The 67,084-nt window shown below is 39.9% G+C and overlaps 2 protein-coding genes and 1 long non-coding RNA gene across 7 annotated transcripts; 2 read left to right on the top strand and 1 right to left on the bottom strand.

The window, feature by feature from the left end:
* The first annotated feature begins 1,708 nt into the window (after positions 1-1,708).
* C7H2orf88 (chromosome 7 C2orf88 homolog) lies at positions 1,709-15,142 on the top strand. 4 transcript variants are annotated; one of them, XR_004418419.1, is made up of 4 exons: positions 1,719-1,969; positions 2,163-2,279; positions 7,426-7,498; positions 11,397-11,434. XR_004418419.1 is itself a non-coding variant. In XM_033064243.2 (3 exons), exon 3 carries the CDS (start codon positions 11,547-11,549, stop codon positions 11,808-11,810), a length of 264 nt encoding a protein of 87 aa, XP_032920134.1. In that variant the 5' UTR covers positions 1,709-1,795; positions 7,426-7,498; positions 11,397-11,546; the 3' UTR covers positions 11,811-15,142. The 4 variants fall into 4 exon arrangements, 2 of the variants coding, with proteins under 2 accessions (XP_032920134.1, XP_032920133.1); XR_004418420.1 differs by having other exon boundaries at positions 2,163-2,264; XM_033064243.2 differs by lacking the exon at positions 2,163-2,279 and having other exon boundaries at positions 1,709-1,795; positions 11,397-15,142.
* HIBCH (3-hydroxyisobutyryl-CoA hydrolase) lies at positions 13,839-52,520 on the bottom strand. 2 transcript variants are annotated; one of them, XM_033064238.2, is made up of 14 exons: positions 52,253-52,520; positions 51,259-51,301; positions 50,278-50,418; positions 49,251-49,335; positions 48,275-48,355; positions 46,436-46,488; positions 34,952-35,030; positions 30,802-30,947; positions 30,074-30,160; positions 28,848-28,906; positions 28,020-28,101; positions 23,168-23,287; positions 21,980-22,013; positions 13,839-17,113 (listed from the first exon to the last, which is right to left on the bottom strand). In XM_033064238.2, exons 1-14 carry the CDS (start codon positions 52,309-52,311, stop codon positions 16,998-17,000), a joined length of 1,185 nt encoding a protein of 394 aa, XP_032920129.1. In that variant the 5' UTR covers positions 52,312-52,520; the 3' UTR covers positions 13,839-16,997. The 2 variants fall into 2 exon arrangements, with proteins under 2 accessions (XP_032920129.1, XP_032920130.1); XM_033064239.2 differs by lacking the exon at positions 52,253-52,520 and adding an exon at positions 52,072-52,138.
* LOC116998516 lies at positions 52,301-57,685 on the top strand. Its single transcript, XR_004418421.1, has 3 exons — positions 52,301-52,392; positions 52,556-52,634; positions 55,707-57,685. It is a non-coding gene; the product is annotated as an uncharacterized LOC116998516 (long non-coding RNA).
* Positions 57,686-67,084: the final 9,399 nt, after the last annotated feature.

Consider the following 67,084-nt stretch of genomic DNA (forward strand, 5'->3'; position numbering starts at 1 on the left):
AGGTGGCCAAGCATTGTAACAATCTGCCCAGGGCAGTGGTGGAGTCACCTTCCCTGGAGTATTTAAAAGCTGTGTAGGTGTGCCACTAAGGGACATGTTTTAGTGGTGGACTTGGCAGTGCCAGATTATCAGTTGGACTTGATGATCTTGAGGTTCTTTCAAATGTAAATGATTCTCTGATTCTATAAAACCTGCCTAAATAATAGGAGACTCAGCCAGAGCTCAGCACAGGCACTGAAAGCAAGTTCTGACTCCAGTGAGGGGCATGAACACGGTGCCCAGCCTTGGCTTTTAGCCTGTTCCTGCAAGACAAGCCAGGGCCAGCATGAGCCTTGTGTCCCCAGACCTGTCACCATCAAGGCGAGGAGACTCTGATGAGTCCTGGGGTGCTGTTTGCCAGCCCCAGGCAGGCATGAGCTCTGTGACAGCCTCCCAGAGATGATGTCCAGGTGTGCTCCTGTGTATTGTATAGTAGTTTGGGTGTCAAACTCCCCAGAAGCAGGAACACTTTACCCAGGGTGTCTGTTTGCAGCATCTCTTACGAAATAGTTTTCAATTTTACCATAGCTTTTATTTTTGAAAAATTGAAAATGTTATTTTAGTTTGCTCAGCTCCTTCATTCTGGAAGCTTTCTTTTGGAATGAGGGTGTTTCCTAAAAGGCTTTGGTATAATTAATACTTCTCTGTGGTTGTACGTGATTTGATGCTGCCTGACAGGATAAAATCAGAGAAGCATCACCCAGGCCTCTCCCCCAGTCTTTCCCACTGATTTTTTTTGCTTTAATGCTCCCCAGTCCTTGTGTGCTTAACGTGTTCTGGCACCTCAGTGCCGTCCCAGGGCTGAGTGGAACACGCAATGGTGATGGCCCTAAACTTTTATATGGCATTTCCATTCTTTGAACGTGCTTTTCCACATTTCACAGAACCACAGAATTGTTAGGATTGTTGGAAAGGACCTCTGGAGATCATCCAGCACACCCCTCCTGCCAAGGCAGGGTCACCTGGAGCAGGAATGTGCCCAGGTGGGTTTTGAGTCTCTACCTGTTCCAGAGCTCTGCCACCCTCAATGTGAAGCTCTTCCTCACATTGAGGTGGAACTTGTGTTTTAGTTTGTGGCCGCTGCTCCTCATCCTGTCACTGGGCACCACTGAAACAAGTCTGGCACCATGGTATCAGCACCCACCTTTGTGGTATTTATATGTAATGATATATTGATAATAATAATGATAGTCTTCTCTAGTCCAGACTAAACAGGCCCAGCTTCTGCAGCCTCTCCTTGTGAGAGAGTGCTCCAGATCCCTCATGATCTTTGTGACCTCTGCTGGACCCTCTCCAGCAGCTCCTCGTGTGTTCTGTACCGAGGAGCCCAGACCTGGACACAGCACTCCAGATGTGCCTCCCTAGGGCCGAGCAGAGGGGGAGGAGGAATTAAAGGAGGAGAAGCCAATAAGAAGCGGCTTTCGTGCCTGGGTGATATTTCCCCCTTTTCCCTTATTTCAGATGCCAGGGCCGGTGTCCCCGGGCGGGCCGGGGGCGCACGGGGGATGCGGGCCGGGCGCGCACGGGGGATGCGGGCCGGGCGCAGGTGCCGGCGCTGGGGACAGGTCGGGGCCGCGGCGCCGCTCCCGGGCTCGGCAGCGCTCCCGCCCCCGGCCCCGCCCGGCCCGGGGAGGGCGGGGAGCGCCCGGCGGAGCGGCGGGAGCGGCGGCGGGCGCGGGGCCCTCCCGGCGCTACCTGTGCGAGCGCCGCGGGGCCGGGCGGGGGCCGGGAGGCGCTCCCAGCATGGACTTTGACGGTGGGTTTGCGTCTTTGCCGTTCAGGAGCCTGGAGGAGGCGGCGGCGTCGGTGGGACGAGGGCCGGATCCCGCGGGCACCGCCGGAGGAAGGGGCAGCCCGGCGGGCGGGCACCGTGCGCGGCGGGGCCACGCTTCCAGCATGCGGCTCGCTCGGACACCGCCCCGCCGCGCCGGTATGTGCCCGGCTCCATCCCGAGCCGCGCCGGGGCCGGAGGGAGGAGGGATGCGCGGCCGCACCCGCGGGCAGCGCTGGCCTGAGGCCGCCTGAGGCTCGTGTGCGGCGGGCGAGCGGGGAGAGCCCCGCGTTGAGGTGGGGTTTTTCAGGACGGGCGGCGGTGCTGCTTTACTCCTCCCATCATCTCGCAGCGAGGTTGCCGGCCACGGACTCCTCCGAACTGAGCGAAGCGGAGGTGCCGCTCCCGCCGGGCACCCTGAGGAAAGGTGGTGCTGCGGACAGCAATGAGAGTGGTACGGAGTGGGAAGGTAAACGGCGTGGCTGGTTCTCTCCGAGCGGTGTTCCTGCCATAGGGAAGGCGTGAGACTACTGTATTTGCCGGCCGAGGTGATGTGGGGGTCTGTCAGCCCCTGCTTTGCCGTGAATGCCTTTCCAGGTTTCCACGCTGACCCTTAATACAGAGCAGATTGCATTCATCTGGCATGTTCTAAAATACAGATTTAATAATGTAAGACCTGTCATGGTAAAAATTGTTAAATGTCTAGAAATATTTTATGCTTTCTCATAGTAAGTAGCCGTTCAAATTAGGTTTCTAAATATAGTAATTTTTTTTTTAGAAAAGGAAAAATGCAGGGATTTATCCTGTAGCCTTAACAAAGTGGCATTTTTAACCTTCAAGTACATACAAATTAGTTTTCTTCTGAACATCGCATTCTGCTGAGAACATTCGTGCTTTAGAATCACCTTGGTTTGTCAGGTTGCCCAAGGGGTCGGGCAGAGGCTCGGGACGCTGGTGTCCCTGGGGACGAGGTGTTTCCGTGGGCAGGGTGCTGGGGACACAGCTGGCAGCGGGGCCGGGCTGTGCGGGCACGGCTCCTCGCCTGGCTGCCGGCCTCGCCAGTTCCAGGCGCGAAGGCGGCAACTGCTCAAGTGGGAGCTGGCACGTTAGGAGTGGTGGGATTCAAGGAAACAAATACCGGGGGAGAAGCCGTGAGACAGAGTGATTTTTAAGGCTGGCATAGTTCTTTGTTGCAATTCGGGGCAGCTTTTGTACAGTCTGAGCATCTGGTTGTTAACTCCTCACTTTGTCCTCTTACTTCTCAGTTTGTGCAAATCAGTAGTAACATAGTTGTGATTGTAAAATGTGAGGCTGTGTTTTCCTGTGCCTTCCTATGTGAGATGAGGAAAAATGGCTTTTCTGGTGCATGCCTAATTCCCATTTCCCTTTTTATAATTGGCTTCTGGAGATTAAAGAGCAAAATGGGGTTGTGTGCTGCTTTTATTGTGCTCTTCTGTGGTTGATCTTGGGCAGATCCTGACTGTCTCCTCCTTTCTGACTTTCATTTGTGTTAATCCAGTGGAGCCTTTGGCTTCCTGAGGGCATCACAAAGCCAGGCAGTGTCCCTCATTCATACCTTATGCTCTGCAGCTCCATATGTTTGTAGTTGAATCTTGTGACAGCCACTACAATAAAACCCGACCCTGTCAGCCTGAGACACCGATCCGCTGCTTTAGCTGCTGCTGCTCCTCAGTTCCTGCTGGCAGGATCCCCAGGCTGGGCAGCAGCCAGCAATAAATAGCTGCAGGAGGGGCTTTTCTTGCTCGTAAAGATCTGTGCATCCTTTCTCATTGTCTGCAGCTCTGTCTCTGCCTGGCACCTGTGGAGGACAGTAATGCACCTTTGCAAACCTGGCTAGATCCTGAGCCTCAGTCTGAAAGCAGCTTCACCTTTCAATGTGTTCCTGAAGAGGGCTGTTAGTAGGAAGGCTGTGACTCCACCATTGAGTTGTTGGGATGGAAGTTTTGGGGTATATGTAGGAAAATTCCTGTTTCCACTTTAGTTCATTCTAGTTCAGTGTTAGAGCACTGTAATAAACCAAGAGGCTGCTTCGTCTGGGCCCAGTGCTGTGCCTTAGAGCAGTCTGACCTCAGTGTGGGACTTGGACATCTGTGGTGCTGTGCCTCGTGTTTTCCCCTGCTATGGGGATGGTCTTCAGACCGTGGATTTGCAGCTAGTACAGGTGGGAGGGGCTGATAATTACAAGAGCTGTGGGCTTTGCTGAAAGAAGTGCTGAACCTGCATCATTTGGTGTTATGCAGGGCAAGGAAACAGCTGTACATATGCATCAAAAACTTTATATCCATTTCTGATGTTTTGTGTCTGTTCACTCACCAGTTTTGAGCATTATTTTGTGCTTGGGGTCTTGAAGAATTTTGGATGTTCCAAGAACTGTTTAGCATGGCTGTTCCTCAGGTCAGCCTTTTTAGAGCATGCACATTTCTTGGCTGGGGTTTTAGTCTGTTCTTATTTATCACCTCTAGCTTGGGCTTTGGTCCATTCTTTCTGCAGAGAGTAGGTGCTGATAGTAGCAGGGGTCTTTATCATATGTCCATTGAATATTATCCCAACCAAGCAGGCAGTTCAGTTACCACAAGCTTAACTGTATCAGCTATTTCACTACTATGTCTAATGAAAACTATATAGCAAAGTTACTTTAACATTATACATATAGCATTTATTTTAATATTTTTGAAAAGCCAATATTATAATATGTATTGATGACATATTTTATTTGAGGCCTTGGAGAATTTTGGATCTCCTCTACCACTATTAGCTTTCCCTTCTAAAGACATTCCTCTATAGTTTCTGTAGTTGGGTTCCTTAAGTCTTGGCCAAACTTCCTGCAGATGAAGTTTCTGAGAAGTGCTGCATCTTCTTCATGCCCTTTCTTCTACAGCCTCATTCCAAGGCCTTAATTGCTAAGGGAACCCGTTGGTTTACTGTTACCCACCTAGAAAACAGGCTTCCATCAATGGTAAGCATCCTTTTCCTGTTCCTGTGGGGGTAGCTGAGTTAATGTTCCCTCTTGTACATGGTCTGGCAGAGTCTGTACTGGTGCATGCATGCATTCTGAGACATTGGGGGAAAAAATATCAATACATTGTAAGCATTTCTGTCCAGATTTGGACTAACAGCAGTCCGTACAGCTGTTTGGACAAGTAGCTGAGGTAAAATATAAGCAGAACCTGTAAGATTTTTTTTAGCATCCTGATATCCAGTGGCCTTCAGGCTGTCCCCTGAGCTGTGTGTGCAGTTCTGGTGAATAAACTACTGCACTGGAGGGAGGATTTCAAGACAGGCCAACTGGGTACAGTTTTGCTTTCATGAAATTAGGCAGCTACCAAGCACACAGAGTTCTTTGCTTTTAACAAGACTTCTTTTTCCTGGATGAAGAATAACGTTGTGGCTACTGAGGGCTGTACCTACTGGCATTGCTGTTCTCTGAACTACTGGTGTTTTCACCCAGAGGTTTCTTTTGGTATTTCATCTTTGTTTGCCACTTCCCAAAGCTTCAGTAAGATTGCTAGAACAGTGCAGAAAGCACGTATTTTTGTTCCTGGATTCTGTGGTTGTGTGTCTTGGGGAGGGAGCAGACTGTTTCTTGATTTTGGGGGAGTTTTTTTCCTTTTTTTTTCCTTTTTTTTAAAGTTAGTACTAGTTTTAGACTTTCAGAGTTTGTCAGCATAAAAACTCACATCTACACAGCTGTACTCTTTAACAGCAAAAACACCCCACTTGCACAATGCATGTAAATCATAAAGTGAAGTAAGAAGAAACATTTTCTTCTTTCTTGTTTTTCCCTCTAGTTTGAAGATTTTCGTGTTCCTTAACTGCATTGCTAAAGTGCTTGGGAGATGAAATTTGACATGGAAATTGCCTCCATTAAGTAACTCAGCGTTCTGACAAAGGAGGTTGTAGGCAGGTGGGGCTCAGTCTCTTCTCTTTGGTACAAAGCAATAGATCCAGCCCTCAGGTTGTGCCAGGAGAGGTTTAGGTTGGATATTAGCAAAGATTCTTCACTGAAAGGTGGTCAGGATTGGAGCAGGCTGCCTAGGGAGGTGGTGGAGTCACCATTCCTGGAGGTATTTAAAAGATGTGATGTGGCCCTTGAGGCCAGGTTTTAGTCATGGACATGGCAGTGCTGGGATAATGGTAGGACTTGATCTGAAAGGCCTTTTCCAACAAACCAGTTTTATGATTCTGTGATCAGCTGTGATCTTACTGAAAAGCCTTTTAAAGTAAACTAGCAGTCTGCCTGATTTGGAAAAGCAAATGTGTCATTTCCCCATTCAGTTACAAACTGGCTTAGAAGCCTGGGAAAGCTTTATGGCCATGGAGGGGAAAAACCCAAGCCTTTGAAATTCCAGCATGTACCTCAAGACAGATAACCAGGAGACTTTCACTTCCACGCTAATCCTGCACAGCAGTTGTTTGCCATTGCTGCATCCAGCCTTTTCCAATCTGCAGCTCTTATCTCTGGTTGGCACTAAGCGACAGGAGAGGGAGGGGATGGCTCTGCGAGGAGTGAGATCTCTGTTTCTGCTTTTCATGTCCTGAGTTGTTTTGGGATATTTGGGGATCAGTGACTGCCTGAGGCAGCAGAATCTTTTATATTGTGCTTGTTTTAAAGTAAATGTAGCTATTTAAAACTTCATTTTCCTATGATTAGGACAAGTTGTTATGATAAATGTTATGCAGTGCATCTCTTCTGTAGTATTTTCAGGAAGCTGTATGTTAGGCAGAGGCAGAACTGGAAGGCTGTGGGTTGGACTGCTCTGGAAGCCCCTGCCTGGGGCTGCTTTGCATGGGGAGCTGTGAGTCCTGCAGCGATGGAGGGGATGCTGTGCACTGAGTGAATGATTCATCCCTCTGCCATTTATGTACCGCTGCTCTGCTCAGGGCTGCAGAGTATCCAGTGCCACGTGTGCTCCTGAATTACAGCCCACCTTGATAGGCAGAGGTGTACAGAGGATGTTCTGGATTTCCTCTTTGTTATTACACGGAGGGCGTGAATATTTGATGTGGTTGGGTGCAGTTCAGAGGTGTGGGTGCCTAAGTGCTGTTTGGTTACCTCTGCTGGCAGGTCACCTGCCCACACTCCAACTTTGAATACCTTTGCTCCAGAGTTTATTGTTTTTGTGATAATTCCCAGGACTGGGATTGTCTGACTGTTCTCCCTGTGTCCTTGGATGATTGAGGTCCAGGTCTCAGTAGAAGTTTTGAGAGGGAGAAGGGAAGATGGGAGAGAACTTTTGAGGTTAGGCAACAGATGGGGCACATTGCCCTTCCCATATCCTTGCTGAAATCCTCTTTACCTGGACTTGCTGTGGGAGGAGATTGGCATCCTGCAGATGATCAGGAGCCAGTTGCCCAAGCAGTGGCCCCACTCTGAGCCTGGCATTAGGTGCTGTGTATAAATTGTTGCAGCCTGTCATTCAATCTAATTTCTTAAGTGCTGTATCATCCTTTTACCTTTGTCAAAGTCAAGTTCTGTGGGAGAAAAGGCAGGCAGGCTTGTGCAAGGCCAGCACTACAGATTCATCACCTTGGTAATAATGTGCCCCTCTGACATCCTGGAGAGTGCTAAGCTCTGTTCCTGGTTCCCTTTGCAGAGTCCCAGACGTGAAGCTGGCTGTGCTCTCCTGGGGACGAGGGGACAACCTGTTAGAAGCAGGCGTGGCTCTGGTAAGTGGCACTCAGCTTCTCCTGCCAAGACCCAGGGGAAAACTGAAAGCCTTCTGTTGGAGGAGGAGTCATATTTGAACCAAAAAGTTTGGCTCTGTCACAGCAGGAATTACTTGCTGCCTTCAGCTAGGCAAAGCTGCACATTTTGAAGCTATTTTGAAAACTATGACTTATTTTTAATCCAGTGACTGCTGTAACATAGTGTTGCAGAAAGCAGTTTCTTTTAGCATAATACTGAACCAATTTTTTCCTGAGGTTCCCATGGATGGAAAACATGTAAATGCAGGAACTTACCTGCTTATGATGGCTACAGATATTGCATAACAGCAGAACACTTGCTCCTCTGCCTGTTTTCATCATATGATGGTATATTGCAGAGGCTTCTGAAACCCTTATTGCAATCATTTTTACTGATTATTTTAATGTTTTTAAAAATCCTGTTTGTTTTTTTTTAAGGCAGTTATGTGATTTATGCTTTTTTCCTCTATTTTATATTTTTTAATAGTGATTTGCAGGCATCTTTTCACCATTGTTTTGTTTCCTTCAGTAGTTAGACATGAACTTACCTTGGCAGGAAACACTTTGCCAGGCTGGCAGAGACTGCTTAGCCCTCATGTGCCTGGTGAGCTCAGCTACCACCCCCTCAATATTTTCTCTTCCCTAGTATTACCACAGTAAATAAAATAATAGGTGGAAAAACATCTGAACTTACCTTTGGGAACTTCCAATTCCAACATGGAATATTAGGAATGTTTTCAAGACTTTAATGGAAGTCTAATATAGTATTTGTTGTGCTGTAGTTAAATGAAGCATTTAAAACCATTTTGATGGTACATCCAGTAAAATTGTGCACAACTAGAAGCCTATATTTTTCAGATGAATAAATCAGCGTTTCATCTACTGTAAAATCTGTCTCTAAAAAGAGGAGGTCTGGTTTGTGATGGTGCTGCTTTAGCTCCTGGATGAGAGTGAGCAGAGCAGGCAGAGCTCACTGACCTCTGTCTCCAGCTAAGCCCAGCAGCTTTGTCACGTGAGGCACTGCGCTGCAGAGCTCTTGGCCTGAGCCCCAAACCATCTATGCAGTGATGTCTGGGGCACAACTGGCCAGTGACAGAGCAGTGACAGAACCAGGCTCCTACCACACAGTCTTGCCTTGTGCAGTTACAGGATGAAACATTGTGCTGTGGGAGTAAAATGAGCTGGTTTATTTTGTTGAGTTTTTCCCTCTCAGGGTATGAGTGTTGTGAGGAAAGGTGGAGATGTTAAATCCCTGTCAGAACTTAACACTCTGAAGATGAGTTAGGCAGAGAGGATTTAAACAGCACTTCACCATGTGTGTGCAGGCAAGGGCTGTCAGGAAAACAAGGAAACAGCCAGAAGGTTGAGGGCAGCTTCATTTGCAGTAATTTCTGTGCCAACAATTATTAACTCCAGTAGACCGGCAAACTGTACCACTCACTGCAGTGGCTGGAAAGTACTGAGCTCTGTAAAGAATGAAATGAACAACAGGCAAGAATTTAAACTGGGGTTGATACCTTTGCTTTGAAGCTCGGCTGATTTGGAAGGGTTGAGTTGTATTGTGTGCCTTGCTGTCTGCAAGCTTTAGAGCCACCTGTCCTCTGTGTAGGACAGTCCCAGGAACGTTTGACTTGGCCCAAATGAGGAGGCAGAGCTGGGGAGTTCTGCAGAAGATGCTGACTTTAGGGAATTTCTCCCTACCTGCTTTAGGAGAAGTTTATCCTCCCTCTATTCATGCTCTGTCCTTTCCATTAGACACTAACTCATCTGCTGATGTCCCCTAACAGAAATCTCCACCTGCATGAGGGAAACATTAAAGCAATGATAAAATCCTAACTAAAGCTAGCTTCCGTTTAACACACTTCCATTAAAAACTAGAAACAAAAAAAAAAAAGTATAGCTTCAGACTTGGATTAAAAAAATCTAAATCTGAATAGTCTATTTTAAGGAAAACATCAGGGATAAACTCTGATAAAAGTACCTTGGCTGGATCAAGAGTGCAGCTTTCAGGTATCAGCAGTGCTGGGTAGTACTTGCTGTTAGCGATTCTTTGCCATGGACTTGGATCTACATATTTGTCCAGAAGAGCAAGTGGCAGTGATTAGTATTAATGTTTTATTAATGGTAAATATTGAAATTAGACATGGACAAGATATTACTATTAAAGCTTTGAATTATTCAGCTGTCTGAATTGCTTTCAGGCCTCTCCTTGGCCTCTAGTCTGTAGGCACGTTAATTTTGATCAGCGTATGTGATGGATGGACATGGGTATGATCCTCCATGGAGATAAATATAGTTTTTTGTGCAGTGAAGGGAATCCTGCTGTTTACTCATCTAATGACAAGTTATCCATCCAGCCTTTACTCATTTAATGATGAGTTATTGGAATAAGACTCTGATAGCTTAGCTCTCTTCTGTATTGGTAAAACTGCAAGTGGAGGTCAGCCGTTGGCAGCAGGGTTTGTGTCACAGGCCTGTGAACTACTGTCCCAAAGGAGTGGGCACGTGCTGCAGCAGGTCAGTGTGCACAAAGGAGACTCACTGAACTTCACTGAGGTGGTTTACAAACATTCCTCTACAATGCTGAAGTGTCTTGATACAAAGCTAAAGGTGTGAAAACATTTGCATGGACTTGGTGGTTTCTGGAGCCCTTTAGGACTGACTTCCTACAAACAGGTAGCAGTGGTTTTGATGAAGCAGCAGAGAGGAGAGGAGCTTGTCCCAAGAATCTGGTTCTCCTGAGTCAGCTGCCAGACTGGGGAAGTCCCATCCTACCTGTGAAGCACCATTTGCCTGCAAATGGGATCGATTTCCTCTGCAAATATTTGCCTGTGATCAGGTTACTGGATTGGAGCCCCTATTTCCTCCAGTGTATAAAGGAAATAAATAAGACTTAACATCTTTGCCATGATTGTGTTTTCAAAGGCTATTTACAAAAAATCTTTAACTTTGGCTGACCTTAGTACAACGTCATTGGGTGAAGCTGTAGGGAACAGTTGGTTTCTGTGCTGTGCAGTCTTTATTTTGGCTGGCAGTCTGTTAACTCTGATAAGTGGGTAAGCGCATGCCAAGGAAAGTCAGGCGTATCGTGAGATTCTGCTTTGCCTGAGAGAAAGTAGCCCCAGAAACAGCTTTGTAGGCCAATAAACAAAACCCCATGTTACCAGCATTTGGAGTTGGCAAATTCTGGATCTTGAAGACTTGCAAAGGACTCTGCCAGGTGTTTCGTTGGTCACTTTCCCTTCTCTGGATTAGAGTGGTCCTGCTCTAGTGAGACTGGTGCTCTGGCTCTGTTGGAACTGCCTTGATCACAGCAGGCTGCTGCTGCTTTCCCTACCCTCTCCAGGAAAAAAACAAAAACAGCTCTTGTTCCTTGTGAATACCTTCTGGTGGCTGCCCTGCTCCAGCCTCCTTGAGCAACAGCAGAATGACACTGGGAATTAGTGTCATCGTGCCCAGAGGGCGTGTGGCAGCCATGACATGGGACTCTGGCCATGGTGGTTGTGTGTGGGGTGGTTTTGGTGCGTATTTCCAGCAGCAGCAGCAGTCCCTGCAGCTAAACAGTATTTGTTTACAGTTTCAGGAGAAGTGCAACACATTGTCAGCTTGGAAGAAGCAGGCTATTTTTTTTCTATGACTTTTACATTCCTAGATGGCCTACATCCTGTACTGGGAATTGCATTCAGAGGCAGCGTGAATTCAGGTCAAACTTTGCCTACTTGTAGTAGATGGATGTTACTGATAAAAACATTTTACGCACACTGGGCAGAGATTTATTTAAGCCGCTTCTGCAAGCGCCTGTGGTGAATTTACGTTTCCTTTGAGCTCACTGAGAATGGTAAACTATTTATTGCCTTTATATGAAATGCTGTTTTGACAGATTTCCTCAGAAGCACAAAAGGAGATGCTCTGTTCTTTGAAAATAACTGGAGCCACTGGCAAGAAGCAGCAACACTGCATCGAACAAGAGAACCAGGTTATCCAAACATGCTGTTGAACTGAATTTTGCAGCTGCGTTTTCCAATGTACCATGGGATGCATCAAATCCAAGGCTGCCTTCCAAGGTTCCAACGCTGTCCAGGATGAGCGGATCGGGGGCGCTGGCGAGGGGTGCACTGGGGAGAAGTCATCTCTGCTGGCGGTGAAGGCGGAGGAGAGGGGCCCCTCGAGCACCATCGTGCTGGACTATGCGCACCGGCTGTCGCGCGACATCCTGGAGCAGGCCGTCAAGCAGTGGGCGGTGACCGAGAGCAAGTACAGCGACATCCCCTTCATCGAGAGCGACGTGCCCTGAGCCCTGCCGAGCCCGGCCCCGTGTGCGCTGCCAGTGCACAGAGAGCACCCCCAGCTGTCCCCTGAGCATCACTGCGGGGAGGGGGCTGCAGGGAGAGCCTCAGAAAATTTGCCTTTTAATGGAGATTGCTAACAAACTAGTTGGATCGCAGTAGAACCTGTTCATCAAGTGGTGTTTGTTGTCAGCCACGTGTTGAGTATACATAGAGCATCATACTGTCTTTGTGTGTGTTGGATGTGACCATAAATTAGCATTAAAAAGATGATGAGAAGACTGTGGCTGCCCTGCACCTCTACAAGCACTGCCACAGAGGACAAAATGTGGATTATTTCTGTGTTCTGCATAAAAGATCAGTGGTCTGTTTGTAGGTGAGATGAACTCTCTGTGCTTGGTGAATTTGTGTTTTGCTGAAGTGAAATCAAGGTCTGCATGTAGCAAAGGTTGCTGCTGTCATAAATTTTACTTTTGATTCTGTGACCTAACTAAATCTGTAAAACCACAAAATAATGAAGGTGATGAGAGGCGCTTTGTAAACCCCAGTAGTATTCAGAACCATTTGGATGATGATGCTCTTCACCTTCCATTGAAGTGATGCCAGTGTTGATAAGCAGTGAATTATCATTAACAGATGCTTCTGTAAATGCATGAAAGCTTGTCTCTAAAACCCTGCAGTAAGATAGGTTAATGACATCTGGTGTGTTCAGACCAAAGCTGTTTGGTTTTTTGGTTTTGTTTGGGGTTGTTTTGTGTTAGGGTTCTGGTTTGGGAGGATTTGGTTTTGTTGTTTTACTGTAAGCCAGAGAGATGTGCAAAAACTACTGATGGCAACTAGTGAAAGGAACCTTCAAAGGTGTTGCAGTGCTTTAGGACAATTTGTTTCATGGGAGCTGTGGCTGCATTACACTGAAATTCCTGTGAAGTACCACCCTGGGACAGGACGTCTTCCTTCAGCTTCTGTAGGCTGCTGTTTCCCCACTGGAAAACCTGTTCATGGTAATGCCAGCAGGATCCACGGGAGCCCCATCCCTGAGCAGTGCTCTGCATGCAGAGTTAGAGACTAAGCCTTAGCCCAAAGCTCAAGGGCTGCATTTCTTCCCCAGTGCATCCACACACTGCTTCCTGCCTGCCCAGGACTGGCAGCCAGACCCACTGCACTCACCGCTGGTGTTTGACAGATCAGGACAGGGATGCATTATTCCTATTCATCCCAGAGGTACAATGTTGCTGACGTTTTATGCAAAGTCAAGGCCTTTAACAGCTTGGCTTTTACCACCTGTTCGTTCTTTTTTCTGTGATGCCCACTTTAAAAGACATAGTTCCTTTTCCTAGATCAAAATACTTTCTATTTTGTTTTCATTTTATAGAGAAATGCTTTCCATAATGGCTAAAGCTGTTACTATTTTTAAAAGGTACACATAGTTCTAGTAAATGTCCAAAGCATGATTTTTCAAGCAATGGGGAGCATGCAGAAAGAGGACCATGTTAGCTTTTTCTCTGACATAAGACAGTCTATGAATTGAGCTGTTTTGCAAATGTTGTGACACAAACTTAGGTATTTGAAATTCACCCATATGAGGAAGCGGTTTTATCAGGAGTAAAGGGTGAAAAATGTTTCTCTGTGACACAGCACAAGGCTGCCATTAAATCCCAGTGTCCAGACTGGATTCCCAGTGACCTGTATTAAGGCTGTTCTCAGGCTTTTGCTGGAAAAGGGAACGAAATCAGCTTAAGCTGTAATGTCCTCTTTGAAGTTAAATAGTTGTCTTCAAAGCCATTTGCAAAGTGGGACTAAGGTTTTATGGTTCACTTAAACTCTCCTGCTAAGTGATGTTCCTTCAACTTCTACAGCATATGAAACATTAGATCATACTCTGTTTGCTCTAAAATACCTCCATGTATTAGTGTTAGAAAGCAACACCAAAACACTGATCAAGTCAGTACATATCAATGGATATTGCTTAACCACAGTATTAAAAAAGATTCCTAATCTTATTCTAGTTAAAATAAAGCTTTATTACAAAAAAAAGAAAAAAGGGGCCAACCTTTTTTCATGAGTGTGGGCTCATGTTAACACTGCTAACCACAGTAATTAAAAATAAAAAAGCCAAAGCTCCAGAGCCATTGCTGGCCAGGCAGGTGAGAAGCAGGCAGAGAACTGCACTCACTGTCAGAGCACTCGAGGTGGATCTGCCCTGGCCCTTGTACAAGGCACCCTGGTGGTTGCCACGGGCACTGGGATGTAGCAGTGCTTCCTGTTGCCACGTCTCCAATCTTTCCTCTGGATGTAGCCTTAGCATCTGATTCTCTTCAGGAATATCAGATGCACTTTTGAAAGCAGCTCCGCGTTGGCCAGCTGCCACCACACAGCCCAACAGCAGGCAGAGTTACCAAACAGCCCAGGATTCCACCGCAGCATCCACGGGACCAGCACTGGGCATTTCCCCAGAGGAGGAGCTCCCCCAGGCACACTGAGCATCCCCAAGGACTGCTCCCCTGTGCAGGAGCTGCTCTGGGGTGCCTGCCCTGCCTGCCCCGAGAGCTGCCCCCAGGGGAACTCGGCACCAGCTGCTTGGTGGCCTGACCAGTCCCTCACTGGTGCCTGAAGATTACAGCAGCTTCAGAACGGCCCCAAGTGCAATTCCAGCTGCTTTGTGATGCTTTCCAGGACATTGGCACTTCAGGGAAGGCACGCAGCAAACGGAAAGCAAACAAGCTTAAAAACAACAGGGAGAGACAGCATCTCACCAGGAAAATCATCTCTTTTACACGATGCTGTCCTTATAAATAATGCACTTACCCTTAATAGAAAATAAATCTGTTCAGTGCTACAATCTGGTAAGAGACTGAGGGAGATCTCTCTCCAGAGCTCTGCTGTACATTTAATAGGCACAATACTAATACATTGTAAAAATAAAGACTTCTGCACCTAAATAAATTTATGCTGAGCTGTGCTAGAGTTTCACAGAGCCACTGACAGTGGGTTTCCAGCTAAGTTACCATTGATTCTTTGACTTGATTTTGTGTAATAAAGGCACTCCAGTTTGGGACTGGCATACTCTGCAAAACTGTTTACTTCTATTTAGGAGTTAAAAATACATTTGCTTTATATTTTCTCCAGGAAACAAGATTAATCTGAGTGGATATGATGTGACTGACTTGATATTCTAATAATGGTTCAAAATACATTAACTGCAGCACAACTTTGTAAAGCTGATGTTTCTGGAGTAAGGCACGTCAGTATTCCCAAATAAAACACACTACAATATATTTTTACAATATTTTTTGTGGAAAATATTTTCTTGTGGACCAAATAAAATTCAACTTACCATCTGCTTGTATGCCTTTTATTTGAAAAAACCACAAGATTTCACAGACTGGACAGTTACTTTGAGCTTGGGATACTTTCTGTTCGCATAAATTTTGGAAGCAACTTAGCATGCAAGTCAAAGCTTGTTAATTTGAAAATATGTTCTTCCCATAATCCTGTATGTCATTTACAGTCAGAGGAGGCATGATCCCTGCTCCCTGGGAATTACAGTGTTTTTCATTTAATACAGTTGGCTGAAGATTGCTCCTTTTATACAAAAATAATGGAATTTACCAATCTTTAAAAAATAAATTAAAAATAGCAGTTGTTCATGAATGTAAAACATATAAAAATTTTAAATAATATAGGGGGAGGTTTGCACTTCTTATGGGACCAGCTTGAGGTAGAAAGCCACGTGATACTTTCAGAATTACCCTAGAGGTATTAATGAAACCTCAATTACTTTTGGAACTAAACTCAAGGACAGTCCCTTAACACTATGTCCACAGTAACACAAACTTGGAGCTGAAATTTGAACAATTTGAACAAGTCTAGTGCTAAAGCAAGGTGCCATTTTTACTTGATTTAGCTATCCATTTGCTCACCTCTGATTTTTTGAAAGTCACTCTTGATAGTTCACCTTGATGCCTGAATTTCCTGGACTTTGTTTCCAGGCAACAGCTCCTCAAGCCATTGCAGACCATTGCTGTTGGTAATAAAAACTGCCCAACACTGAAAACTCTTTAATGGTTCTCCTGCAGCTCTGACTTTTTGATTCCCCAGTACTGGTTACTGACTATGGCATTGGAACAGAATTTTTCTTCCTTTGGGCTTCAGAGAAGCCAAAATTTGTACTTGTGACCTGCCTGTAAGTGTAGAAGTAAAGTAGGAAGAAACACTACTACGTGATCTGATGAAGCATAAAAAAGAAGGCGTAATGTTGAAGAAAGATTAGTAAAGATTGGTAGCTGTCTGTGGCATACACAATAGAAAAAATAATTTCCCTCCCACAAATACTTGTATCAAGGGGTTCTGGCTATGTTGTGTAACTTCTTGTATTATTAGCATCAGAACCCTGCCACCTTGAATGCGCTGGAAATGTGCTGCTTGGTGTTCACAGCAAGGCTTGAGGCACTTGTTTCTGCACCACTGTAAGACCAAGAAAAACCAGTAATTTTCTGAAATCGTGAAATAGTGATTATGCAGTTGAATCAGATATAATGACATTTTAGAAATGAGCTATGCAAGCAAAGAGAAATGTGCTGTAGGCTCTGGCAACATTATCACATTTGAAATAATGTTTACATCACACAGCAAGGCTGAAAAATGACCAAACCTTAAATCAATAGAACAATTTATTGTTCTCAGACTAATAATGTATCAGTCTGAACTTTTACTTAAAAGGATATTTAACACCATGGATTCTGTCTTGCATTTTCCTTTGTTGCTCTGACTGCATTACAGGTTTAACCATATTTTATTTTCATTGTACACAGAAGAATCTGTGGCACAATCCAATGTACCAGATCAGTGACAGAGCCAAGAACACAACACTGTTGACTTTTTGCTTATTAGGTCATCCCTTAACTGTGCTCTTTTCCCCTAGGGCTCCTCCTAAACTAAGAGTTAATGCAAAAAATTAAATGTTAATCACTGTGTAAAGCTGTAAAAATAACAATTTTCCTTGAAGTGATTTTTCCCATTATTAACCAGAGTTACAATTATTTTCTCATTACAGATAATGTTCCTGAATAAAAATAAAATTTAAAAAAAGCCTTTTGAATCTCAGGCTAGCTAAAAAAGTCTTGTCCCAATTGATCACACTACTATTGATTTTTATATCACATAACTAAGCAGATAGATGTCAACAGGTTTGATCTTTACAGCTTGAGATCGTCGTTTCCCAGTGGTTTAAAGCAGTTGTCCACAAATTCATCGCTGACTTCTTCTATAGTAGCTGGCTTCCATTTGGGGGACTGGTCTTTGTCAATCAGCACTGGCAGGTGGAACAGAGAAACACCAAAGTTACTCCTCTAAACTAAAATTACTTAAGATTGCATCAAGACAGATCACTGCAGTGATTACATGGGGGAGACAAATCTGTGTGCTCTGGAGAAGGCAGAGTTTTTGTAACACAGGTATTTCTAGTCTAATAAAAGTCCCTGAGTTGTGACCTGTCCAGAGGTGTCTCTGGGAGTTGCTGAATGATCCTAGGAACAGTGGATCACTTCAGAAGTAGCCCAAGATTGGAAGGAATAGAACTGCAATTAGTGGTTTAGTTAGACCTGCCACTCTTGGCTGACTTACATTTCTTCATGGGATGTACATGATGATGCTGCTTTTGGACAAAGCTTTCACACCTCTGTGCAAAATGTGACTCTTGGGAGAGTACAGGCGATGACTCAGTGGTGCTAAGTGCCTAAAGCTAATTTAAACACATCACAACAAACTAATAATGAGATAACTCACGAGCAAAGAGTAAAGCAGGGTATCTTTGTGGGAACTGAGGGTGTTTATTTGTAAATACTGACAGCTCCCGAGGCCTGGGTAGATTTAACTGTGACAATCTGTATAATCTCAGTATACAGACTTTATGCTGCATCCTGGGAAATACATCACTGAAGATAAAAACCATCACTGAATGAATCACATGTAAAAGGCTAACAAGAAAATGCCAATTCCCAAAAAACATTCCCTGTACCACAAGAATGTTGAAGGCATGTCAGCAATGGCTGCATTAGCAAACAATAAAACAAGAGGGAGTTAATTTGTGTGTAAAAATGACCAGTATGAATGGAATTTCAGAGAATCCTTCCAAGCACCTTTCAGGCTTTAAGAAACCCATAAAGGTGCCACTGAAAATGTGAAATGGTTATCATTTAAAGAAGAATAACTGTTGAGCTGATTGCCAGCAGTGCTCTCAACACACATTCCCTTCAGGTGAGTGAGATCAGCAACTGATCTGGAGATGCACCTGTGGCCTGGGGGAACCTCGTGACCAACACAGCCCACAGCACAAGGATGGGCAGGAAGAGGGAGAATTTCAAATTTGTCTCCTGAGAATGGCCTTTATTTGTCCATTTTCTGACAAAGAGTTTGGAGTGGGATGGTTCTAAAGGCAGGTGGACTATGACACTCACAGACACCAGATGTTTCAAAAACCAGCAACTATTTTTGGGTAAGTTGTCATGTTTTTTAAACTGACTTTGTTCTTACTGAATTATCTAGAAATATCCAAGATAAGGAATGTGTAAGGGAGTACAATTTTATGTTTAGTGAAAAGAACCCCTACCTAAAGACTGTGTTTATCAAAAAAAACAGGAACTGTGGCTTGTCTACCAACTTGTGGTAAAAAAATGTGACCTGAAAACTTCTCTTTAACTTTTGTATTTTTAACCAGTGGTTGAGAGTGGCTAGAAAGTAAAAACCATTTAAATGACAACTGCACTAATTAATATTTCTGTAGCTGAAGACATAAAGGCATCACAACTCTTTAGCTTACATCCCTGAAGAATAAAGCAAATCAGAGCTCTACATCTATTTATTTGTAAATGGGGAACTAAGGACTCCTTAAAAACAAATGAATTGTAAAAAGTAACTCATTATATGGGAAACTACAGTTCCACAGGAAACAGAATCCATGAGGAAGATTCTTTAAAAGAAATGTCCTGTAAAAGAGTGCTTTTACTATGTTGTTCAACTGGGTAACTTACTGAAAAGCTATGATCTTCCAAGTTATTTCTGCACTTGGTGAAACCACTGATTGGCTTGAGTCAAAAGATGAAATTGTCTCAAATCAATTATATTGATTCCACTGGAGTAATACTTATCTGCTGATTTTCTTCAATTGTGCTTGAAGTTCAGAGTCTAGCCAAAACAGTCTGCTCTCCTCAATAGCCAACACTGACCAGAGATGGTTTTAATCAAAGAGGAAAAAGTGGCCATGTGTATGTTACCACAGCTTCCCCTCTGCCCTGCTGCAGTAAGTGCTGCCAGTTCTCCTCTCTAGGGTACTGCTGTCTATTCAAGTTCATCTCTCTGTTTTGATCTGTGGCCAGTTTTGCTCTGGTGAATAAACTCAATGCTCATAATGGTCTCTCCACTGAAGTCTTTAATCTTGTATGAGCCAAAGTATTTTTTTTCTAGTAGTATAATGAAAACATTCCCTTTCTTGACTTCTTTATATTTTGTATCTCTCTACCTTGAGCTCAGTCATTATAAAAACAGAATAAAAATTCTGAAGACTTTTAAGACAGGCTAAGGGAAATTCATTATGATAAAAGTAACTGAGCACAGACATCATGTTAAGCATTTGTTCTCATGTTTCACCTTTTAAAATCAGAATCCCACACCCCTCTGTTCAGCACCAGTGATTTTACCAGACTTCAGTTAGTGCTCTGTTGCTGAGCTTCCTCTGGCACAGTCAAAACTCTGATATTTCCAAGCTCCTGACATTCTGTTTGCTGCCATAAAATCTCTCATCTCGTGCAGGGCCCTGGGGTACCCAGGGTACAGCTCACATCTGTCAGCACTGCAGGGGAGATGGCAGAAGCTGCACAGAAATCTCATCTTTGCAGGATCAGCAAGATGTAGAAGACCTTTACAATTCCTTTCAAGTGCACATTCCTGCACAAAGAGTTAGGAGGATGATTTAACAGATATTTGTCCCTGAGATCTGCTGCTAAGATTGTGTCCTACCTGGATGTGTTTGAGCACTGACTCCAAAATGACCACTTTTCTTAGTAAGATTTGAAAAACAATTCTTGGCAACTTCCCAGAGCCATGCATTTCTTAGTTTGTCAATTATTATATTAATCAAGGTGAAAAATTGATACCTAATGTGTTCCAAGTTCACATTTACCATTTTATAGGAAAATGCTGATGATCCATATGTTTTATGCTTTAAGAGTTTTGGTTTTTCTTTAATAGCTCCAACCACAAGAATCACAAACAGGGAAGACTGCCACAGCAGATTTTGAGGTTGAAAGAAAACTGCCTAAAAAAATTTAAAAATTTTTAAAAAGAAATTTTGACCTCAGGTCAAAGCAGGTTTAAAAAGTTTTTCAACTACTCCCTAAAAAGCCTTTTCAAAACAAATTATGGTTTGAAGCAGATGAATGGTATTATTAAAACCTGACCTGTGGCCATTGGCTGCTGAGAAACATTCTTAAACTAAAATCTGATTGTTGTAACTCAACTTCTTTTGGTGGTGGATCTTTTTGTGGAAGAGAGGGGTCAAGAGCTGGCTCTTAAATGCTTGTAATGTAATGCTTTAAGAAAGAAAAAGGTAATACTTAACACTTTTATCAACTTTATTCACAGTGGTTGGTCCTGTGAAATACTTAATAATCTCCCTGCTCACCACATTGATGGATAATGATTTTTATGACTTATTCTTGAGTCAGATTCTACACTCATCTGCAACAAGGGAAACAATGCTAAGACTGAAAATCTGAGAGCAAGATTTAATTTCAGGAACAAATTATTATTATTATAAGCAATCCCCAGTGCAGTTGGCTCTTGGGTAGGTTTGGTTTATTCCTTCCCCTGAAACAGTTAAAACTTTTGCTAATCATCCTGTAAAAACAGAAGTTTCCCAACTGCTGTTCTTGCAGCCTCTCTCTTTACAGACAGTTTGTGTATTTCCTGGCCATACTGACAAGGGATTTGCCTTTGTTCTGTGCTGCAGTCCCAGATGGTTTCATGACCTTGTGCCTTGCAAGGAGAAATTCAGTTGGTGTTCCTCTGACTCCAGACTTGGAGGTTGTCACTTCCTGAGTAACTACACTTCAGCAGCTTATTTGCTGATGTAGAATATATCCCAGGAATAGTGTTTTTAAGATATCCTTGTCCCCATTACCAACATAATGAAAACCACTTCTCAACACGTGTGGTAAATTCTTCAAAGGATGTCTGCTAATAAGTGCTAAAGACTAATTAATTAAGATCAGAAGCCTTCCCCATGCTGTATGGATAAATTTTGCATCTCTCACCCCAGGCTACCTTTAATAGAGTGTTACTAATAGCAGACACTCCAACTAATATCCATTCCTCAAGTGGATTTTAAACTGCTTTATAAAGACAGATATAAAACAATGAGGAGGAGGTGATAATACTTGAGTATGTAACTGTGTGAATTAAAAGTCCAACCAAAAGTTATTCATCCAAATGCCTTGTACTGTAAGCTCCTTGGGAAAAGAAATGCCTGTGCTTTATTTCATCTTGTGATGAACAATATATAAATAATTGCTACAGCTCCTAACAGATGTGACTTTGGGTTTGACAAACTGCACAGTGAATCAGCAATAGGATCAAGGACAGGATTGAAGTTTGTCCCCTGGATGAACTTGCTGAGCCATTGCTCTACTTTTACCTTGCTTTTACCACTACCAATGCCTTAAAATGCTTAATTAGTTAATGTTTATACATATAGTGGTTTAGTACTAAGACACTTCCATTCAGAGATATTCTGGACATGGGGGAAAGTAAGTCTTTGTTCTAACAGTTTTCCATACAGTGTTCTTGATTTTGAGTCTTAAGGCCTTGTGTAACTGGCTGAACCAGCTCTGTGGCAACACTAAACCTGGACACAAGTGATGCATGTAGCTGCTCAGTACTCTCAGTGCTAAATGTAAGATGGTAAAACCAGGTGGATAAATAATGTTAGGGAACTGAGACTACACAAAGGAAACAACTTGGTTCTTTTGCTTTGGAACACACACAAGTCCAATAAGCAAAATCTATGGAAAACGGAGGAGTTTTCTCTGGGCTGTTGCTGCATGCACTTGTAGTGATTTCCAAAGAAGCACCACAATTGTGAATTTGTGTGCTATTGAGGAGTGTTTCTGGTGTGGATATTTACCTGCTCGAACCCCTTCATAGAAGTCATGGCCTTTCTGAAAGATTAGAAAAAAAAAAAAGCTGTAACAGAACAGATTCTATTTATCCCATCTTTCCCTATCCCACTTCTGCTTGAAATGCAAGATCTCAAGATTCAGTTAAATCCCACTTGTACTGTTCTTTTCTAGGCTTACTTTGTCTTTACTTATTAAAGAGCTCTGTATCTTCTTGCATAAATGCAGCCACATGTCTTAAAATCAGTCTGTTGAGCTGCTGCTGATCAGGCACTGTGCCACAGTTCAAATTCTCTCTGTGTAATACCTCAGATCTTTTTCTAAAGAGCTTCACATGATGGGGTTAAGGTGTGTAGTAGCAGAAATTCTTCTGAGAAAGGCCAGTCTTCAGGAATTGTGATGTATTCTGCATACTTGGAACACTTTGCAGTTAAATGGAATCTTGTAAACATCCAATTCTTTTCTAATAAAGGTAAATGTAACACTTAAATCTCCAAGCTTGCTCCATTAGTAATGGAGCCACAATCCTAGTTTTAGTCAGGCATTAGAACATGTCAGAATTAGACAGATTTTCACTTCTTTAAGTATTTACTTTAACCACCACAGATCATTTAATCAGACACATAAAAACCTTATTTTAAAATATGTGACAAAACTACTAACAAGGATTCCATGCCTGTAAGGCATTTCTTCAGGTAATTCAGTTAGCAGCCCTGTTCCACTGGGAGGGTCACTTTCTCATATGCTATCCAAGTACTCAGCACTTAGTACAAATAGCACTAAAATCTCTTGCTGTGATAAATTTTTCATAGACAACACTCTTGAAAGGCAGTGATAAACAACTATTTGCACCCTGCTGCTGGGAACTGAGGCACTGAGGACTAAGCAATTTAAACAGAAAACTTATTCAAGAACACAGTTTTCAAATTATAATCCAAATATGAAACTATATAGTAATGTTTTCATGCTTTTTTGTAACAGAAGACTTCTACATTCCCATCTGACCAAAATTAGTGTCCTTTGCAATCCATAGGATAACATGAAACTAGAAGAAAGTGACAGCCTCACAAACACAAAATTTATATTGAAATTATCAATTATAAACTCTTGATGAAATCTACATGAGGTTGTTGGTCTCTGGTGAACTGTATCCCCTCCGTGGCTGTAAAGGGACAAGGGGCTCAGCTGGTGCTTACCATGCAAGCTTGGCTCAGTCTGTATTCCATCTGAAGGACCTCTTGTAAGCTCATGGAAGCTCCTTCTCTGAGCTGCCTGAGAGTCAGTTTTAAAGATGTAGGTGACATCTTATTAATAGTCTGGGGAAGACATTAACATTATTTTTATTTTCTTCAATTTGGACACATTTGCAAGTCTGTCTTTTGTGCATTTTAAACTTTGTGAAGTAAATGATGGCTCTCTGCTCCCTGAGCTCCCTCTATGACACCTATCCCTCCTGCTCCCTCCCACCAAGCTGTCACATTAAATGAACTTTCCTGCATAAGCTTTGATCAGCAAGATCTCTGGGAGGTGTGCCATCACTTGTGGAAAGCCTAGAACCCCTAAGGTCCCATCATTTATGACCAATTTACTACTAGCCAGAGAAATTAATGTAGTTTGAAAGACATTATCAAGAAGAATCTTTTGATAAGTGAAGGCAAGTGTTAGTGTTACAAGCAATTATACTTTTTTTTTCTAATGTCATATATCTATAGTGTGAATTTCTCTTAAATTTACTGATATTTTAGGTGATATTAGTATTGCCTAGTATTTAATTTTTATTTGGTACAATAGAGTAATAAGGTAATACTGATAGGAAGCTTGGAGGGAGGTCTTGCCTTACTTCTTTTGACAGAAGTACAGGCTATAAATATTGTGCCACAGACAGGATTCTTTTAAAGCACACAAACAAATGCTGTAAATCTGGCTCTCAGGAGTATCCTTTGGTGAACAGCATGCCAGTAAACACTAGAGGAAAATGGGGAGAAAGACAAAATCCTAGTTAAGAAAAAAACTGAGCTTTAAAGCTTCATGGCGTTTTGGGGAGAAGGAGCTAAATCTTATTGTTGCTTATCATTGTTTTCTTCCTCTAAACATGATCCTCCTTTATCTGTAAACCCAAAAAAAAGATGTGTATCACTCATGATACAATAGACATTTCCTGATAATTAGGACATTTTAACCACTATTAAAAAGCAGCAGATGGTAAGATTTGCCTCTTTACATTATTTTCATTGCAGACATTAGGCTCCTTACCACAGCCTGAAATGGCAGATTTCCAGTCATCAGCAGCAACATTTTTTTCTAGCTCCCAATTACTCTTCATCCCTCCAGACACCAGCTGATACAGCAGTGACCCATTTTGCCTAGTTAAGCTGAAAAACATGTGATTGCTATACAAGCAGGAGTCTGTGGAATTGTGCCTTCAAAGCACTGGCTCTCTTGTTCTGTAACTTGCATGTAATCACTGTGTTTGAGAGAGAAGCTGGCAAAGAATGAGCCAACACTGGGTCCAAGTGCCAACAGTTTGAGTTCTGGTCTAGCTCTCCAACACTGCCTTTGCCTCTCTTCTGCCTTTCAGCAGATTCAGAAATCTTCTGTACCTCTAACTGCATCCCAAATGGGTGACAGCTCCTAACTGGACCCTTTATTTCCTGTAAGATGCTCTTGCTGGCCTTACCCTTCAATTGGACCTTTCCTCCTTTGAGTTTCACATTCTCTCATTTAGATTAAAAAGCCTTTGCTCAGACCATGTTAAATGCTACCCGTGGTATAGCCAGATGGTTCCAGGGGTGAAATGGTCATGGCAAGTTCTGGTCAAAGCAAGCATTGGAATGGGAAAGATCTGAAAACAGCACTTAAGGCAGCTCCTAGACTGGTTATCTTGTCATATCAATGAGGCTGAAGGTGGAGGAGGTACTGACATAAATCAAGCTGGAGGAAGAGGAACACGACAGGAAAATGGGTAGGTGTAATTGCAGAAAAATGAGTCACCAATGTAGCTATAAATACATTCTCTGTACAAAGAGGAGGGGATTGGTGCTAGGGAACAAGCCTGAAAAAGAGACAGGATAGGCTGGAGTGGGGAGTACTAAAATGCAAAGGAGTCTTCATAGAAGTACTTGACATCTATTTCAGTATCTTTCAAACCATCTTGATTTTGACACAATGATCCCAAAAGCTCTAAGCTGTATTTGCAGTAGACTGAACAGCAATAAAACGCTAACAGAAGGTGATTGAATTAAGTGGCACTGACACAGTGGATTCCCTTACGAGCGTAAAAGTGGGAATAGTGACTTTCTTTCACTTAAAAACCCCAAAACCTCCCAGAGGTCCAGTGCATCACTCCCCATGCAATAGATGATGACATCCATCATTTACTTTCTGAGCTATCAATTCATCTGTTCAACCAGGGCACAATGGTCCTGGAGGAGCTCTGACAATGTATGAGGAGTATCCAGCCAAAGCCACACAGGAAAACTGCCCAAGGACAGAACATCACTCTCACTGGTCTGCTAGCAGAGTTTCAGAATGCTGCTTTGAATTCAACTCTACCAAGCTTCATTCCTGCAATCTACCTCACCCATTTGCTGCACACACATTAAAGTTTTAGAAGCTATTATGTGCATCCCAGCCTGACCAGTAGATGTGGACAATGTGTCTTGTAATCTTTAGTCTGCAGTGTCCTGCACACTACACTGGCACTCATTCAGTTACAATGAAAGATTTTAAACCATGAAGTGCCAGCACTCAGAAGGTGCACTGTCTTGCCAAAACCTCTAAAAAAGCTTTATGCAAAAATCAAGTCAAGTGTCTGATGCTTTTCAGGTTTTGACCCCACATTTACTTCATCCCACTAGAAATGGTACACCTGCCCCTCAGATTAAAGTTTTTTTTGCTCCTGTAAATCCTGAAAACAAAGTAGCACTACAAAGTTAGAGGTTTGAAAAACTACTGAGTTCAAAGTGTTAGTTCTCTAGCTTTCTACCTGTTTGTAGTTGGGTTCAAAATCTGGTGTGCATCATGAAGTCATTCTCAAGCACAATTTTATATAACTTTATATTCTGCTTCATGCAGTATTTCAGTATCAGATATGTGACAGCCTGCCAACCAGGCATGCCTTGAAAGTAAAAAGCAAGAGTACTGCAGGCCAAAGAGAACAGGGTACTTGGGACAGCATGGCTCACAGCATATTTGGATTATTGCAGAACTAGGAGTTCCATTTTATTAACACTAAAAAGTATCTGTTGATCCAAGGTATAAGGTGGATGTATCAAGGGGTACTTCCAAATCAGGATATTTGTATTAAACTTTCAATTAGGGCTTATTCCATAAACTGACTTACACATACAATAAACACAGGGATAAACAAGGAGAGTAAGCATAGATATTGCTGTCACTGGATCAGCTGATATGGTATTTATCAGCTGGATTTGCTGTTGTTACTACACCTGGATACTAAAGTGAAACCTTGGTTTCACAACCTTGCTTAATCCTACTGCTTAGCACAGCATGTCTGCTGTCAGAAACTCTTCTGAAATTTAAGTGTTTACACTACAGTCTTGGATCTGCTAGAAAATGTGGGATTTGTTTCATGGGGTTTTTCCCATGAATTTCTGCATGGACTGAAGCAAGTCATACTAACACAGTCTTATCTCTTGAACAAAACAGACAATTGTTCTGAAATTGTTCTGAAACTCTGGTCAACTCCAAGGACTTTCTTTTATGAATCACATGAAAGAAAATTGTTATAAAGTCCTATTAAAGACATGAGATAAGAGAACTGAAGTAGCAACAAAATAGTCTTTTCTTTGTTGTTGTTCAGCAATTTCAAAACTCGGATACACAAAATCATAACTTTGAAGTAGATGACCTAGTTTAGTCATCAACAGATGACTTAGTTTTAAGTTCTGAATTAAAACTGTTAAACAAATGTACTATCATAAACAATAAGGAAAAAGAACAAATAATTCTTGGTTGTTTTCAACATCCACTGAACCTAATCAATACAATACGAATAGATAACACTTTTATTCTGGCGCCAACTCATTTGACTGCTTTATCCAATGAAACCTGAATACTAGGGGAAAAAATCAGCTTTTCTTTTTATTCAATTTTGCTTTTATAAGACATATGCTAAACCTCTTGCAATGTACTAGATGTACTGGTTGGCACAAAGATAATCTTAAAACTTCCTTTCTCAAAAATTGTTTGATAGTTCCAGTGACAATGTGTTACATTTTGAATTAAAAATTTTAAAAGAAAGTGACAGGGTGCCTAATGTGAATACTACCTTATAAAATTCCTTCTGCTCATATCAAAGTCAGAGATGATGGATATTTTATTTTACTATGAAAGGACGATTTCTTCTGTGAGCTGTAACTAAAGTTAAAACTACCCTTTTGTTGAAGAAATGCTTCAGTTCTATCCAGCTGGAATATTTCACTAGTTCCAAACCAATCTTTTACAAGGCACCTGAACAAGGTACTTCAAAGAAAAAAAAAGAAAATACACACATTATTTATAAATGAATGTAAGCTGCTTCTTGCTTTTGAGGCTGAAGTATGAATTGTGTGTAGCATTGCTGCACATTTTTTGAGTGGTGACTACATCCAACACTCAGAAATGAATTTGAAAGATCAAAAAACACTTTGTGATTATAATTTTTTTGCTGTTTACCCAAATGGGATATCTGGAATGGAAGAAAAACAACAGCACTCTCCTGGCATTGTTTTATTCCAAGCCTTGGCAATAAAATCAGAAGCTATAAAGGGAACACTTGTTCCCAACAACCCCCAGACTGTGGGGAGGGGAAAAGAAAGGGGAGTTTGGTTTTTTATTAAATTGCAGTTTTATGCACCATATGATGATGCTCACATTGTGTGATTTTAGAGGAATACCCTTGTGTGAATAGAACTACTGAGTATCCCTCAAGACTATGTGTGAGAACCTGAGGCTGAGTCCAAAGCCCTCAAGGGTAGTCTGCCCTATGATAAGAAACCCTAAAACCAGACTTAAAATCTCTAACAAAAATGACATAGAAGACTTTACCTCTAGCTGCTTCATGGCAAAAGGAGAACCATCTTGCTTTAATTTTTTAACAATTTCTTCCATACTATTTGCTGAAAAAAGACTGGAAGAAAAAAAAACAGTTAAGAAGCTGCTTCAGTCTCCCTCTTGCCTCTGAAAGGTCAGTAACACTGACATTAGAAACAGCATAACCAGCTGATTTGGCTTTTCCTAGTCTTCCATGTTGTTCAGTTTCAAGAAACTCAGGCATCTCCTTTTCCTTTACAAATCTCTGGTGTTTCTATAAACCTTACTAAAAAACCTCTGGTATTTATCTATAAAATTCAATTACTACCATCAGTCTTAGCTGTATTTTTATAACATAGCAAATCTGTAGCTATCAGCTTCATTCTACTGGTTTGATCTCTCTTATCTCTAAATGTAGTTATTGCCATCCTTCTTCCAGAGTTTTAGCTCTTTCTTATCACTCTCACTTATTTCTCCTTCCCTTTCTGATACACAGAAGTTCCAAGCTATCATAGAAATGGCTTTAACCCAAAAAGTACTGTAAATGTGTTAGGTAACATTTCCTGTTCAATGGAACAGTTATTCTCACAAATTCTCATCCAATACCTACAGAAAATGTTCATTTTATTGTGCCATAGGCTATAAATCAGGCTACTTTGCCTGAGTATTTAATGTACTGATGAGTAAAATATTTAATAAGCTTCAGATAAAGCTCCCTAAAGACAAAATGTTACTTAAACTTGGAGGTAATTTCTCTCACCTTATCTGTGAAATACTGTTACTAGATTTAACTTCATGTTCTCCACCCTTGAGAATAAAAATTTTTGAAAGATTGATGAATACCTGTTAATCTTCTCCAGATGTTCACCAAGTGCAAATTCCTTTTCTTGATCAATTGTGCACTATTTGAAAAGCAAATACATATTTTACTTGGTTATTTTAGACTGAAGAGTGTATCAGTACCAAAAAAATTTCAATTATTTGTGTTCCAGAAATATCATATCATAAATGAACACTTAATGTTCATAAGAAAGTGAAGTTTTTAATGAATTACAATTTTGCAGTGTGTATGTATGAACTTGTCACTGTCCTGTGAATATTAAAGATGTTGCCTCATAGTGCAGTGCTTGCTCTGAGCTACTATGAATGATGTTAGTCTGGGTAGTTATGTTGTACACAAGTAAATCTGATTATTCTATCAAAATACTTCTGTGCAGTTCACTAAAAAAGTCAACGTAGATAAATCTACTCCAAAATCAGAATTTTTTTAAAAACATTTCATTTTCTTTAAAAAGATACAGGCCTCTGTTTAGGCTTTTTTAATGACAAAAAAAAAAAAAAAAAGGGCAATCCTCTTCCTTCTCTTTTCTATGTCATTTAACAAAATTTTATTTAGCCATACATCCATCGGCCTTCTGCGGCTGTCAGTGTTTCACATCTCCTGGCATTAAGGGGTTTGGGACATAAGCAGATGTTTCAGGAACAGCAGCTGAAGTTGAAAAATGTTCCCTGGCATTTCAGCTCTAATAACTAAAAAATACAGAGTTTCCTTTTCCATTCAGTGTCATCTTGTAAAGCAGGATGCTGCAACATATAATCACTCCTATTTCATAGCGTTCTGTTGTGTCAAAATAATCAGTACTATGATGTAAATTAGCTTATCCCATTTATTTTTCCAATTAATCTTATTTATGAACTTAGTAATTACAAAACAGAAATAACAAGACACAGCTCATTTTAAAGCTGAACAACAGCAGCCTATTAGACTGACTGAGTAACACTGAATACTGGGTTGTCTCTAGAAGTTTTCTGTATTTTGAAAGGGAACTGCAATGCACATCAAGATTTAAAATAGCCACTGATCGTAAAGGTTGAATCTTTTATTTTCGTGCCTATTGTTACATGGGGTAACACAATTATGGAATTAACACTCTATTATGGACAGAGTGCAAAGAGTTTGGAAACTCATTATTTTCAACCATAAAAAAAAGATAATCAGTAGCATGGATAAAACAATAATGTCTATGTATATGTAAAAATTTTGCTTGATTTCAGTAATTTCCAATTACCTTCTTGTGGTAAGAGTTCAATAAATCTGCAATTTTTTCTTTTGAAGGAGATTTCAGTGCTATCAGGTCTTTCTCCAAGGCAGGTAGCTATTAAAATAAGATTTAATTACAAGTAAGTAAAACAAAACATACTATGGGGTTATTACTAGTAGGATATCCGTATGTAAGGATGGGATATGTAGGATATACCCCCTCATCTTCCCCAGCTTTCTGACAGACTTCAAAGAAGTACAAAGGAGGCAGACAGAGTTCATGTGTCAGTGCTGAACTACCCAAATTTAATTATGTCTGCAGTGACCAGCAAAGAACTGCTTCCCAAGCAGCCAAGGCAGGCTGCAGCAGTCTGAAAGGAAAGAACATTTTAATGGGGTGTTACCTTCACTGCAAACTTTGCACTTGTATAAATCTCTAGTTACACACACAGTTGTCTAAACTGTACCATTTTTTAAAGCAACTTCATTCTGCTGAGCAGATCATGCCCTTCCAACAGTAAAATTGTAAAAAAAGCACCATTTGCTTCTTCCTTCAAGCAAAGCTGTCACCAGCTGGCAAGTGTTAGAAGGACAGCTTGAGAGTGTCTCACCAACCCTGTTTGCAGGGCATGGCCAGCTAATGTAAGTGCACCTCTGCAGATACCTGTGCTGGTAGCAGTGTACTGGGGTGCTAAAACCCCAAACCTCTCGCTGTGGCTGTGGGCTGTGCCCTGGCCAGCACTGCTGGCACGTTACCTTTTCAGATTCTACAAAATGCGTAGCGATGCCAACTCTTAGCACGTCTCTTCCTTTCAGCCTGCATCCTGTTAGCGCGAGGAAATAGCCAATCTTTCCTGAGAGCCTTGGCAAGAAATACCCTCCACCTACATCAGGGAAAAGGCCTGTAATAAACAACACAAAACAAAAGTGAAGGGAGGAGATCTTGTACCCATCATCACTAGAGGACTTTTTCCTGTCTCACTTTCATCTTCCTTAGATAGGCTCAGCAACCTTGCCCAAATTTCTCCTTGAGCTGGCTTGACATTTCTGGCAGCAAAACCCTTCCTAAAAGCAAACTCTTGAACACTTTCCAAACTCATCCTTTCCATTGGCACATACTTTGCAAACATATACCAAACAAGAATATTTATTCTATTTGCCAACAACTCGAGACAATTTTAGGTACTTGAAAAATCAAGTGTCTTCTCAGCAAACAAACAGAAGTGACACAAAGAACTGTGAAATAATCTGTGCAAGCTCAAACTGGATGCTGATTTTTCACTGAAATATTTTATTATGATAAAACACTGATCAAGTACTCTTGCACAGCTTAATTTGAACAAATTTTGGGGCTGAGATTTCAATAATAGATCAACAATATTGTCAGGGTCTTCCTGAAGGTGGAGGCACAAGATGCTTAGTACTTGGCTCTTTGACAGGACTGTGACTAAGCTGATTTTTTTTTTTCAATTATTAAACTCTCCAGTTTAGTAACTTATATACTTTTAAAATTCTACACATTAGGATGATTTTTTTAAAAAATCAAAGCTGTGACTAGAATTTAAAATACTTTTAAAAGTTGTATTGGAAAGTATCAACCTTCTGTTATATACACTGATCACCAAAAATAAATTTAGACATCTTTTTAAACATATGTAAACTTGAGAAAACTTTAGCTTAGCTGTATCAATTTCAGAAATCTGAATGCATAGAAGCAGGGTCCAATTACTACCTTGAAATCATGCCAATGGTGCATTCATGAAACTGAAAGTCTTTTAAAGAAATTAAAGGTGTGGTGGATTTTTTTTTTGCACTTTCAGAGAATGAATTGAATTATTCCTGAAAACATATGAAAAAGAATACAAATGAGCAATAAGAAATTCGTAAGACACTTGCCAGAGAAGAGATATTAACTGGGAAAATTCAGATGTACATAAGGAGTTTAAATGGGTTTCTGATAGAAGATGGTAATTTTTCACTCACAATTAATTGCTTTTGTTCACAAGAGTCAATGTATGTATTATAGAAAGACCCTATTCCAAGTATTTTGAGACATGGGAAATTAGTGGTCTCTGAATAGTCCTCCCCTTGGATGGAATAAGGGGAGGTTTCTTTCGGGGTTTCCCTCTTAATAATCTTGGTATCTAACCCATCTCTGCTTCTCCTCTGGTTCCCTCTTGGTCTTCTTTTTCCTCTGCTGCTTCTAATACATCAAAAGGTTGGGTTTAGGAGTCACTTCTTATCAGTTACAGCTGTAGTATTCTATTCCCACTGATTTGTGTGCTGCCATTAATTGATTTATTCGTCATCCCCCAGGCTACTGAGACATACAACTCTCCTGAAATGCTGAATGCCTTGCTGACACTCTCTAAAAGCTCTAAGCTGTATTAAATCCAATTCATCACTTAGCTTCTTTTTCATCTGTACTCACATTCTCAAATAGTGAGTACATCTATTCTACATTTTACCTTCTCAGCTTGAGCTATCATAACAGTGATGCCAAGACTTCTATTTTGTTTTATGTTTCTATTCATCTGCCTCCCCTTGGATATCCTTCTACTGCAAAAAAAAAAAGCCCAAAACCAACCTCATTTAAAAGTAAAACCTCTCTTAAAAATGCCCTCCAAAGCAAAAAAGCAATTACATTACTCTCTCCATCCACCAGAACAACAGCATTTTTTCTTTTTTGCTGTAGTTAAGATAATACTGATGGCTGGATTACTGCTCTCCCCATGCTCCAGCACATTTCCAGAGGAAAAACATCTTTCTAATGGGATCCATAGTGCTCTTCCACTTGGCCATACACTGGAAATCAGTTCTAAATAAACTGTTAAGTTGATTAGCTTAAGTTGCTTTAGAGGCAAATAAACCTAAATTGAATGAAGGTTTCTTTAATTAAGGAATTTACAAACAGGATTAGTGAAGGTCTACCTAATCCACTTTAAACTTACTTGGTTGCATAGCCTGCTATAGCTTCTACTGCATCCTTTTCGATGCTCCTGTCTTCCTTTTTATCTTATAATTTTACTCCTCTTGTCCATGTTCTCTATATTGCTCTTAGTTCTCTGAGTAATGCTTCCCATACATTTCTCTTGGCTGCTGGGGTTCTCTTAATGTATTCCATACCTGATTTTTGGGTGTTTTTGTTAGCATTTAGCAATCATTTCTCAATTTCCTAGTGAAGTGAGAGAAGAGCTGTGTTACTGCTGGGCTGCCCAGGCCTGTACTGCTGGGCAGTCTGTGCTCTGACACAGGTGCAGCATGCTCTGCTGTAATCCCAAAGGTGCCACTCTGCATTTGCCAAGCAGAAGAAAGGCACTGCTGCTACATTCGTACCTTGTCTGGCAGAGAGGGTTGGGAATTTATTAGTATTTACTTCTAGAAAGCTAAAAACTTAGCAGGGATATGCAAGAAAGCATCCATTATTAGTCAAACATCACTCAAAGCCCATACCTTACACTTTCATCCTTTGTTCTCCCCACCAGTGGCTTTTTTCCATATCTTTCTACTTCTGGCTGCTTTCCAGTGCTTTATCTTATCTATGTCAAACTCCTACAGTCTAGAGCTGCCTTTTCTTTCTATTTGCTAAGTGGCATATTTACCTATATCCTTTTATTTATGGTAGTGTACACATGCAGAATAATTGTGTGAAAATGGAGCAGCTGAATGAATGCTTTGTTTTCATTTCACAGCAAAGGTGTTGTGCTTACTGAAATAAGTGAGCACATGAAAAAAAAATTAATACAGTATCTAGAGAGCTAGGCATTTTAAACACACCCCACAGAGATCAAAACAGATAAGCCTTTAAATCCAAACAGATTTCAGTGGTTTTACTTCTAAGTGATCCTAAAAGGAGTTTAATTACTTTCCTTCCTAATCAAGTTCTAAGCTTTTCCTTCACATTCTTCACAGTCTATTTTTTGTTCAAATAACTCCTTGTCAACACAAGAAATCTGTGTAAAGTGCATAGTTCTTGTTAATATAAAGCTATTTATATCTTTACCTTTGAAGAAGAAAGTGAGGGTATTTTCATTATTAGAATAATTTCATATGCCAATGAATCTCTGTTTAGTTCAAAAAATGGCTGAAGTAGATTTGGTTTTTTCATCCCAACTTTCATTCAGAAAAATTACATTTATCAGCTAGCAGGAATTGCTCTAATGTTTTTCTCAGGAACTAAAATGGTAACGAGCTTGCTTGCATTTGGGTGGTTAATTATGCTTTATTATGGTTGACAGCTGCATCAGGAGAGTTCCCTTTAATCTGACTCAATTTTCTTGTGTATTAGAAGAATACCTGTACCTTTATGTAGCTCTGGGATCCATTTATTTTTTTGTACCTCTCAGAATTGACAAAGAAACAGTAGGATCAAACATTAGAAAACACAAGGTACATGTTGCTGTTTAAAACAAAAAAAAAGGCGACACTAAAGAGACTGTGATCTTGCCTAGGCACAATCTCTGCACAATTGTAATGGGTCTAGATCAACAATCTACAAGAAAAGCTGGAATTCCAAGATTTGTCTCATTAACACAGCAGAGCAGGTTGTAGTACACTCAGTTTGACTCATACCAAGTTCCCAAAGTAACGCTGGTGCGCCTGCACGGGGAGCTTCAGACTTTATCTGCCCCCATCTGTAGCAAGACTTAGTTATTTTTAAAAAAGTTTTATCCTGACAGCCTTTATGTCAGTCTACACAGTTAAAAGTTTCAATCATCAAGTCCCAGAACACAGATAAGTTTCTAATAATTTAACAGAAAATACTTTCCATATATGGTTGTCTCCAATTCCCTTTAAAAATTCTTTCCCTATCACCAAAGCATTCAGTCAAAGACATTTCACCCTGATTACACAAACAGTGAGACCCTAAACACATGAACATGTGATCATTTGTTAAATCACTTACCTATTGCTGTTTCTGGCATGGCAAAAACAGTCTTTTCTGTAGCAACTCGAAAATGTCCATGGACTGAGACACCAACTCCCTATACAGGCAAAGAACACAGTTATAGAATGACTGGTAAAAATAATCATAACCACAATCCTATGTAACATACCTCTTGCTTTGCTTTACAGCAAATAATAATACTAATAATACTATTACTAATAATAATAATAATAATAAATAATATTAGATTTACTATGTGCAGCTCAACAAAATATTAAAAGGCCTTTTATGGTTCAAATGCTAATAAAGCATCATATTATCTTCATGAGTTGGCTGAAATAGCTTTCTATGCTTTGAAAGATGGGAAAGTCACACAGAGAATAACTTCAAAAAACCATGAGTGACTCTGTTATCTCCACTGGACTACCAAGGGAGTTGACATCCTTTTGCTAATGTTACTCCATCTATAATTTTTGCACAAACTTCAAATCACCAACAAAATAAAGCCAATAATTTTGGAAAATACAAAAATTTCACAAAGTTGTCATCCTAATGCTTTCAAAAGAAATAATAATTAACTATTCCTCTAATGTGATAATTTCCTACACTCTAAACACAGAAGTATTTCAAGCAGAAAAAGCCTTTGGCATTATTGATTAAAATTCAAAATACACAGTTAGAAACTCACTTTTTATCCTAGGCACTTGTGTTCACCACATCAGTAATGGTATTCACATTTCTAAGTATCTAGCACTCTCCTTTAGCAGCCTGTCCTTAGGAAACCTTCCCTCAAAATTGGAAGAGTTTCTGGTGCTGCTTATGCCAAATTTTCTGATTTGGGCAGTAAGCAGCAGAAAGGCTCAATTAAAAAAAAATTCACACAAAATAAATTTAATTTAGATAAATCTTCAAGAGGTAAACTGACAAACCAAAAAAGGCTATCTGAAGAAGTTACTACTACTCAGTAATAATATTTGAAGTAATCCAAGAATATTTAGATTATAGGGCACAACCACAACACATACTGAGGTCTCACTTCTCGAAGTTTACCTACCTGATACTTGTCAATAGAAATGTGTGTTTGATCCTATCTGGAGACAAGACCCTCTGCTGAATACTTCACAAGTAGTTATTTCACACAAATATTCTCTCTCTCTTCCTTTACACTAGTTCAGTTTACTTCCATTCTCACTGTTAATTTTCCTTTGCTCAGTCCTTCCAGCCATCTATGTTTTATGTTAAAACTAAGAGATCTTAAAAATCATTTGCCAAAAGAAGTCAGTGTCTGATGAGGACATAATGAATTTTAAATAACATTTTAAATTGTTTAAATACTAGAAAAAGGGCACTTTATCCAACTGAGGCTATTAGTCTTCACAAATATTCAAAAACCGTGGGATTAATTGGGTGATATCCCTTGGACAAGCAGTATGTATTTGACACGTTTTTAAAGTGAGAGCAGAACTTATTTTTCTTTTGCTTATCTACAGAGATCTTTGACTGGGTTTTACATCAAAATTTTTTTTAAGTTATCTCAATTTCATATAAACCAAATTTCCTCTCATCCTTCTGTGGCCTCCCTTATAGTTCTTCCCAGCAAAAAATTAATTTATTCCATTAGGCTGATACACAACTAAATCTGATAATATTTTCAAGTTTCTTCTGTGAACTATCTGCCACTGCTGGGCTTTAATATAGATGTATGAAGTTTTTAAGATTCCAGTTTAATTTCCTGAGAAATGCACCCATAGGGTAAGTGGTTATCAAACTCTATTTTATATTCAGGAACTAAGCCAAATGTATTCACAGCAAGCACTGCTGTTCCAAGGAGGCAAATGGGATTTGAGCAAACATCTGAATCTTATTTGCACAAGGTAAAACCTTATGTCTCACCCCTTATCTGTGCTTTAGCCCTTTCTCTGAGCACTGGGCAGATCTCATCTGAGCAGCAGCAAGAGCAATGAGCCTGTATTTAGTTGTCCTGAAAATGCAAAGCTACGTGCAAAGCTGTGTTCACTCCTAAACCAGTTCCAGAACCCTTAAATGAAATAGAAATGTGACTTTTTAAATGTCACAATAGCATATTTTCACTACATTAAGCAAAGCCTGCTGTTATTTTTATGCATGTTCAGCAATAATGATGACCTTTTTCTAAAGATAATGAAATAAAAACCATGCCCATTTTGGTCTTTCTAATGCTTAAATTAATATTTTCTAATCCCATATCTAAAAATACTAATACTGTCTATCTCAAAGTATTTTTTGTGGCTTTTTGACAATCAGAATTTTGTTTAAGGACTCAAATTCTTGGCTGGAGTATCAAGTACCAAAGATTCGAGTGTGAATTCCATGAAGGGAGCTTCTATTCCAAGCCTGTTCTTTTTTTGGAGTGATAAAAATAAATGTTGAGTTTTAATAATAGAAAGTTGAAAGATGTAATTTTCCTTTGAAAGACATAATTAAATCAGATTTCTCTTTCTCAAGAGATAGATAAGCCATAATTGGATTTGTTTTCTAGACAGCCTTTGAGTTTTGTATCATAGATAACAGCCTTATTTCAGATGTACATTTAAAAGACTAAAACTATATTTACTTTTTATTCATTATAAAGAAAGTGGTGCAAATATGTTTTTGCTTCTTTGAAGATAATTTCTAAATAATCTAATATTAAGATAGAATTTGGAGAGAAAAAAGTTAATGGTACAAATCCCAGTAACTTCTTTAATGGTGTTCATATGCTTTTTTTGTTTATTTGTAACTCCCCAAATGGTCAACCTATCACTGAGTGTTTAACCTTGCAGATCTAACACAGAGGACAGATACTCATTAGTTTAATACATCTTGTGTAAAGAACAAACCAGTCAGAAGTCTAAATGCATTCCTCCTTCATTTCTGGATTTTCTAATTTTATTTTGTTTTCATTTAGCTGAATTCTTACATAGCTAGAGTCCCCCGTAGGAGGCCCTTCACCATTAAAAAATCTTCAGTTGGACTGTGCTCACCAGGTACTTCTGTCATTTACACATGAAGGATTTAACACTTATCTTTACTAAAATACACCATATTCTGCATTGCCAGAGTTCTGCTTTTCATGATCTTATATACTAAAGCTGATATCTTCCTTCAGACTTCTCCAAGGTAATACACTCCCATGGTAAATCAGGCTTTTACTGCTGAAAACATCACTTTCCATTGACAGCTGAATTTTGAATTTTGTAAAGGGCACTTACAGAATGAGACTAGAAGTTAAGGAGAATAAAGAAATTAATAAGCAACCAATTTAAACTACTGGGCTGGGTTTGGCTGAGATAGAGTAAATTTTCTTCACATTAGCTTCTTCATAACATGGGGCTGTGTTAGTCTCAGCATACCTCAGGGAAGAACATAATTTTATAGGCAGTTCAGTCTGAAGTTATCAACAAGCTTACAAAAAAGAATGTAGAGCATCTGAATTTTACTTCCCATACAGGATTGCCCACTCAATGCTGTATTTCAAAAGTCATTATGTGACTGTGTATAGAAACTTTATCATTGATTTCCAATTTTTTCTCATGATGAATACAGAACCTTATTATAAGTATTTTTCTAATGAAAAACAGGGTGACCAACAGATGCAGAAATTAAACAGAACTACAGTGAATATTCTGTGTCCTGAAGGCTGTATTATCTTAAATTGAGAATGACCCACATTTAGTAAATCAGAGCATTTGGGAAGTTATTCAGAAATTGAGGGCCACCACAACAGAGAACTATAGAGAGTGAAATAAATACTCCCTTCCTGCTCACATATAGAGAAGCAGACTTGTGTTACAGCAAAACCAAACATCATACTTGGCTATTTACTAAATAACCTAACTCAGACTGTTAAGGAATCACTGCCTAGGGATGCTTAGGCAATACAATGAGAGAAACATAAATAGTAAAGGTCTTCAGGGATGTTGCTTGTGTCACCTTCACCAGGTTGGTAAATAATCTTTAGTTGTTTGAGTAAGCAGTGTTAGGGTAATACCAATACTGACTGCTGCGAAAGTAATTTTGTAACAGCTCCCATCAAGTGACTACACTTTTTACTTTTTAACTGCATGAGAATAGCTTCTGGTAGAGCTAGAAATGAAAAGAAATGTAGCAATCGATTGAGCTTAACTGAGCATAACACAACAAAGGGCAAATATGTCTGCATACAAATGTGCAAAAATAGCCAAGGTGCAGCAAAAATGTTTTCAAAGGCGAAGTAAATGAGTGGAATTGATTCAGGAATCAGCAGGAGCTTATAGCTATGTTGGATCAAAAAATCATGGATGTAAGAGCATTACCCCCTGCATCCAGACACAATGGGTCTTGAACTGAATCAAAATTAATCTTTGTCATTAATGTTATAGCCCACTCCAAAGAGAATGTTCCATTTTCATCTGTAGATACTAACAGACAAGATGACATGGGGAACCAGAGCAATGCAGTGTGACAGAACAATCTGGACACAGAATATCACCTTCTCTGGCTGCTGACACATAAATCAACTCCATACAAGTATTTTTAAAAGATCATTAAAAACAGCGGGTATTGTGAACTTTTCAATAATTTATGTGGCATTTTAAAACATAAAATATTGATGTTATGTAATTTTAATATAAAATATTTATTTCCATATACTGATTATGTACTAGAAAGTCTCAGTCCTAATTGCTACAGACACATAGAAGCACAACAAGCTGACTGGACACAGATTATCTGATATCTCAGACTTGTTCTTCTGTCCCGTAAGTATTTAAACAATTGATACCAACTACATGAATAGTAATCACTTAAGGCAGGTTCTTCTCACAGGGAAACTTAGGGGAAAAGACACATAGGCCATTCTATGCACCAATGATGCTACAGTGGTTTTCCTTTATCAACCAAATTTAGGTTGACTCTTTAAAAGCCCTGGTTTGATTTTTCTACTGGCAGCCCACATTTTCAGTGATCACAAATAATTTTCACTAGGGTAGCTATCATAATCTGCATGATTTTTTATGGACACAAGACCTGTGCTGCAACAGAAGGAGATGTAAGAAGACCTGGATCTGAAAAGCCTATAGCTCTTAATTAGTAACAAGTGCAACTTTTTCTAGTTTCATATTTGAAAGTAATCTTTTTTCCCAGTTTTGTTTCTTTATACACAACTGCCCATGTGTATTCAGAAAAATAGATAGCAAATGTGGCTTTTTTATTGTTTCTAAAATTCTGGAAGAAGCTCTTCCCTTGTTGCTCTGTATCACCTAAAATGTAGTTACTGCAAGAAACTCCTGTGTCCTGCTCATCAAATCTTCATGTCTGCAGAGAGGGCAGGCAGTGGGAGGGAACTTTTTCCAGCACCTTGCATCAGTGCTTAACCGAGCTTTTAGGTTTTATCTTAAAATTGAAGAAACACTTCTTGTTCTTGAAGAAAGGTACATGCATAAAACTTTACAGTGGCACAGTTATTTGGGATAACAGGAGTGAATCCAGAGGATTTCTGTAATGATGGTCAATTTTGCTGAAAAAAGTGCTTAGAAAAAGTGTAAGACTGACTGAAAGCCTTACAACTCAAGGAGAAAATGAGCACTCAAATTCTTCAGGAATTGAGGAAAATGAGCAGAAATATGAAAGGACAGAAGCAGGCAAAGACAATTCCCTTTAAAACACTTACTTCTTGATCTATAATAAAGGGAAGGGGAGGGAAATAATGAGACAACTCTCAATGTGAGGCTAGGTAGGTACACAAAGGCCTAGAATTAGAGAAAAATAGAGAGACTTTCAGCATGCAAGAGTCTGGTGGTAAATGAAAAGAAGAAACATGTGCAGAAGCCAGCAAAAATTTCAGTCATTGTAGAGTAAGGAGAGAGAAAAGGAGTTTTACTTACTGTATAGTACTGAGCTATTATTTAAAATACTTGTATTGAAGACTGTGCTTTGTGATAGCCCTTTGGGGAGTAACATCACGTGCAAATGATTGAGCATTCAGTGGTTACTCTTTGTTGATGTCAAGAGCTGCTGACATTCTAGTCCGATTAGCCACAAAATGAAGAGCACCATTTATCCCTGGGATCATACACAGAGCCAAGCAGGCACAGCAGCGTGGCCAGATGGCAAACAGCCTGGAACAGCAGCAAGGAGTGAACCCTTTCTTAGGGTTGCCTCAGCACTGTTTTCCACACCCCGTATTTCAGAAGTGGTGCACAAGTCAATCTCAAAACTATTGGTTTGTACTTGCAAAATCTGTATTCTATTTCGCAGTAAAAGCAGCTTTGAAGCATTGGCAACAAAACAGGGCACAAGCTTCTCTGTGGCCACAGGCATGAGGGAGGGGAGAGGGGGACAGGCAGGGAGAGAATTGGAAAGCAGCTTATCTAGGTTTAGTATGACAATTACTTTTACTTCAGGGCTGATTTTAGAGTGTAAATTGAAACAAAACCAAAGATGTTCCAGTGTGTGATGGCTGACAACAGGCATGACATACTTAGAAAAAGGAAGAAAAAGAGTATGAATCAGGAGATGCCCCAAGAAGTACTGACATTTCTAGCTTCCAGTTTTGTAGCTTTAAAAAGAGCTAAAAGGGTAATAATATCCATTACAGTAAAAAAAGTATACCATCAAAAATCATAATTTTTCATGAGCTTTCATATGCAGCAGCTAGTCCCCTCAAGCCCCATATGTACAAATGTATATTGATAACTATTAAGCAGAACTTCCATGATGTGCAATAAAATTTGCACCCCAAATTAAACCACAAATTAATAGTTTGGTTTTGTGGGCAACATCCATTTGTAAATGCACATTCCTGTAATTAAAAATCGAATCACCTGTGAGCAAAAAAAATTTTCAGATGTTTCCTAATGTTTCCTGGTTTTTCAGTGTTTCCTAGTTTTTCAAATGCTGCTGTCTACACTTCTGAGTAGACATCAGATGCACACAACTTATATTAATATACACGTTGGTAGTGGAAGGAACATTCCTAAAGAGTTACTAAAGAGTTACAGTTGCACAATCTGGACGAAAATGGGACAGGATAAGGACAGCTTTTGGTCAACTCCAGCTCCTTTGTGTACTAAAATTCTCTTGACTAAAATGGATAACATGCAAGCTGCTTATGACATCACTACCAATTTACTTGAGAACAAATATTAATGTAATAAGAACTGTTGATCAAATCCTGCTGAAGTGTAAATGCAGATGTTTGTAACTATTGGTAGATGTGCTCTCAGGTCCTGAGATCTGATTTGCGAGGAAAGGCAGATTCATCTAGAAATGTCAGCATCTGGAATGTTTTGCTAAAAATTAAAGGGCACTAATGTGAAAAAGAGCTAAAGCCAAATATTGGGTACTGAGTTCACTCTTCTACTGCAACATGGATGCAGTAATTCTGATTCTGTATTCCAGAAGAGAAGATGCATAATAGAATGAGTATTTCCAAACCATGGAGTAGGTTCAGGAATTTGGCTCAAACACCTGCATTACCCCTTCATTAAAATGACATCACCCATTAAGCATCATTCTGAGAAAGCTTTATATTTTAAACTGCAATGTTTGTGATGTCTCCCCATCCACAGCATTGTTTCCTTTCACAAACAAACAAGGGAAGCACAGCCTAGATGTAATCACTGGGAAATGGAGGGCACCATCCTCTGAAACAATATTAAGAGTTACCAGCAGTTTGCAGTAAAACTGAGAGGGTACCCCAGCCGAGGTTATGCAGAGCCAATCATTAATGAAATTTCATTTGACAGATTCATTATCTGCTTGGGTAATTAAGTAACAAGGATTTCTATAATTTACAGTTTACTTTTGGGGAAGGCAGTTTGAAGGGCAAGATTCCAAACCATCTCACTTTGGAGAAACGAACAAAATGAAAATAACTACACTTAGGAAGGTGTAATCAAATACAGAGATGGTAAACATGCTTCCCATGGAATAAATGCCTAGATGCTTTTCAGGGGTTTACAGCAACCATGTAATTAGTACAAATAAGGCAGGGCTGTTGTGAAAAGAACTACTGAAGGTATCACACTACAGCAAGCAGCCAAAAGCTGAGTGGGAACGGCTCAGCCTAGACTCACTACACCTGGGCAGCCTCATCAGCCCAGGGCCACCTCATTTGGCACCTGGGTTTCTTGAAATTCAGAGAAAATGAGTACTTTCTTTCTCTCTGTAGTCTTTGAAGAAAAGGGTGGCTCTCCAAAACTGACTCTTTGACAAATGAGTTGAGCACAAGAAAGAAGATTTTAAACTGGTAAAAGGTAAGCAATAAAGAAATGTAATGTGATGAAAGTTTATGTTAGCCAAGGAGAAAAGAGGTGACAGTAATAGTTTTGGGAATAATTAGAAGTGGTGGCCTCCTAGGGCTGGATGCTTTCAAAACTGCTATTTACATGGACTATTTGTGACACAATATCTCTGTAATATAGACAGGATAATTATTCTGCTCTACTTGGTGCTGATGAATCCTCCAGCTGAAATATTGTATGGTCTCTAGCAATGAACTGTAAAGTACACAAATGGAAGAGATTCCAGAGGATTGCAGGAAGACTAAAAGACTTAATCTATAAGAAAGGCTGAATAGCTATCCTTATCCCTATTAAAGAGAGAGGACTAGCAGCAAGGAGTGTGAATATCTCAAAATGTCCACAGGGAGCTGTGACTAAGACTGGAGTATATTGATCACAAATACTAAAGACTTAAATCAGACACTAGGGAAACCAAGCTTGAAAGAGTAACTAAGGACTCAGGTGAAATAACTAGAAAAACCAGAATTCCTGCTATTGGAAGGTTCTGAGTGTATTAGGTGAAAATCAGCTAAGCAGTCATCTAGCTGTACTTAACCCTAATGCAAGTACAAAAGAATAATTCTGCTGTTCCTCCCAGCTCTACACATCTGTGTACTCTAAAGCTTAACATATTTCACATCACTACACAAGAGAGTAACACTCAAAGAGTTCTTAAGAAAATTCTGATCTCCAGTTGCCACCCTAAAGAAACTCTAAGTAAATAACTTAGATGTAGACTCTTAGTGTAAATAAAAGTATGAGATGTACAGAGAGGTGAGTGTGACACTGATGGCTATTTAGCACAGTGGTTCTGAAATAAAGCCTGGCTCAGGAAGTTTCTAAGTCCTGCATGGTCTAGAATATGATACTACAAAAAAGGATACTTCATTCATGCTGTTACAGATTCTTCTATAAACTAAAAGTAATGGCCTTTACTCCTGAAAATGTACTTCTCGTTTTGAAAAGCTACTTGAGGGTTTTTTTCATATTTTTTTTAACTGTTTTAAGTTAATCTAGTGACCTTGACCATTTTCACCCACTTCTAAAGTCTATGCCCAGTTTTCCTTTTTTATCCCTGTCAAATATTCTCCTTGAATTCCAAGCCAAATCATTGAAAAGCCACCACTCAGCCTGTCTGTTGGGCTTTATTTGGCTCTGAAACAGGTCTAAAAAACAACTTTATGAATCTTTTTGTTCGTTAGAGTATCTGACGCAGTAACATACTTTGTGCCAAAGCTGCATCACCTTTGCTTCTAACAAATCTGTCTTACAAATTTGAACTTGCTGCTGCAAATAAGTACAAAAAGATGAAAAGATACATTTATATTGACTATCAATTTTTGATGAACGACAGGAGAACAGACAAGATGCTGAGAACAAGCTCCACAGCCCCATCTGTTGGCTAATGATGCTCCCAAAGCCATCTGCCAGTCCCTAGCCAATAATGAAGTGCAACCCGTTCGTTTTTGGATAAAATTCCAGGTTTTACTAGCATAGATCTATGGCATCTCTGCACTAGTAGCAACTTTTACTATCAAAGCACATAGTAACTGAGTTTCCAACACACTCCTGTGATTTTTAACTTAGTTCCCTTAAATTGGGCTGCATACTTTTTTGAGTCAAAATCTAATCCCCTACCCAAAGTAAAGATAATTGCTACTTCTAGTACATGATAAGCAAATTAAGTTTTCATTCAAACCCTAATATCAGTTTAACTCTGTCACAGTCCCACTGAAATCTGGGGATCATACACTAAAATCTGGTTACCCAAAATAAAGTTTCAGGCCAACTGCTGTCTTTTAAAAGCTCTTTAGAGGAAAGAGAATTCATAAAGAATCTTGGTAATGCAGAATCATCTGACTCCTTTATGCTCTTTTCAGTCCAAAAATACACTTTCCTTTCAAAGGACAAAATTCTATTCCTGCTCAGGCCACAGTCATAACAAGCCATCTGCAGGACCTTTAAAAAGATATTGGCTGCTGGGCAATTTTGCTCATTCATAGCTTTCCATCCTATTATTCAGAAGTCCATAAAATAAATGGACTCCCTATCTCTTATCTACAAATCTTCAGGACTCCTAGGGTCAATGAAGTATTTTTTCTGCAAGAAGAGCTACAGAACAAATCCCTTTTATGCTGGAAACAATGTCTCTATGCTAGGCTGGGGGGAGTGGCTCTCTAGCTGAGATCTTCGGGGCTTGGCAGCTAAGAAGCAAAGTGCAAGAAAGTTCCTGGGTGTTTAGATCATGAGCTGAGAAAACCAGAGCAGAAAAATGAAATGTGTAAGGAAAGATGAAAAGGAAAGAGTCATGACAGGTCACAGATCATGTAGTGTTCCATTTCTCACATCTATCTTTGACAAACTTTATTTAAATAGACTCTACACCCATATTACAGGGACATGCCAGAAAACAATACAAATCTAAGCAGTGACACAGCAGACAGGCTTCATAGCTAATCTTCAGTTATTTTGAATAGTGAGTTTATTTTAGTCCACTCTGATATATTTTAGTCCACTCTGATATGGTGCAAATATATCCTACAGATGTGAAACTCACCAAAACAGAAGTTTAGCATGTAAAACAAGCATGGCATTGCCCTGTTAACTATCTAATAATAGTGTTTGCAGAGAACAACTGCTGAAAAAATTATTAACACTGTGTATAACTAGCAATATGATAGAGTCTTCTCTGTGTTGCTTTAGTAATAAGGTGCAGCCCTGGGTGATGTGTGTGTAGAATCATGATCCAGCAAATGGTGTTTTGAAAGTACTACAGAGGTGAGAAAACAGATGCATTTCCAGCTTATTTGCTGGAAAAATATAGCACTCATGAATGCCTGTTAAAGTGTAGCTTAGAATTTACCCAATTTTTCAAAGTGTTGTTCTTTAAATATATTTTATATAGTTCTATTTTTAATACACTTAAGAGTGGAGAACTATTCTCAGCTTTTGTGTGATATATAAGCTCCCCCTCAGTATTCTGAGAACCTTTGTGAGGGCTGTTTCCAGCAGTGAGGGGATTCTGCTCTTTTCCTAGAGAAAGCACTTGTATTAGCAATCAAGGAACAGCAGAAGCCCTACAAGAGATAAAGGTTCAGATTGCAATGCTTGTTCTTCAATCCACACATTGGAAATGCACTGTGTGTGCTTCATTCAACTCACTGACAGAACATGATTTTCAAACAACCTGTCAGGTAGCACACCAAGCTCCTTAACTTACCCCTCCCATTGTAATGCCATCGATAAGTGCCACATATGGCTTCTTGCAGGTGCCTGTAAAAAATGTAAAGGAAAACAATCATCCATCTTTGTCAAGAGGGGACCTGTGATCAGCCACCACATGACACGTTTCCCTACCTCCCACTTCAGCAAGAGCAGCAGAAAATAAATGGGAATTTAAACAGTAATCATATTATCATCTTACAATGAGGGTACCTCATGCAATTCTTAAGAAACGAAAAGAAGCACCTGTTTCTGATTTACTGGATTGTGAGTGTTGTAAGAGAACATTCTACAGCTATCAAACACTGGATGTTTGTTACGTGAGTACCTGGCAGGTTAGCCAGTATAAATAGCCTTGTCTGATGTTGGGACACAGCAGATGCCCTTTCACCCCCTCTCACAGTCTGGATCAAGAGAAAAGGGTGTGTTCCAGCCCTTCAGTGCTTTACTACAAAGCCAGAAGTGTATGGCAGGTTCCAGTCACAATGTGACTATAAATTCCGCAATGCAGGCATGTTCTGCCATGCCAGCTCTTGCATATAACCCTGAACATGATGCAGGCAGGTTCAGCTGACAATATCTTGGATTACCAACTTCATCTGTTGGGGCCTTTAGAAGGCACAAAACTAAAGTCCCAATGCTTTCAGTTACTATTCATGGAAAGACTCAGAACTTCACTGTGAATGAAACAGCTGCCATGCATTCAGTGTTTTTAGGTCAGACCTAAAGTCCAAAAAGAATGAGGTATATAGGCTGATACAGGTATTCCCTGCAACCACATTGAAAGTTTTTCTGTAACAACTATACAGAGCCTTGTTTTTAAAAAAAACTATTATAAAAGGCAGTGCAAACCTTCAAATTAGTAGTCAGAAAATGTTAAGAGAATTGTATTTTGAACTTTGCTCTTACATGAACATACAGGCTAATGCATGGGCTGTAGATGCTACCCCTGAACCAAATTCCTATAGCAGCAAGCCTTTCCTACTGCAATGCTGTGAAAGCAGCTCCCCACTGTATTTTTAAGTTGTAAAATGTAAGATATAAATGAATACTTTTAGCAGAATCTCATTCTTAAAGGAATACAACCATACTAAAGCTATCAAAATTACATTTTTGTAATTACATGCACCAGAGATATTGACCACTTAATAATTTAAAAAAAGAAAAGACTTTTAAATTATGTATGCTTGCAACAGAATCATCATCAAATTCAACTGGCAAGATAATACTATTTTTTCCCCAATTATTTGAAGCCTTAAACTATTTCTTTGCCTTGTATTGGTGAAGGAAAGAAAGGTACATGACAAGCATGCTCAGTCGTGAAACTCTGTCAAAGTAAAAATAACCTTTCAGGAATTACCCTATTAGCTGTGCTCTTCTGTCAATGTAAGCAACACCACCTCTCCTGTAGTGACTAACATTGGATACCATATGTTAAAACCCAAACTGTATTCAATTAAAATATGTTTGGAGTAGTTTCTTCTCATCAAAACCTTCAACTCTACTTCCACCCTAAGGAATTAATATCCTTTTATAATATGCTTTACTCCAGTAAACCTCACCCTAAAACTAATTCTTCCACAGAGGCAACAGAACTAACCAGAACAATGGGATGGGATAAAGCAGCTGTCACAATAACTTAAACAAAAGAAACACATTCTGCATGCAAGGTATAAAAATGGGATATTACATTACTGGTATTCAACTTGGTGAAAAAAAATAAATTACTACTTCTCTGATGTTACCACAGCCTTTAATAGATTATCAAAGAGATTAATTTACATTTGAAGCCAATGTTGTGAAAACTGTACTATTTGAGAAATTGCTATTAACATACCAATGGCATTGTTCAGCCTATATTCTCCTCTGAAGAAATCTTGCGTCAGTTTATCTCCAACTTTCCCCGCTTCTGTGATGGCTTAAGAGAAATAAAAATTATGAAGATAACTGCAAGTTTAATAGAAAATACAACTAAAAGAAAATAATGTCTTATAAGCTGGGTCTTTTCCTACAGCCAATAGAAACCGATTTAATCCTGCTTTATTATATTTGAGAAAATTTGTTCAAATTTAAATACGAATATGTCTCAAATTTAACTGTATTTTTCTGGAGACTTTGTCACATGCTTGTGAGAGTGTGGTCCATTTTCTAACCCCTCCTAATGTCTACTACTCATTTGTGGTATTTTTCATACCAACATTTAGAACAGTCACTTGAAACTGACTATACTGAAGACTCTAAATACTAAAATTGAGAAGCCAATTAGAGCATGACATAACAATACATTATTACACATTGTTATAACAATAACCTTGCTGCTTGTTTACCTACAGTTTACAACAACTGCTATTTTTAACACTTCAGAGATTTCCTGCAGTTCATAGCTAAAAAATAATCACACATACATTGATCATCCTTGTCAGATCTGTGTCTAAACATTAGACACAAATTATCCAATACTATCAGAGCTACCTGTTAGAGCCCTTCAAGTTTCTTGGAAAGAAGTTGTCAGTAATGAAAACCTGGGAAGAGAAATGAGACAAGAAACCTCTCCTCCCTGGAATGACCGGCTGCTATTATCAGTTATTCACAAAAATGTAATTTTTACTCTTTTATACACTGTCCTGACAGTTGTCTCCTGACAAATACCTTAAACAGCATCTGCACATCGAGGTGTCATGAGAGTCAGCACAACTGATCTCTTACTCTTGTGCAGCAAGATTTTGTTTACCTGAGTCACAGTAAGCAAAGGAAATCAACACAAAACAGTGACTGGGAAAGACATCAAATGTTTAAGTGAGTATAGTCCTTACCTCGGATGTCACCCCCAGCACAAAAAGCTTTTCCTCCAGTTCCCTTTATAATTATTAGAAATGTTTCAGGATCTTGCTCCCACGTCTAAAAAGAAGTAAGTATTTCCACATAAGACTAAAATCTGTGCAAATAATCCTTGCTCTGTATAGCATCCATAATTCTTCCTTTACTTTTTCAAAAAGCAAATCAAACCATACTTTAAAATAGATTGTCTTAAACTGAAGTTTGAGATGTAAATGTCTTTCTGCCACTTCTGCATCCTATTCAACCATGAGAGCAGAGACCAGCAGAGCTGCCTTTCGTATTTCAGAGAAACACTTGTGTGCCACTCTCAGCCTCTGCGGAAAGGCAGCACCCACAAAACAGAGAGAAATCAAAAACTATGACACCTTTTCAGGCCTTGCTTCAAAAATGTCTAATAAATACCAAAAGGCATCAGGCAATTATCCAACAAATACTGGTATCTAATGAAGTTGACTCTGTGCATATGATAAATAGTATTATTAAATGAAAAGAGACTATTTCCATGCTTAAAATCTCATGGTACTTCACAAGCTTGTAGAAATGCCTGTAAATCCATGAGTTATCATTTAAAGAATGATACTGACAGCCCCCTGCTTCCTAGTGGCAGGTATCTTTTCAGTCATGCAGCCTCTCCACAAAACATGTACTCCATCAAGAGGCAACATCACTGTATAGGGTGAAATTTGTGCCAACTGACCAGGTGGGTGCTGCCAAAAGGAGCACACAAATGCTGAGCACTGCTTGCTCTTAATTCAGTCGTGGTATTAACATGGATGTCCATTTACCTATGGAGATGCTAAATTTAACTCTGTCTGACAGCTCATTTCTTTGATGTGTCTCTTCTTTCTAACTTGCTTGAACTGCCTGTTTTTTCCCATGCTATAGATCTGAGCTCACTGTACTCATACAAACTTTCAACTTTAAATCAGTACACTAAGAAGTGTCTAAAATTGGTTTCAAATAACATATGCATAGTGGATGGGTAGAAGTGGAGCTACTAACCTTTATTTGAGGATAAATTTGTTGGATCATAGGCAGATTTAGTGCATTGAGAGCCTTGGGTCTATTCAAAGTTATTATTCCTGCACCTCCTTTTTTTTCCAACAACACTTCTGCTGTTGAATCTGTTTGCTTAGACATTTTCTGAGCATGCAAAAACAAACAAATAAAGCAAATGTCATCAGTTAGATAACTTAAAAACATATTTACTAGAATGTTTATGGAAATCTGTTCTCAAAACACACTATTTAGTATCACAAATTATGCATTCTGCAATTGTATGCTGAGTTTTTCCCACTGTACTTCTATTTGCATTTCCTAAACATTCTTTGAAATATGTTGAATCCTTCAGAGTAATAAACCTTTGGACCATGCATTGTTTTACAATAACATTTTGAGTTCACTTAAAATTTACAACAGAAACAAACACACAAACACCAAAAACCCCAAACTCAAATAAACAAACAAACAATTACCCACCCTACTCATAAAACACAAACCCAGGGTTCCTTAAAACTGACATTGTGAAAATACTTGTAACAATTTGAACAACAGCAGTTCCATATATCCTGGTATACTATATATCCATATATCCTATATATACTGGTAGTTTGACACTACAAACCCAAATGTCCACCCTGCTTTGTCTTTTAGTAACTTTTAACAGTAGAAAACAGATCCCCTGAACTATTTTCACACTCACAATGGTATGATATTTAAGGAATTTATGGAAGCTAACACGGAAACTATCTCTAAAATAAAGAAATATCTATAAAGTAAAGCCAAAATAATCAAGCTTTAATTTACTGTATAATAGGCACCTGTAACAAAGTGCTCAAAGATGTGGGCAATACTAAGCCTGAGCAGTAAATTACAGTGTTCAGAACCCCTGTGTGCAGACACAAGTTGCATGTACTGTGTGCCTCAGGGGAGTTAAAGAGTCCTGAATGCTTCCAATGCAGTCAAACATGATGCTGTCCTTACCAAGTGTTGTAATATTACTTGCAGTCTGTTGAATGCCCTCAGCCTGAAAAAGAAACATTAAAAAACCAGCTAAAACCATAAACCAGCCACACAATTCCCCGAATATCTGACTGCTGGGTTAAGCAAAGCACTGGCAGAAAAATTTGGGAACACAACTGCTCTATTCCCCCGATCAGAGTCAATTAAATTAGGGCACAATTTTTTTTATTGAAACAGTTGGAAATAATTTGCTTACTAGTGAATATACAGCAGATACCAATGTTAGCTGCTACTGTTTTGAAGTTAGGAGAAACTGAACATACCAGGACAGAGGGGTTGGGGGATATGATTGTGTGTGTCTTTGGAAGATTTGCAGCCTTTTTGCGGGCACGTGTGTACACACATTTACACACATTTACACACATTTACACAGGGTTTGTGTACACAGTGCTCGTGCTTCTGTGGGTGACAGGAGAGACCCGCTGTCAAACTTTGGGAACACGCCGCTGGTTTTGAGCAATGAAGCTGTTATTTATTAATGGCCACTGAGGGACGGCTGTGCTGGCCACGTATCACAGCTGGAACGAGAAACTTCACCTTTCGGCTACCTCAGCGCACAAACCCAACTACATGTCAGACGTTAGTGCCGCGGCACGCTACGCTGTTTTTTAATCGCAAGCTCTCTCCTAAAGGTGAAAGCTAGGGAAGGCCTGGCTGATCCAGGCCCAAAGCACAACTCGCAGCAGCTGCGGGGCTGCGATCCCCGGCTGGCCCGGGCCGCCGCTCCCCTCGCTCCCCGCCGCCGCTGCAGCCCCTCAGGGCGGCCCCCGTTACCTGGGCAGCGCCTGCAGCGCCCGGGCCGCCATGGCGGCACCGCTCCCTCCCCGGCTCGGCGGCACCGCGCGGGGCGCATGCGCGGAGCCCGGAGGGGCAGCGCCGGGCCCGCCACCGGCACCGGCTGTGAGGGGCACGCTCGGCCCCACCGCTCTTTTCAGTAACCACTCAAATTCCTTACCTAGGCAGGGAAAGGGTGCTGCTCCCCGTCCTGGATTGGGCTGGGTGCTGTGAGGGCATCTGGGGATGCAGCTGCTTTGGCGGTGAAGCGAGAAATGCCGCGTGTAGCAATAACAACGCCCGTGGTGCTTGCGGCTCAAGGTGGGGAAAGCTGGCATTGCCAAACTGCCTTCAGAGCTGAGCTTCGTGCGCCGGAGCTGTATTGAGGCGGTTTGTTAGTGGTTTATTTCTGATCTCTCGGTTCATTGTTGGTTTATTTATTTCTGACCTCTCTCCATGCTTTGCGCCTGTGCTGCCCTCACAGCTCCTGACACACGGACAGCGAGCGAGGTGGGATTTAGGAGCCGCTCTAACATCCCACCAAGAACTGCTTGTCCGCCAAGGTAAATACATTAACATCTAGCACTGAGTTACTGTCCCAATACAGCTATAGACAGCTGTAAGCTCAAATACAGCCTGTGTGTGTTCACCATAAAATTGCAACTGTGAAAATTGCTTTAAAAAAAAAAAATTACAGCATTTGGGAATTTATCACGCTAGAAGTCAATAATACAAAATTCACTTTGATTTCAGTAACTAAGACCATTCCGTGAATGTTTTTTTAGGCTGACACATGAGACTGGTATTGAAAAGACATGATGAACCATGCAGTAAATGACAATACAGTGCATTAAGTTGAAATGTAGCTTCATCATATCTTGGAGTAACAAGTTCTTAGCATCAGCTGCCTTGAATCACATTTGTATTTAAAAGGAAATAAAGATCTTTAAAACTTTTTAGCAAATTTATTTTGCTGGAAGAAGAAGAAAGTTCTAGCTGTCAGAAGCACTTCTAGAGAAGTCTCCAGAGGGCAACCTTGCTCTTTATTTATAAAATGATTCAGCCAGCTCCTGCTTATAACACCGACATCTGTGTTGGCATTTCCGTTGCAGTGACTCTCAGAGTATATTAAATCTGGTTGTAAAAATTTTAATCAAACTAAATAAGCACACAAAAAAAATACAGAACATTTCTGTTTTAATGCAGTCTCAGTTTTCAGTCTTGTACAATGTGGAGAAAAAATAACTGAGAACAGGACATGAGGTGTTCTTGTAGGCACTGGGAGACTGTCTACTGCAAACTAATTAATTTCAGGAATTCATTAGGTGATCCTGACTATTCAAACTTTCACCTAAAGGTTATATGATAATCAGTGATGCAGCTTATTGGTGTCATCTTGTGTACAGACAGCCCTATATGCTGCTTTGCATAATTACAAGTGCCATGCAATTAAATCTAAACCAGGCTAAATGACACCAAATTATCACAGTTAACAGCCCTGAACCCTATGATATGTATTTTAAAATATATTTTTGAGGATAACTCTGCAGCTTTCATCCAGGCATTACAAATTAGAGTGTTTGATAAGCAGGTAACTTTTTTTCCCATTTCCTGTGACTAAAAGTCTCTACATTTCACAGACAAATATGACAAGAACTTTTCTGTGGGATAATCTCTTTGTTGTGAGAATGAAGAAATGGGTGTGTGGATGCTCACCTTGGGTAAGAGCAGGTGGAGGCTGTTTGAAACCCCTGGAAATCTAACAAATTCCACCTGCCCATGGGCAAGGCTGTGATCAGGACATGATTGCAGGGGATGTCCGTTACTGGGGGTCCAAAATAGAAGATGGTGACCTGATTCATCTTTTTCTTATGCTGATTTTGATCTGTTCTCCTCCTGTCCTCAGTGTAAGTAATGGTGTAAACCCTTTGTGGTCTTCCAGCTTTATGTCTGATTTAGGACACAAGTGGGCCTACTCCTTTGTAAACAATGAAGTAACAGCAAGCCTTGCCTTGAGACAACTACTGATTTTTTTCCTTTTTTTTTTTTTAAGTCATTTTTAAGAAGAAAGGGTGGTAACAGAAGAGCCATCTTTGTTGAGCCTTCATTTTTAAACCTGCTGGTGGTGGCTTGAATTTACCTATATTTTTTTTTTAGGGGCAGGGTATTCATAGGTGTTGGAAAATTGCTATTTTTTCACAGCCTTTTAGCTGACTGCAGTCCTGTTCAAAATGCAACTCAGATACCATCCTGTTTTGCAATAGTCCTCCTGCACACCCCATTTTTTTCAGAGTGCAATATCAAAGTGAAAATGCTTTCTAAAAAGTAAATAAAAGAGTTCTCTTAGTAGCTTGTGGAAAAACAGTTAAAATAATGGAGTTGCCTGAGAATAAGCAGAATAAAATGACCTTTAACCTGGGAGTTTATGGATTATTTTACTGTTGGCAAAGAGGACTGCACAATACTGGATGGGAAGACTGTGTATGTGCAATAGCCAGAAGGATAAGCAGGTTGTAATTCCTCCCCCTGGAGAAATTTCCTGGCAGCACATTCAGCAGGTTTGAAAAGAGAAAACAAGTTGCAGACTGTAGGAGGTCTTTAGAGTTGAGCAGATGTTTTCAGGTTTTGTTTCTGGTTTGGTTTTTTTTTTTGGGGTGGTTTTTTTATTTTGGTTTTTTTTTCCAGAAAAACATGACTTTATAATGTGGGAGCTCTTGCTCTCAGGAAGGATTCCAAGAGCAGCTCAGCTGCATTCTGTGTGCCACCTGTGCACCCCTAGTTAACCATTAATTTGTGCCTAGCATTTGCCTCTGAGAGCTCCCAGAGTAGTTGACCAAGACCAGATAATAAATGGTATGAGTACTTCATCATGTCCCATGCTGCTGATTCCAGGTTTGCTGTAAATTCAGTCTTTTGCTCTACTGGTCTAACAGCTGGCATCTCATTTCTGTATGTGTGGGTAGTAAGTGTATCTTTACAGCATGTGAAGGTTAAAGGAAAATGAGTCTGGGAAGGTTTGAGGAACAGAACGGGAAAATTTCCAGTTCATGCCTGCTAACTGGTTATTACTGGGTTATTTCTCAGTCCAGACTCAGCTGACAGCCCTCTAAAACAGATGACACAGGCTGAAATTTCCTTCTACCAGCTTGGGTACCTAATAAAGGCTCAGGTCTGCCTCATATTCCAGGGACATGACTGAGAGTAGAAGTAGACTTAAAATAAACAGAAAACTAATCTGTTTCTTCCCTAACAGCAGGCCAACCCCAGGGGAGGACTGAAACACCTATGTAATATGGAGAAACAATTTTTTGCTTTTGTCTGTAACCTGAGTAATCTCATGTGGACCGTGTGCCTTCCCCAGGGCTTTTGGTCAGAGACCTTTCAGATAATGCATTCATACAACATCTGATGTCATAGATTTGGGATGAGGGCATGCAGTAGTGAATTTCTCCAGTAACAAGAAAGTGTGTGAGGGAGGGGAAAAAATCAACTTCAATTTTTCCTTTTTTTTTTTCCCTTCACCAATTAATTTACATCTTATCAGCAGGGAACTAGAAAGTGTTTGGAAAAGGCTGAAAGCAAATCCATAATGAAACTGTGTGAACGCAGTAGCTTTCCTTTTCTTTTGGCCTCAGAGAGCACCTTGGAAAGTGTGGGAGTGGCTGGGTGCTGCTGCAGATGCTGCCGTGTTGATGAGACAACGAGGGAGGCTCCAAGTGAGGTCCATCCAGCAGTGAGTTCCTCTCCTCCCACCCCCCGGCTTAGACACAGCACTCGTGCTGCAGCCACCCTGCCAGAACCCCGGGTGAGACGGGACCCTGGGCAAACACCCTCCTACATCTTTCTTCCCTGCTGCCACAAGCAATCTGTCACTCCTCTCCCCGAACCACCCTCCACCTACGTACAAAGCCATAACTGTAAGGAACGCCCTCTTCCCTCCTCCTTTTCCTCCCCACGAGCCTGTTCTCCGTGGGTGAAAAATGCTGTCTTCCCAGAGATCTGGTCACCCCCGACTTTGGCTTTGAGACCCAAGCTGCTTGATACCTTTTAGGACTACAGCTTGGAAAGCTCTGCTCGCAGGTCTATTGTGTTAGTTTTTCAATTGCGTATAATTGCACATGTGCAGGTGGGAAGGGGCTATTTGCTTCCCACTCGCTTTGATACGCCTCCCTTCCTAAGAGGACCCGCTTCCTTCCCTTTCTGCTCTCAGCCTCCCACGCATTTAGCAATGAGAAATGCTGCAGAAAACTGACCAGCTACCAACCCGCCCACCTGAGGAGGAGGAGCACCAGCAGCAGCAGCACATTTCTCTCGCTCTCAGCTTTTTAAACACAGTTAAAAAGAGCTGGAGCGTGGGTGGAAGTAGCTGTAGGGAGTGTGTGTGGGAATGGGGCTAGAGGAAAGTGCATTTTTTCTTGGTAGGACAGTTAACTTCTAGTGGACCAAAAAAATACCCCGAAGATATCTCACTGCTGAGGGTGTCTTTGGTTGTATAATTAGTTCTTGAGTTTCCCAGGTCTGGAAAGGATGAAGCAGGGAATGAAGCAAGTGATGGCAGGGAAGCTTGCCTTCCAGACTTCAAGAGTCTGCTTAGCAAATGATATCTGTATTGCATCTCGTTGTGTCATCACGTCTGCTGTTCTGCTCTCAATGTGTGTGCTTGATTCTGGGAGAGTCAGAGCTGCCTGTATGTAGGAAGAGAAAAAGGCTTGTGGTTTTCACACCATGTGGATCTTTATTTCAAAATACTGTCCCTGATGGACCTCTTGAAATAGCACTGTCCCAGAATATCAGTTAATTCAAGATTTACTCTGTGTGCTTCTATAAGAAATTAAAATCAAGCTTATTTGTGTTAACTGGTTGTTATTTGAGGTGCTTTGCTTGTATTACATGAAAATAGCAGTGAAACTAGTAAGGAAAACAGAACTTCTAAGACTTGTGGGATGAAGTGCAAAGTGATAATGCTGAAATCTCTCTGATAGACTCCAAGAACCAAGAGTCCCCAAGATCTGTGAGTTTCTGACTTGGTTTGACTTGGCTACCTGAAATACAGATCATACAATAGATAATCCTCCTCAAAGTTGTTCTAACATGAGTTAGTTGCACACATTCTTCTCAAGCCAAGACTCTACCCATACATTGGTTTTGACTAGATTTCTCACCAGCATCAGAATTTCCATATATGTTACTGATACAGAATTTTATATCAGGATGTGGTCTTTAATGACTCAGAGATGCAATAACAGCCAAATAATGAAATTTGACTCTGAAAGTATTTGGAGATACCGGAAAAAAATATTGTGCAGGACATGTAATTTTCTCCTAGTGAGTAGAAGTGGCTTCACTTACTTCAGTGCCTTCCTCCACAGCCTATCTCCTGTAGCTCTGGAAATTTTACCTTAGAATTGGAAGGCAAATGTAGGCATAATTTTTAGGCTCAGAAACAAAAGAAGTTATGAATAAGCCTAATTAACACAATTGCATGTGACACAACAGACAGATCAGCTGATGGACTTGTGCTAGCAAGAGGCAGAGCCCTATCAATGGAGATGTAACCTTAATTGAACTAATTATCCTGGTGTTTTAAAAGTCTTATTTATGAATGGTGAATAATATTTTAAATATATCTCTCTAACCTTCCACTGAATCTTACGTAGCTAATAATTATGATCTACTGGAATTATATACCCAGCCTGAGGAGGATCAGTATTCCAAATATTAATTTTATGTCACTTGACTGATTTACTTTAAAACATTGCAGTAATTCCTTTGTCAGTAGCATTTTGAGCACTATTGGCCTGCTTGTAATTCTACCTCATATTTAGCATTGGTTCAGTTAACTTTGGAGGTTGTGCTTTTCATACCTTTTATATCAATGAATGTACATCAGATTTTAAATGCAGATTATATGCTTGTCTTGCCAACTACCGTTAGCCTGAAATTTTTCTTGTATGATCTATCTGTTGTGGTAGAATGATATTATTAGAAAAGCAGTTTAAAAAAAAAAAAAAAACAAAAAAAAAAGAAAAATCCCCCAAACATTTAGAATCATTAAAAATCTATTTTAGGAGCTCAGTCCTGTATGTAAGATTCCTCTTGGCCTCTGTGTTTTGTCTGTTGTTCAGCTGGAATGTCACACAATTTGGTCTTGAACCATCTGCTTCCCTCTCAGGGGTCACAGTGAATGACTAGTTACCTATTTTGTCTCCATCAGAATGATAGTGAATTAAGCACAAAAGCATTTGATGCTAATTAGTAGCTTTCTGGCAGACCAGGGAATTGAGCAACTCAGGTGTTTATTTCAAGAAATTCTTCCTCTAAATTAAAGTGAGGCTCTTCTGCAGTTTGGCTGACAGTGTGACAGTCAGTATCTTATTAAACAGATGTGGTATATTCAAACCTTTCTGTGTTTCTAGTTGGGCACCTCATACAAGTATTATTTTTACTTCAAAAGATATACATTTTGTTGTAAAAGTCAATATTAAAAATATTTTTCAAAATTTCTTTCTGTTTTATTTCATCTTGGAGTACAGTGAAAACTGCTCATAAAATAATTACTTGAACATTGCCTAGGGAAAGATATCTCAATGCCACAAATGATGCAAAGGACAGCAGAGCAGAGGGGAGAACTAAAAAATGGGGGGGAAAATAGGTCAGTAGAATAAACAGAGGCCTTTAAGCTATTAAATAAGCATTTATCACTCACTGCTGCAGATATATTCTGTTCAAAGTATAAATTATTAGCATCCAATATGGGGTAATAATGAGTTTCAATGCAACTCAATTTATCAGCTCTGTGTATAATGATTAACCTGGCAGAAGGATGTGTAGCAAGTCAGAAGGAGAAGTGTTTGTTTTGGTTTTTTTGTATTTTTTTCAAGAAAGAACTGTGGTCACCTTGGATCATAAACACACTTGCAGTGGCAGTGATAGAGACAGAGTACTTGGTTCCTTGAGCACTTACTGAGTGGATATACTTCCCTAGGGATGCAGTGCTCAGTGAAGAAAGGCAGTGGCAGCTGTGGCAGGGCATGACATAGATTTAAACTGCTCCAAAGGAAATACATGGTTTCTAGTCTCATTAGCTCCTCTTTGTCATCTCAGTCTTGCATCTGCACAATGGATTTCATCGTGCCAGTGGTTGTCCTGTCCAGACCCAGACACTCCATCACCCTCTGTGTCTCTGCAATAGCAGGCTAGGACAGGGGCTCACACTGCTAACAGCTCTGGATGGGAATATATATAATTACTCCAGAAATAACATGGAACTCAAGGTGATTGAGTCATACTTTGACACACCTCTGTCTGCCAAGAAAAATGCAGGCACTCCCTTATAGAGCTGTTGCTAAGAGCACTTCTTCAGGCTCTAGGAGTGAGAAGGTGCTTTATTGTACAGTTAGCTGCAGGAGTTAACAGCAGGGTTTCAATCTGGGACCTGCCAAGAAATTAAAGCATGTAATTAAAGGCTGTGCTTCTGCCTAGGAGATGTTGCACCATGTAGAATTAGTCTGAGACACTATTCTGTAAATTTAAGACCTTTGAAAAGTGATTTTATTGACATTTGTAGCCTAAAAAATAAGAGAAAGTCCTGGCTAAAGTCCAGCATTAAGACAAAACATCTTTTGTTTGTTCTATGCTAAATTTAAATAATTTCATAAGAAAGCAGAGACTTTATGTAAAATAGAGAGAGAGAGATCCATTTATCTGTTTTCAGTTTGAAATGTTAATGGAATTTTTTTCCCCATGACTGAGCAGGAGAATCATGAAACACATTTGGTCTGTTCATTTCCTTTTCTGTGTCACCACCATTTGCATCCATAGCTTTTGTGAGCCTTTTGGAATATTCACCATGGAGCAGTTACCTTCCTAGTAACAGACAGCTGAATTTTGCAGGTACAGCTGTCTGTCACCTCAATTACAATAGCAACACAAAATTTTCAGCATATTTCAAATAGTCTGAAGAAGCAAGCAATGAGAAATGACTTTGTTGCTTTTTCACTAATCTATTTTAGTTCTCACTTCTGTGAAGTAAAGAAAGTAATGTTTCACAGTAACATCAACATTAACCTTTTAGTTGACACAGTAGGACACCGTACACTGGTGATAACAAATGGCATCTTGTCATTGCTCCTGTTAGTGAGCTAAAACATAAATATAGTTTATTTATGTGTTTACAGTGCGTGTACCAGTAAAAAGCCACAGAGCACAATGACCCAGGATTATGGGATCCAGAGGAAGGCGGTTCAGATGCTTTGTATTTCTGTGTTGCTTTACAAATCAACACATGGAATATATTTTCCAGTTATATCTTAAAGAAAACTGCTCTGTGAACTGTTATAAACAGATATTTAAAAGGGTTAGGTTACAAGGGATGTTCCAAGCAGATAATTTGACCATGGCTTCACACGTGAGCCTGTAACTCTGCCACCTGTCAGCTGTTACCCAGTTCTGCAGAAGGAAATGAGCCTATTTTTTCAGCACAGGACAAACAAATCCTCCATCTACTGAAATGTGCTCACTCAGCCACACTCCTTTCCCCAGGAGTCTCTCAATTTATCTTTTCTCCTGAGAAAATTTCCCACCTATCTAAGAATTTCCCACCTTCTTTTTAAGTAAAAAAAAAGCTTAGTATTTATATTTACAGAAGTAAAAAGCCCCAAACTGTGTCATGTTCTCCAGTATGTCATTCCAGGTGTTTGTAGGGTATTTGCAGTCATCTGTTTCCCAGGGACTCATTTGCTTTTGTTAGTTATTCACAGTAATCAGTCATAGTGCTTGTAGGTACCATAATTACTCACCACAGAATGACTGCAACAACGGGTTGTGACTTTGTCACTGCAGAGTAACAGCCAGAGCAGTTCTCTCTGGAATATGTGTGCTAATTCTGGAAGGTGGAGGAAAACATTCTCCCTTCAAGACGTGACTTCAGTGCCCGGAAACTTGACTGCAGTGACCTCCACTGTGTAACCGTCACTTTTCCTGTTCAAGAGGAGGAACTCTTTGCAGATCTGTTAGAATCTTTCACACCTATCTAATATGCAGAACGTGAGTACTGTATACTTACCTCAGAAAAAAACTGTAGTTCAGATGTGTTTCTAAAGAGCTTTAGCTCAGGAGATAGCTAAATTGAACTTTTAGTTCACTTTCTGTCTCTCTTTCCCGGGTTGGCCTGGGTTAATTAGTAACCAACCTTCCAATATCCATTTCCTCCTCTTGCACCTTTTATGTATAAACCCTGTACATTTGTTCAGCCACTGTTGTTGCAGGATCACCTCCACCCTGCTCAAGTCCAAAGGTTTACCAGTTTTGTTTAGCTCATAGATTTAAAGATGAGCAAGACAGGTTTTGTAAACTAATTACTACATTCTATTTTAGTTGATACTGCATTGAGTTAAAATTTGGTGCTGTTGGACCAAAATTTAAAATACATCACAGATTGAAGTCTTTGAAATTCTTTTCCAGTAATTACTATTTGGAATGCTAGTCTATGCTTAAATTAGTAATTTAGAAAGTGTGACATACGAGGTAGACAGACAACCTGTGTGTCATGTGCATTTGTGTCTATCCACATTTTCATTTTTGCCAATGAAAATTATAAATAGCACAGTTTACTGGAGAATTTTCAAGAATACAAGTCTTACTTGTGAGAGTGCTGTCTGAAGGGTTTTTAGGCATCAGGAGGGCTGATTCACAATTGTACTCCATAGTGTTTAGTTTAATTGTTTAACTTTTTTATTCCACTTCAACCTGAACAACAAAACCCCCCTACAGTTCAGAGCTGATGGCATTTGCACTCTCTGTGGTTATGTTATTCAGCACACATGCTACAAAGAAAGAAGAAACTGAGACCTCAGGCTTTCCTTAACATTCCCTGCTGTTCCTGCTATCAGTAGCCAAGGAAGACACGAGGAATATTTCACTACAGCTTTTCTGACTTAGATACAGCTGATGACAAGGCGGGGCCAGCTGCTGATAGCTTGCTCTGGCTTCTCCTTCTGTCACTCAGGTAGGAAATGCTGCTGCTTCAAATAAATTAAAATGGCTCTGCCATTCTGGAATAGGAAAAATTCTTTCCCAACTCAGTACATCTGTAAACTATTTTTAAAGCAAAATATGAGGGTTAGTAACACTTACTACATGGTAGCTGAGGGAACTGCAGGGCTCACCTGTGGTCCAAGGGGGAGCTGCAAAACCTTGATACATTTAATTATAAGTAGGTAAGATATTTTGAAAAACGGAAGAGGAAACAAATTGTGATACAACATTTTTGAGAATTATTAATTTATTGTTATTCTAGTATCTTTTAGTTGTTCCCCAGAAGATTACAGGTCCTGGAAACGAAAAATCTCGTAACCTGTGGATTTTTCTTCTGTGCTGGCACTTGACATCCTGTAGCATCTACAGTATCTTTGCAAGTTTTGGACAGGTCTCCTTGTAGCTTCATTTGATGTTTTGTTTTCCATGTAGGAGAAGAAAGAGTAAATGAATTTGCTTTCTTCAATTCAGGACTTTTTAGATCTGCTATATCACTGCTAATTAGCCTCTTTATCTGACTGGTCACTACTAGACTGCTCAGCTGTTTCAGGCAGAGAAATCAGTCCAAACTTCTGAGCATCCTTCCTGGAACTTCTGTGACACCAGCATATTCTTTTTGAAATGAGGAGAACATCCTGATTTTTTCTTTAAATCTTGCAAAATCCATGTCTGAATTTTTCTACATGTGAAAAAATATAAAACCATATATTATGCTAAAATAGAATTATTCTTTACTTTGCAATTGGTTTTGCACATACAATTTTTTTTTTCCCTTATAGGTGCTTTTGACAGTTTTGAACCTTCTGGTAACAAACAGTTAACAGCATGCTGTAGCAATACAAGAAATCCTCAGGGAGCTAGGTTGTACATCCTAAAAGCAGATAAAATCGTCCAACTCTGCAGGCAACAGGCCTTTACTCAACTATTTATAGAGCTGTTTATAGGGGAAGAGAAGGGAAAGAAGAAAAGGAATTAGTAAATGACTTTAGAAAGGACAGGTACTTAGAATTCATAGTTAATGTGCTGATTTAGGAAGTCAGGAGATGTGACAGAAAAAGGGTAAGGAATGTTAATAGTGTTACATAGACAAAGACTATTTTTTCCTACTTTTGTCACCTTCCTGTGTTTTGGATTTTTTTTCTTTTCCCACCCAGCCATTTCAAAGGCATATCCTTGCAATGACGCATCAGTTTTCTGTCTGCTTGAGGTTTAGAAATAGCTGAGCTGTTATAAATAGATCACAATCTGCAAGAGACTAAGACAATGGAAATACTGTAAAAGCTTCACTGAAAAATTCAGAGGTGGATTGAGATTCTGGCTGTCTGTTAGAGTAGAAGTGCTCAGTTTGAAATGCTTTATTAACCACTGCAGGGGAAGCCTGCTCTCTGTGCAGTAGGGGTAGCAGCCAGGTGGAACCAGGTGGCCCTTTCGGTGCCAAGCACAGAGTGACGTCCAGCCCGCTCCCTGGGAGCTCTCCGTTCAATGACGTGAGAAGGAGGCACTTTGCTATTCCTCACTGCAAGGCTAAAACACGAGAGGCAGTTACTCTTTCCTACACTGTAGAGACACTAAATCAGAATGTTTAACTTTTACAGCACAGTTTTTCTGGCAGTACTTGTGTACTCTGAATTAATAGCATTTGTCAAGTTTGCTCCCTTTTCCCACTTTGCCTCCAAAACATCTTAACTTTAGTGAGGTGTTGTAGCATATGGTTGAAAATTTGACCTTGTCTAATAAGGCAGTGAAAAAATCAGAACTGGGAAACAGTTCAATATCCCTTTGTTTCTGTTTGAGAAATTCCTATGTAGGGTCATTTAGATCCTGCCAACACTTCCAGACTTTAGAAAAACGAGTAGCTGTCCTGCACTGAAACCTGATACCTGGCAGTGGTGTTATTCCCCCATCCATACAAATACCTGAAGGCCACTTTCTTATACTTGACTATATCATTCTTTTAGACTGAGAAAGATGCTTGGGGAAAAAAGACATTAAATGGAAGGAACACTTTCTCAAAGGTATGTTTCTACCTTAAAGAGGAGCTGTTTCCTGAAACAAGGCTATATCACAGTAGCTATATTATGGCAACAAGCTTAATATCAGCTATCCATTCTCAATCCTTGCCAAATGCAAACCACTAATGTAGGACCTGGTCTTTGCCTGAAGTCTGTCCCCAGTTGTTGTAATAGAATTTTAGGCAGGTACACACTGCAGAATTAGGTCCTTCAAAACTAAATTAGTGTTCTAAACCATAAACATGTTGAGGTTTGTTTTTTTTTCACTGTCAATAATTTTGTTTCCAGGTTTGGAAAAGAAACATTGCTGTGGAAGAATCCCATGAATTTATTAATGAGCTCAGTAAGTATGTAACTATTAATATCTTCCGAGATGTTGTTTGTCTTATTTTTATCTTCAGTTTCAGACTCTGGAATAAACAGATGTTCTGAAGCTTTCCACTGAGAACACTACAATATGCTGTATTAAATACATTGTGATAACTGGGATATTGTAGGAAACAAGTAAATAGCTGTGCACAGTATTTCTGGAACAATTTGTATCTTCACATGAAGTAAAAGTACTTTATCTCACATTCTGCTGATAGCTCTAAAAAGAAAACATCTGAAATATTTCTTGAATGTTATTAAGTATTTTTTCTGTTCAACCAGAAAAGAGAATACAAAAATTGAAAATAAAGTGATTTTGTCCTTTAATATTAAAAGGGAACATTAAATCTGCTATTACTATTCTATGGCATGACTAAACGTAGGTTACCTGCCTTAAGCACATTTTCAATAGCTGAGTCCTTCAGTTTGTCAAAAAAGTTTCTATTTATTTCACAATCACTTTTGATCAGAGACTCAGCCCCAGTGTAACTGAAGTCTGTGGCAATCCTCTTACTGAGACTTAAGTTTGAGAAGGGCATCAGTAAATTGCTCATTGTTTCCACACTTTGAGGGCAGGGATGCATTTGAAATTCACTTAGAAACTAAATTCAACTGCTAATACTGCTTGGATGTTCTCCTACTAACCAAGAAATTAAGAGATCAGTTATGTTGGAGGTCTGAGAGGAAATACAGAATAAAAAAAGATCAGTATGCTTTGTGGGAAAAGAGGCTAGATGGCTTGGCTAACTGTGACTCCCTTCAGTATGAAAAGTGACATTTACTGCTTTTATTTATACTGAGGCAAATTCAGCTCTAGAGACCTCTGAAGTCAGCAGCTAGCCTTGGTCTGAATTTGGTGCAATGTGTTCCTCAGTACAAAACATTATTTCACTGCTTGTGTCACTTAAATATACAGGTTCTAAACAAAAATGCCTTTTTTGTCTTGGTTTAGGTTTACAAAGCTGCATTGCAGAAGATCTGAATTTAACCAGGGAGATAAGACTATGTGACTGCACTTGCATCTGATTAAAACAAACAAAAGCCAGGTGAAAAGTGCTCTGAGTTATCACTGGTTTTTTTAAAGCCATATAAATTGTGAGAGCTAGTCCTTATATTAAAAGCGAAAAATATGTAGTGCTGTGTAAATCAAAAGTAATTTTCTTGAATAATCTTTCCACATGCAGAATATAGAACCTCAGTTAGTATTTACTTTGGTCAGGGAATATTTTGCCATGCAGGTATGGTATTTCCTTTAAATTCTATTTTCAGAAATTTAATTTTTTAAAAAACTGAGAATTCAAATTCCCATTGACCTTGAGTCATTGACTAGTAATTAGAAAAGCAGGGATTTCTGACCCTATATACATTTCTTTTGTGGATGTAAAGGACAATAATAGTAAATATGTTCTTGTTTGAATGCTCCCTCACTCTCAGAAGGGATAGAAGGAAGTGCCTAGGGATCAGAGAGCAGTGGTCAGTTTGGTGTCCCTTGGTCATGTACTTGCAGTCATCAAACACATGAGGCTCAGTAGGTACTTGGTATGCTCAGAACACAGCATAAAATCCATAAATTGGTTTTACTAAAGTCATGTAGAAGTAAGGACTCATTGTGCAAGGACATAGTGGGCAGAGGAGGTAGGAGGATGTGTCATATTTTTAACTGCTTTGCCTGCCCCACTCATTTTGCATTTTAATTTTAACATTTCTAGTGTTTATTTAGAATAAGATGCACGAGCATGTAGGAGCTAACATTTTTAAGGTTTTAAAAGTTGGATTTTTACTGGGGACCCCAGAGGGTCTAATCAGATCCATCTCTAAGCTCTGGCCAGTTAAGCTTCCTTCCCTCTGTGAAGACAGGCCAATGCAGAATTCATTACAGGTTCGGTGGATAAATTGCATAAATTTTCTCTAGCTCCTGCCTGCAGTACAGGGTCAGCAGGGCTTTGCACACTTCCCAGGCTGGAGGGTCATGACAGGATCAAGGACATCCTATTTTTGCATCTATTCAATGCCATCAGTGTTGTCAACAGCCCAAATTAAACATTTATTCTGTGGACAGCAAAACCAATGAAGCTGTATTTCTTATGGTTTTGGGTATTTGTGTTTTTACAAATGCAAATTCCTTGCACTCCCTTGTGTCACCACTTTAAATGTCTCACCTGTTCCCTCTTCTTTTTCTCCAGTTCCCTCCTCTATTCCCTTACCTGCCTCCAAGTTCTTCACTGCTGCTCAGGCACAAACAATGATTCACTGGACAAATGGACACTGTGGAGTTCCTGGCCTGGAATTTCCTTCCATGGAGGGCACTGTCTTGCCTTTCTTTTCTGCACTGTGTTGTAGGAACTTAATATTTGTGCCTACCAAATTTAATATCTGCCAGTGGGTTCAAAGGTTTTGAGGTGAGGAAAGGTTGATTACTGCATAAGCAGACACCATGCAAAGACAAATCTGAATACAAGGAAAGAAACAAAAAGGCCTATCCACTAGGAAAAAGTTGGTGTATACACACACTGTAAAGATAGTCACAGTATAAACACTTTCTGTCCTTGGTTTTGTGCATTGCTCTCCCTTTGCTATTGAATGTAATGCTTCTAAAA

This window comes from Catharus ustulatus, chromosome 7 (genome assembly GCF_009819885.2).
Source record: "Catharus ustulatus isolate bCatUst1 chromosome 7, bCatUst1.pri.v2, whole genome shotgun sequence".
Taxonomy (NCBI): Eukaryota; Metazoa; Chordata; class Aves; order Passeriformes; family Turdidae; genus Catharus; species Catharus ustulatus.

What these genes read in the sequence shown, in the direction of transcription:
- HIBCH (XM_033064238.2), bottom strand. Translation starts at nt 52,311, where the DNA reads ATGCCCTCACAGCACCCAGCCCAATCCAGGACGGGGAGCAGCACCCTT. An exon ending in AAATTTATCCTCAAATAAAG is followed by an intron (nt 49,336 to 50,277) that starts GTTAGTAGCTCC and finishes ACTTCTTTTTAG; the next exon opens with ACGTGGGAGCAAGATCCTGA. An exon ending in TGCTGGGGGTGACATCCGAG is followed by an intron (nt 48,356 to 49,250) that starts GTAAGGACTATA and finishes ATTTCTCTTAAG; the next exon opens with CCATCACAGAAGCGGGGAAA.
- C7H2orf88 (XM_033064243.2), top strand. Translation starts at nt 11,547, where the DNA reads ATGGGATGCATCAAATCCAAGGCTGCCTTCCAAGGTTCCAACGCTGTC.